We start from the raw sequence: 72,078 nt of genomic DNA, 5'->3' as shown, positions 1-72,078 counted from the left end.
TCGCCTCTGCCGGGGAAGCTCACTCTCTCACATCCCACGTTTGGTTCAGTGTCATCTTCTCAGTGTCCAGAGGAGGCCCTTTTCCTCATTATCATAAAGTCTCCTTAGTGGCCAGAGGTGGCCCTGTCACTGGCGACAAGAGCAGGAATTTATGTCCGTATTGCCCTCTGCTGTATACTCCACACCTGGAAAGAACAACACCTGGCACACAGGAAGCACTTAGGAAATAGCTTCAGAATAAATGAAACCAAGTTTCTGCAGTGTTCAGAGCCTTTACTCTGGCAACTCTCCATTCCCCTGGCTCTTTGCTGCTGAGAAGTCAAGGCCCCTTCCCTGTGCTACAGCCCCCAGCTTCTCTCACATTTTCCTGATAATACTTATCATCACCTGATATATTTAGCTTGGTATGTAAAGTCAGCTATCTCTTTTCTCTGCAGTATCTCCTTTCTAGTAAATACTAACTTGATCAGGATTTCTCCATCTCCACACTATTGACATCTTGGGCCAGAAAATTCTTAGTTAAGGGGACTAACCCATACATTGTGGTCTTTTTAGCAGCCTCCCTGGCCTCTACCCACTAAAGGTGCCAAGTCGTGACCCCCAAAAGTGGCTCCAGGCATTGACAAATGCTCACCGGGGGGCAAAAATGCCCCTGGTTGAGAACCAGTGTATTAGTTGAGTGAATGGATGAATGAATGAAGGAACTCAGTTCTGAGCCCTACCTAAAGCTCTTTCTTCTACTTCCTGGATTCAAAAGTGTTTTTTTTCAGAAAGCTCCCTAGCCTCATTGAGAAAGAGCACAGAAAAGCCTTGGCCATGCCTCTCATCCCAAAACAATGCCCCAAGCTCCACATCCAAGAACCACATCTGTAGAACATCCTCCAAAACCTCTAAAAGCACCTCAGTCTGTAAGATTTATAGTTATTCAATATCTAGCAAAGGTTTTACCTCCCAGGTGTGTGTGTGTGTGTGTGTGTATCTAGGGTGGGATTAAAGATGGAAAATGGTACCATCTTTTCTCCCACTCAATCCAGGTAACATGTGCATTAATATACTTCTCTGTTATTGTCCACCCCAGCCCTGAATATTGAAGAGGGAGGAAATGTCCTTGGGTTTTCAAATCAACTCTTCCCAAATAACTTCTATCAGCCACAGCCAAAGAACCACCCATCAAGTAACCATTTAACTAAGTTGAGTGCTTTGTATACATAAATTATATATTTCTATCCAACACCTCTTTACAACACCTCTACAAGGCACTGTTATCGCACAGTCCGTTGTCTGCAGAATCTTAAGACCTGTGAGGCCTGATACCCGGACCAATAAGTCCATCCACACTCTGGACAGAACCCCCTGGATGCCCCTCAGGCATCTCACACTAAGCAGGTCTACAGAACTTGTCTCTCTTCCCCACCCTTCTCTTCTCTGGCTCCTCATCCTCCCAAACCCCACCTCCCCATTTGCCTGTCAAACCAGGCCTGGGCCCTGCCTCTCACTCCCAGATGTTATCAATCCCCAAAGCCCTCTTTATCTTTGGAAACTCCATCAAGCTAGCCTGCGGGCATTTTACCCCCCTCCCTTTGCATCTTTCCTGCAGACTCCAAGCTTTCTAGATGCAAATTTTTTCCTGCAGTGGTTCCCCATTGACTCATCTCAGGGATAAAGTCATACTCCCACCACTTCTTGAATCACCAGTCCCGCCTCTGCTTCTCCCCAGCTGTTGCCTGTGTAGGGGTTCGGAGCTAGTCACCCTGAGACTTGCTTCTGTTATATGCAGATTGTTTTGAGCCAAGGGTACTTTTAGCTTCAGGCACAAGAGAAACTTCTGCCCCTCCCTTTAAATACCTAGATGAACTTGAATTAGGGGCCTTGCCCATAATAAGAGATGATCAGGGGTAACCTTTTGACCTACCTTTGTGACAGAAAAAACTTCTGTTTACTAAAAATCTGCTCTTATTATTATTCTGCAAGGATTCTTTGAAGCCCCCAAGGCATCTTACCTCCTCCCTAACTCAGAATGTCTCATACACCTGTGTGCCTTTTCTTTCTCTGAACTTCTCAGTGCATATGGGGTCTCTGACTCTCATGTATGTGGGGTTCCCATACATATATATGTATTAAATTTGGTAATTTTATTTTGCTAATCTGTCTCATGCCCTTTTGATTATTAGACCAACCAAAAGAACCTTGAGGATAGAGGAAAGTTTGTTCCTCCCCAACACTGAAACTGGAACTCTCTTGAACCTCTGGGCCTCTACAAGAGTTGGTCCCAGCTCTTCTCTTTGCCTGGACAAGGCTTATTTGGCCTATAAGGCTCAGTTTGGCCCTCTACGTCCCCTAGAACGAGTTCATGCCATGACAACCGATGCTCATCCCGACCCTCTTGGAATTGCTTGTCCTTCTGTCCCATCCCCCAGCTGCAGGGGTGCTGGGATTCCATGGTCTTCTAAGCAAGGGCCTGGCAGTGGACATTCGGTTTTATATTTGTTGAATGAGTGAATGAATAGATAGACAAGTAGACGGATCAGTCTGGATGCCAAGCATAGAGGTGCAGGGACATTACACAGTTGTCATAGCATGGGGGTCATGGAGTGGCTGAGAGCCTTGGCTTTGGAGTGAGATAAACGGGTTTGCGTCTGTTTCCAACAGTATTTGTGTGTGCGACACTATGTGGGTTACTTGGGCTTGCTGGGCCTTGGGGTTTCCACCTGTAAAATAGGATGATGATATTGTCTTCAAGTAGTTAAAATAAAAAGCATGCCCCGTGGGAAGGGCTCTGCAGGAAGTATTTATCCAATGGTGGTTTTGTCTATTTTTGCTGCTCAGCAGGATGGCAGGATGACAAGGATTAGGATTTGGCAATCAGGCTGCCTGGGTCTAAATCTCAGCTCTTCTATGTATTATCTGTGTGACTTTGGGCAAATTACTCAACCACTCTGACTGAGCCTCACTTTTGTCCTGTTAATTGGGGTAATAGTACCTTCCTCCCAGGGTTGCCTTGAGGCTAAAATAAGATAATGAACTTAAAGCAGTTAGCAGTGCACCATAATGGTTGGCTGAACACACTGGAGCCCTGTAAAGTGGTATTGGTGGGCAGGAGCCCCGGATTCTCTGTGAGTGACTCAGAGACAAAATTCTTTTCTCTGCTGTTCAGTTTTCAACTCTGTACTAAGGGTCCCAGCCCGCTGAGCTCCAAAATGCCGTGATTCTGAGTCCTGCCTGGTCTTTGTCGGCGCTGGCCTCCCTGACATCTTCTCTAAGGAAGCCCGCTTTCCAAGGGAAGAGAAAAGATTCCTTTTCCCTCTCTGCAACTCTGCTCCCTCAGCTTCATCAAAGCTAACTCACTCTGTGACTCCTCCCCTCCGAGATCTCTGTGCTTCCTGCTTCCAGCAGGTGCCAATGGGTTAATCAGAGTCACTAATGGAACTGACAGGAACTCAGTGTTAGCTCACTAATGGGTCGCCCCTTCTGCCCACCCTGTAACTCAATGCCTTCGCCCTGGTAAAAGGCCCTCAGGGGGTTCCTGTTGGCTCCAATCTGCTGGTGTCTAATATCCTCCAGAAGGCTGGAGAGGGAAGAAGGTAGATTGACACAAGCGGGGACAGAGTGGGAGAGGCTTTGAACCAGCAGTTAGGGCGTCTGGGTTCTCTGCCACTGACTTAACGTGTGAGCTTGCACAAATCCATTCCCCTATCTGGGTCTCGGTTTCCTCATTTGTAACATGAGGCACGTTGGGTGGTAAAGGTCTTGCTGGAGCTTACATTCTGGAATTATCAAATCCTGTCCCTTTTTAGCTACAAGGTGAATATTTTTTCAGCATCCTTCAATGTCCCCAAACTGTTTGAGCACCTATGATGTGCCAGTCTATGCCAGGCACTGTGGTCCAGGGGGAGGGCACGTATGTGAATGAGGCACAGTCTCTACCCCAAGATCCCCTAGGCTCTGTGCCACCCTGCTACAGTTCTGCTATTCACAACATGGAGGAGAGCAGGAGGCCTCCACACTTACTGAGGACATCCTGTGTGCCAGGCTGAGGGCACAGAGAAAACACAGAGGCTGCAGATCTTTCAGTCCATATGGCTTTCTGACTGTACTGTGTTCTCTCACCTCCTGGCTTTTGCGCAAGCCATTCCCTAACCCTGGAATAGTCTTACCTCCTCCCCTTTTTACCTATCTAGCTCATTTTATTTTTCTGGCCTTGAGTTCGTTCATTTGTTCATGCGTACATTCCTTCATTCAACCCACACATACCATGTGCCAGGCTGTGCCAAGAGTTTGGGATCCAGAAGTGAATAAGACACACTCTGTCCCGTCCCCTTGGAGCTTGCAGATTCTTGTGGAGGAGTCAGTCAATGAAACAGTTTCATGCAGACACACAGAGTGATAATTTAAGTTGAGATGAACATAGGAGGGACAGAAACAAGAGCTGAGACAGAAGGTGGGGTGGGGGCAATCCCGGAAGATCCACAGCGTGTTCACAGCTCAGGGGCAGGAAAGGAAAGGGCTTGTCAGAAGAATTGACAGACCAGTGTGGCTGGAATGCAGTGGGGGTGGTATGGGGAGGATGGAGAGGGGCTGGAACAGATCAGCCTCAAGGGTGTTCCTGGGGAAGCCAGACCCCTGCCACCATGTTTGGGGAGGTGCTCCCTCTTTTTCTTCCCCATGACAACACCTGTCACACTGGATTGTCACTTCCTGCTCCTAAGGACAGAGACCGTCTCCCAAAAGCATTGTGCCCTCTATTCTTGACTCATTGTATAAAGCAAAATGCATATCATTCATATGAGCTGCCTCACTGTCTGTCCAGTCTGCTCCATCAATAACAGCACCACGTTCATCCAGTAGCTCAATCGAAAAACCCAGGAGTCATCGTGGACACCTTGATTTTTATTTCCTTCCTTCCAAGAATCCAAGAAAAGACTTGTTCCCTCTACTTCTCAAACCATCCCGCATCTGCCATGGCCACTGCCCCAGCCTGAGCCACTCTGCAAGCTGCTTAGCTGCTCCTTCCTCTGCTCCCCCACCATGCCACACCCTTGCTTGAAATATGGGCAACTAATTCTTTTTCTTTTCTTTTTTTTCTTAACTGTGCAGACAGAAAAGCGAAAGAAAAACAAAAGCACAGTCACTTCTCACTATGCTTGAAATGAAATCTTGATCTGGGCCGGCAAGTCCTTGCTGATTTGGCCTTGTCTAGGTCTCCAAGCTCATCTCATGCACTCTCTCTCGCTTTTCTCTTCCAGACACACTGGTGGGGGTGTCTCTCTCTGTCTCTCTGTCTCTGTCTCTCCCTCTCTGTTTCTCTCTCTCTGTTTCTCTGCCTCTGTCTCTGTCTCCCTCCCTCCCCTTTTTCTAACTCTTACATATTCCAAGGTTTATTTCTGCCTCGGGATCTTTACATGTGCTGTTCCCTCTGCCTAGACAGCCGTTTCCTCAGGATTTCACCTGACTATGTTGTCCTCGTCCAAACTCAATTCCAGAGACGCTTTCCAGAAAGGACCTTCGTGCCCACCTCCCCTCCCCAGCATTTCTTGCCATTACTCGCCATCCTATGCCCTGCTAGCTCTACCTGCTGTTTCCTTGTTTGTTCATTCAGTTACTTGTTTATTGCCAGCTTTCCCTCTCGAAGGCGGGCTGCATGGGGGCAGGGACCTCGTCTGCCCCAGAACCTGGCACAACATGGGCCCTCAGTTACTGGTTGTTGAATAAAAAAAATATATATTGATCTCTTTTATATGCCAGGCTCTGTTCTAAGTACTTACATGTATTATCTGACTGAATCTCACAGCGGTTGCCCTTAGAGAGAAACCACAGCTTAGAGAAGTGACCTGACCTGCCCAAGGTCACCTAGCTAGGAAGCCATGGATTCAAAACCAACCCGCCCCCAAGACCACATTAGCAATTACAACAAAGTGCTGATGCCCACAGCAACCCCTCGTGTTGCATGCATGTGCGAATGAATGAATGGACAGATTATAAACACCTGGACTGAGTGGCATGGCTGAACGACAGACATTCCAAGCTTTAAGAAGTTCACCATCTTCATCTCCTTGGGTATTGGTTTCAAACTGGGGAAAAAAGGGAGCGTTAGCACTGACTGTTGTTTGCCAGGTACGGTACCAATGGCCCTGTGGTAATCTGCTCTGCCCAGAGCGGCCGCCAAGTCAGCCTGGTCAGTGGGGGACCCCAGGGAGCATCCTGGTAGCTGTGAGCTCTCTCCCAGGGGGCTCTGCTGTCTTGTGAGAGCCGTGTCTCTGGCTGGCTGCCCACCCGCCTGCCAGCCAGAGCTTCTTAGCTCATCAATCACCCTGCTGCATTCTGCCAGGCTGTGTCTCAAAGGAAGACGAGTCAGCTGAAGATGGAATGGGCTCGGGCTGAGGGGGGAATTGGAGACACGGGGGAGAGAGGGAAGGCCCAGAAAGACAGCTGTGGACTGAATCGATACCCTCTCCTCTAAGGAGGGTCGATTAGAAGAGGAGGAAGGGGCAGGGTTCCCATTGGAAAAGCAGTGGCGTGAGGAGGAGAGGTGGAGAGAATGGCTGGTGTGGGCGGGATGGTTTCCCATTGCAACAGAAATTCAGTCTGCCCTGGTGCCCTGGCTGCTCTGACAGCCCCAGGAAACAGCCTGACAGCTCTGGGAAGGCAGGCAGATTGCTTATGGCAGCTGATTCATTGCAGGATCAGCTGCCCTCCAGTACTGCTAGGCTCCCTGTGGCCTGGCTTCCTGGCACCCCCTGCCTCCCCAACACTTCAGGGAGGGGAGGGAGGGGGACAGAAGAGGCTGGGGCATCTCCATCTTCACACTCCAGCTCCTTTTTCAGATCTGAGTCTCTTGGGATTGGAATTTGAGCTGTCTCCCCAGAGAGGTTCTGCTGGAAGTCAAGATGTCTGAGCCGAAGCCTCCTTAGAGATCTTCTAGTCCAGAGAAGCAAATTGGCTGCTTTTGTTTTTGTTTTGCTTTTCAGTTTGGGAAAAAAAAAAAAAAAAGGAATTAGTTGCCAACATTAAAACAGGAATAGATTACACACAAAAATCTGATTTCTGGCTTCTCTTAAAAAATGCAAAGATCTGGCCTTCACAGAGCTGAGTTGAGGCTTCTCCAGAGAGAGCCCACCACACCCGCTCTGGCCCTTCCATGACCCGGTGGGCTTTGAGTTTTTCACTCTCATCTGTTCCAAACCCTTCCCTGGAGAAACTGAAGCCCACAGTGGGCAGGGAATGAGAGTGGGTCCCAGGAGTGACAGTCTGGCACTGAGAGGGCTCCAGCTTACATATCCCAGGGCTGCCTCGTAAGAGCTGTGTAATCTCGGGCAAGTAACCAAAGAACCCTTCAGAGGGTCAGTTTTCTCATGTGTAAAATGGAGATAATGGCAATGTAGCTTGTGAGGAATAAAGTAGATACTGCACATTTAACATTTAGTACTATCCTGTGCGTGTTTACAGGGAAAATACCCTTAATTTTGAACGGGTAAAATTTGCGATAATATATATTTTCCAGTTAATAGTCACACACACATGCACATTCATATAACTCCAGAACACACACACACACACACACACACACACATTCATATAACTCCAGAATTTAGTATTTTAAAACAACAATGTTGTATTTTCTCTTGCAGTTCTAGGTGTTGACTTGGTTCATACAGGTGGTTCTCACCTGGGGCCCCAGGCTTTGTGGTCTCCTGGCAGCTGAGGGTACAGTCATCTGAATACTTGACTGGGGCTAACCTTCCCAGATGGCTCACTCACATGCCTAGCATGTGATATTAGCTGTCAGCTGGAGCTCAGATGGGACTGAGGACCATGGTGCCTATACAGGGCTACTCTGTGGCTTTAGCTTCTCCCAGCATGGTGGCTGGGGTATGAGAGAATGTCCCAGAGCAAGCAATCCAAGAAACCAGATATAGCTGCGTGACCTTTACTGACCTAGCTTTGAAGTTCACATAGTGTCACTTGCACCATTCTTTATTAGTCTAAGCAGATGCAAACCTGCTCAGAGCAAACAGGAGGTGACATAGACACCCTACCGCTACCACTAAGAATTTGAGGGCCACGTCTTAAAACTACCACAACATATATTGAAACTGAAAAATAAGTCTCCTTCCACCCCATTCCCCCCAGGGCTGAATTACCCTCCTGGCAGCAGCCAATACTAACCAATTTCCTGTGTATCTTCCCAGAGGGAGTCCCCCTGCTCCAACACACACACACATACACACACACATACACACACGCACACACACACACACACACACAATGAGAGTTTTGCATATTCAGATATCTCTACCATCTACTCTGCTTATGCCAACGCTATTCCAACTCAGAAACAAAATGGATTCTGATAGCTTCTTGGAGGAACTACTTGCTACTGGACGCTTGCTATTTGCTTTCTGAAATGAAATGCAGAAGTCAAAGATCCCAAGGAATGTAGCATCCCGAATGCTCACTACCTGAACTCCGAAACCAAATATATCTAGATAGCTAGAGGTGCTTGTGTACATATACATGAAACATCTCTTCCCCCTTAAAATGTGAGCATATTGGACACACTGTTCAGTCCCTTTCATTTTTCACTTAACAATTTATCTTGAATATCAGCCTGTTTCAGCGCATACAAACGAGTCTCATTCCTCGTAAGAGCACAGAGCATTCCATTGTTCAAATGCATCATAATTTGCTTAGTCAAATCTTCTCCTTTTGGCCACTTGTTTTGTTTTTTCCCCATCTTCTGCTAACCACAATCCACACTGCAGTGAATATCCTCGTCCAGAATTCTTTACCCACTTATGTAAGATTATCTGTGTGATAAATTCCTAGAGGCAGAGTTCTGGGTCAAAGGGAAGGGTTCCCAAGACCACCCCTACTACATCCTGGCAGGACAGGCTCAGACTCCACATCTTCTTTTGTGTTCTGGTCTGAATCTAACCCTTGCTTGTGCTGTCACCTGTGGGATCCTGCCTGCTTCAGGGCAGCAGGTGGCAGCTACTTCCCAGTTACTCACCAAGGTCATATAAGGCCTGCAAGGATGAGGTCACATAAGGGGACTCCACAAGGATAGAGATGATGGCCTTTGCAGAAAGCGGATGTGGGGAACTGAAGGGGGTACCTCACTCCACTTATTTGCCTCCTGATTTTTAGCAGCAGCTGCACCTGTTTCTCTCAAAGCCGTTGCTGGGGAGATTCAGGCTGCTCTCACTCCCTGTAAAGAGAAAAACAGCTTGCTTCTCGTGACAGATCTGTACCAAGCTGTGCAGAACTGTCTGTAGAAGCTTCCAGATGTGCAAAGGCCAAGAAGGGGAGACACCATCAGGAACCCCAGTTGCCTTTCCCTGATTTCCAGGTATCACAGGATGCTTCTAACTGCTGGGTTCTACTCCTGTGCTGGACACAACATTGAACCAGGAGTAAGGGACCTAAATTCTTGCCCTCATAGTGTGTGTCTTGAATTCCCATTTATAGCACAGTTGCCCCTGTGGGCCCTGCATTTTGATGAGGAGGCTGTATGGCATGGGGAGGCATACAGGTCATTTGCTGTTTGCTCTTAGATCCATTCCCTGCTCTTCCCCTGCGGAGCTCATCATCTGGGGGCCTGGACTACGTTTCCCAGGCTCCCCTGCCCACTGGCTTCCTATAAAGTTTGGCCAATGGGAGATACTGGCAGATTAGAGAGCAGGTGGTGGGAATAAGTCAGGATGGATCCTCTCTACACCAACGCTTCAGTAGTTTTGGGCAGTGACTCCAGAGGATGGCCTCTTCCTCCAGTGTCCTATCTCCTACCAGGCGGCCATGGCTCCTGGGCTGCAGTGACATTGACCCTCACTTTGTCCCTTCAGCTCTGGGGAAATAGTAATTTCCGGCAGTTGTTAATCTCTAGGTTGCTCCACCTTTCCTTGGTTTTCATCTCTGCTAGCCCCTCTCTAGACAGTTGCCCATATTAAATTTCTTCTCTTGAACTTTCTGGCATAGCATTCGAGTTCCTGCCTGGACCGTACTGATGTGGGTGAAAATGTGGACTCAGGTTGAAATGCCTGGATTCAAATTCCAGCACTACTGCTTACTAGTTGTAAGACCCTAGGCAAGTTACTAACTTCTCTCTGTCTCAGTTCCTTTATCTGTAAAGTGGGAATAATAGCACCTACCTCTTTGGCTTATTGGGAAGATTAACTGGATTAATAGTTTGTAAAAGGCTTAAAACAATGCCTGGGGCATATTAAATATAATATTAACATTAGATTTATTTTTTTCTGTTTAATTTTCACAACTTCTCTGAGAAACAGGAGCTGTTATTATCCTGGTTTTATAGACAAGGAAACAGAAGCCCAGAGAGATAAAGTGACTGAGGCCACACAGCTGTAGCAATGGGATTTGGACTCAGTCAGTAGGACATGGTTTAAGCCCTCTCTACCATGCAACTGATCCAAAATCACATTCAATGGGCAGGCTGGGGACATAGGCATGACTGCTGCAGCTCCCATGCTGACCGATGGACGCTGGGTGGTTTGGCCTGCCTGCCACCATATCCCTCACCCCCAGCCCAACCTTGCAAATAGGAAGCCAATACAGCAAGCAGTCTGCTCCCCAGGCCAGAAAGAAAGGGGTGAGAGTGTTTTCTGGGAGAGAAGGGGGTGGTGGGGAAGGAGCATAAGACCACTTCACCCTCTTTACTGGAGTGATCATTCACTGAGCTCTTCTTATGGTGGCAGATACTGTGCTCAAATGACTTAAGATTCTTGTAGCTGCCTATAAAGGAGACCCAACTAAATTGGCTTAAGAAAAACTCTAATGAATTGGCTCATGGAACTGAGAAGTCCAGGAGTGGGTTTGGCTTCAAGAAATACATGGTGATGTCTTCATTCTCATCATCACCATTGCTGTCGTCGTCGTCATCATCGTCAGCAGCAGCAACGGCAGCAGCATCTTGGTTCTATTACCTTCTAAGAAGTAATTTCATCCACAGATAGACAGGCTCTCTTCAAACTTGTATTCTCCCAGTTCTGTAACTCCAAGGAGGAGAGATCCTTCCCCAAGGCAGACTCTGATTGGCCTGTAGGAGTCACGAGCCCACCTAGGGGTCAATTGCTGTTGCCAAGAAGGGGGATTTCATAATTGGCTGTGCAGAGTCAGTACCCCATCCCCCCATCCTTGTGGCCAGAAAGAGGTGCAGGCTCTGTGACTAAAAGTCTTCACAGAGCACATAGAATGGCATGGATCCCAAAGAAAAGGATACAACCCAGACAAGATAAAAAGGAAGAGTATATGCGGATGTGGTTCCATAGTGTAGCGGTTAGTATGTCTGCTTTACACACAGAAGGTCCGGGGTTCATGCCCAAGTGGAGCCACAGTCCATGGTCTATGGCCATGCCACCCTGAACAAGCCTGATGTCTGATCTTGGAAGCTAAGCAGGGTCGGGCCTGGTTAGTACTTGGGTGGGAGACCATCTAGGATGACCAGGCGCTGTAGGCATAAAAAGAAAAAAAGCATATGAATGAATTCATGACTGTGTCATCATATATGCATTACTTTATTTAATCTGTACTATTATCGGCTTCATTTTGCAAAGGAGTAGAAAGGTTAAGTAAGAAGTCACACTTAATGGCCCAGCCAGGACTGGGACCCAGGATTGCCTGACTTACTTTTGCTCATGGTAGTTCCTGTCCTCATGGGCCCTGCAGAGCTCAAGCCTGGGGAAGAGGGGAATCGAGGAGGAATCAGGAATGGGAGAGGAGATGGAGGACTTTGCCCTGGGCCCTGCCTTCAGTGGCCTAGAGTCATTTCCAATAGGAACGTCCAAGTTTTCTCTGTGGGCAAGTTGCTCACCAGTACTTGTTCTCAAGGGCTCTGTCATACTCTCTTGACCTGGAACCCAGGCTGGGGATCTTCCAGCTTGTTTTATCCTCTGTGGGCATTAGTTAGGCTTTGCCCAGCCCTCAGATTTGGCTGGGCTCTGTCGCTTGCTATCCGTGCTTTTGTCCACCCAGGAAGCTGCCCTCATCAAAGCCAGCTTATCAAACCGTGGCCCAGCCATCCTGTTTCTTGATGAGAATCCCTTTACTTCTCCCCACTCCATCTCTACCCCAGCCAGTTCCTCTGACAGGCCACAGCCTCTCCCATCCCCTGGAGTTTATATCTCATGCTGCTCCTTTTGCCTGTCTGGAAAGCATTTTTTCTACCCTCTATCCAGCTGACTCGTCATCCCGTGGAATCCAGCTCAGGGGTCACTTCCTTCAGGAAGCTTCTATGACATGCCTGCCCCTCTCCTCTTCTCTGTGCTCATTTCTAGCCTAGCACTAATCACATTCTGGTGAGACCTTTTTTACTGGTCTATTTTCCTACCAAATCCGAAGATCTCTGAGGATAAGAACTTCGTTTCTGAACACAGTTGGCGCTCCATAAATATGTGTGGACTTAACAAACGAATGAAGAAAGGGCACCATAGGAACTTGTGACGTTCCATTTTCCAGGTCAAGGCACTAGGGTGTGTGTTGGGAGTGTGGGCAGGGAAAGAATACAGCCAGATCCTTGAGGCCGCATGGGCAAATCCCTCTGACTTCGGGTGCCCAGGTCATTGCTGGCTTCTCTAGGCCCTGAGAAAAGTAAAGTAGAATTTAGTCCTTAGGAAAATTATACAGTAAATCATAGACTTGTGTGGAATATTGGAGTCACGGAAGCTGATGTCAGAGGGGGATTTTTTTTTTCTTTTTTTTCTTTTGCTTATATAACTGATGTCGGGGAGGAAAAACTTTTCCTTTCCTCTCAGGTTCTGTAATTGGGGGCCTGCAGATTAAACTAATAACAAACAGATTAGCAAGGAAAAAGAGATTTTTTCACATACATACAGGAATTTACAGAAAAGTGTAACTCCATGAGGTGGTTCGAATTGGGGGTTTATATACCATTTTAATAGGGAAATGGGAGGAGGGAGAAGAACACTTACAGGAAAACAAATGACTTTTATGAAAGATAATTGGGCCCATAGGAGAATAGACGGGAGATGTGATAGTGTTATGACAATGTCTGTTTAGGCGTGGGAATTCTAGTCTCTAGTCAATCTTTCCTGGTTGCTCCCCAGGGAGGGTATTTATGACAGTCGAGTTCTTTGGGGAGACTATGCTTTTAGACAGATAAGAGATATCAGGAACTCAAATGTCTTCTGCTCAAAATAATGTTTACGCCGTAGCAGCATATTATGGATCCCTTCACTGAAAAGTCCAGAAATTTAAAATTTCATCAGATAAGCTGGATCCAGGGACTCAAACCATCTTGTCAAGTCTCAGCACTCTATCTCTAATACACGTCAAGTTCCCCTCTCCCTACCTCTCTCTCTATTTCTCTCCCTCCCTTTCCATGCTGTCTTCTTCTGTGATGGCTTCATTCTCAAACAAGTTCCTCCCTTGTCATGGCCAGATGGTCTCTAGCCCCTCGAGATGTGCACCAAGCCAGTAGTTGGCAATTTCTCTTTTCCTGAGAGTTCCAGCAAAATTCCTTGGGTCGAGTCTCATTGGACCTAGCAGGGAAAGAAATCGGCTGATCAGCCAGGCCAGGCCTGAAACATGTGCCCACCTTGCAGCCAGGAGGGAAGAAAGGCCAGGTCGGCCTCACCCAGACCTCATGGAATGAGGGTGGAGATGGGGCGGTTTTCAGAAGGATGACTAGGGTGCTGCTAACAGAAGGAGCAGAATGGACTGCAGGCAAGGGGAAACCACAGATGTCCTCTATTACCGAGAAACATCTACGGTGTGAGAAAAGCTGAATTACAGAGCTGTGACATCACAGTCGCAGAAGATTGGAGCTGAAAGACTCCTTGAAGGGGGCTTACGAAGCCCTTTATGTGACAGCCATTTGCCTGGTGCCCTAGGGAGCCCCATCCTGTCCCTGACTGACGCCTGAGTCCTGAGCAGCCTGGAGGATGGGGGAATGGTCCCCCTGGTTTCTCCCTTCCTCCTCACTGCTCTTCTGCTGGAAGATTCTGGGTCACAGCTGCCCATCAGGGGCCTTGTTTATGCTCCTTTCCAGTGAGCTCTGGTCTCACTCTTCTGCTGGAAGATTCTGGGTCACAGCTGCCCACCAGGGGCCTTGTTTATTATGCTCCTTCCCAGTGAGCTCTGGTCTCGGGCCATGTGCCAGGCTGGCAGTCAGCCACGTCAACCATAGACTATATACTCCCTCCTTGATGTAGAGACCCAGTTGGAAACACATCCAGGGCTCTTCGGAAGCTAGAAGCAAGCCAGGAAGCAGGGAGCAGGGAGCAGTCCAGCTTGAGGCCAGGGCCCAGAGCCTTCCTCTGGCCTAGGATGCTGAGCGTCCCCTCCTCCTCCCCTCCCCGCCCCCCACCAGACCCCCTCCTCTCTAACCACAAACCAGAGCATGCTGTTCAGACCTGCTCAGACACTCCTGAGGCCTGGGGCCATTATGTTTCTCCCAAGTGAGAGCTGAGAGCAAGAAGAAAGGACAGCTAACAAACAAAGACCCTATGGCAGGGAAAGGCCAAGCCTTCCTCCCCCCCTCCCTCCACCCCCCGCTGCACCCGTGCTGAACCAGCAGAGGGTGGGAGGCTCAGCAGAGGCCAAAGCAGGCCTCAGAGAGAGTCCCCTGTGGCTCCTGCCATCCTTCCTGCCTGCCTGCCCTCCTTCCCTCTTCACTTATCTCCCCACAGAATGTTCCGACAGAAAGAGAGCTTTAAAGACACCTACTCCAGAGATTGCAGACTGGTGGCTCACAGTTCAGAACATGTTGTATTTGGCCCTCCCACTGGTTAAGAAATTTTTGAGCCAAACTTTTAAAAATTGGAAGATTTCACAAAAAATTTGTGTGTCTAACTCCTTTAGAAAGCTCATAAGATCTGTTAATGCTGGGCCTGCATGTCCAGTAATTGGCGTTGCTGAGTGTTAGCTGCCCAGGTAGACAAGAGAAGGCATCCCACAGCCACCCCTGTGGAGAGGGGCTGGGTCATCGTCTCCTCTCCTCTTCACTGGGACCAAGTGTCAGTTGCCATTTCCCTTCACCCTTGGCATTTTTATTAGTTTTTATTACTTTGGGTAGTTTGCCTCTATGGTGCCATTAGAAATAGGAAATGAGAGTCTGAGAGGGTGACACGTTTTAAGGAAATCAGAAGAGAACCTACCTCTTTGTAGAGGAAGTGAATAGTCCTAGATGTTTCTGATATTAGCTTGAGCATTTGTGTTTGCGACCCCAATCTTATCAACCCCCTATTTCTGCAGAAAGATTAATCTGGCCTCAGAAAGGTACAGTCCAGTATCCTGACCAAAGATGCATAGGGAGCCAGTAGGAAGGAATCCGCACCTGTACTTCTTGGATGGGGAAGGGGCTTTAGGTCTCAGCAGAGACGAGGACATCCTTTCTGAAGCATCATTGCCCTCCTCTTGGCATTTCTCGCTTTAAGAAGGAGGCTTTGCAGAAGAGACAGCAGCAGGACCACAGGTCTGGTCCCTTGCCTACCAGAAGATTGCCAGGAAGGACGGGTGGAGTGGGATGGACCCAGGGCGGTCATCGAAGAGCTATCTTGGAGCTAGGAACTGACGTGTTCTCTGAGGCTACAGGCTCTGTGCAGTGACCTCTGGGAGGCAGACATCATCTCACCAGAGGGAAGACGTTTCTATTGAATCTTGCTATTTGAAGAGTGAGCTGCCCGGGAGGGAGGAAGCTCCCACTCTTAGGGATGTTCAAGCAAGGCTGAAGGACACTGATGGGATGTTGTAGGAAGACAAGAGGTAGTGTGAGTCTAGGTTGCATTGAGATGATCTTTTGGAGGTTCTCTGGTAAATATTAGAGGCTTTTGGAATCTTTTAAAATCACAAAAAAGCATGCATCTGAGAGATTATTTATGGCTATTTTCAGATTCACAAAGGGTCACCTGAGCCTATAAATAGGTATTAAGCAAATGGGTGGGTAATCAGCCGTGAAGCAGGACAGTGCAAAGTGAAGAGCACAAGGTTGGCTGTGGCCCGGGTTCCAGGCCCTGTTCCATTTACCAGCCATCAGCCACGCCAGTTCAGTGACCACTTACTTAACCTCTCGCTGCTTCTCTTTCTACAAGAGTAATAATGGTACTTACTTTGTAGTCTTGTTTTTAAAAGTCAAGTGAACTTACAGCAATAGTATTAGCTATTATTATGGCTAATATTCCTTTCATCTCTGAGAGTCTACTGTGAACAGATTCACATATTTTGAATGTATGCATAAGCTGCAAGGCTTAGTATATACTCTTGCATTTTTGCAGGGAGCAATGCTGTGATCCATAGGCAGGACTCTTTAATAGTGGAACTTCAATTTGTGGCAGGGCAAGGAGGGGAAGCTGCACAGTTCTGCTTAGAACTTTCTTAACACGGCCTTGAACTAGTTTAACTTCTCATGGCCTTCGTTTCCACATCTATAAAATGACAGTTTCTACTTCCTAGGGTTGCTTTGAAGGTTAAATAACATAATTCATTTAAAGCATTTGATCAATGTCTTGCACATATGAGAAAACACTAAATAATTATATCTGTCACCTTCATTCTGGGTTGGGGGTTCTTTCTGAAGATACTAAAACCACAAGATATGGGTCTACTGTACTGTACAAACTAAGCCTCCGTGGTTACCTTTGTATGTTCCTGAGATTTATTTTTTACACATTCAGGCTCCCCTCTTAGACTCTGAGGCCCTTAGGGACATGCTTTTTCCACTACCTGTGACCAAGAACAATGAGTTCTAGCCGAGCCTCGGATACCAACTGGCAGTCATGTCTCTACTCAGGATCTCAACATTTCATCTAGATGAAAATGTAGCTAAGAATTATTCAGCCACTCCCTTGTGCTGAGCACTGTGAGAAATGACTAAAGAAGACAATTTTGGTGGTACAAACTTCATTTAATACTTCATGAAGCAGGCGGTCTCCATTCCCAAGGATTCAGAGAACTGTAAAATGGGGCAGAAGACAGGAAGCTTTTATAGAATAAATAAGGACCACGGAAAAGAAAAATAGAAAATAAATAAAGGACAAGGAAAAGCATAATAGAAAATGAATAAGGAACAAGGAAATAAATACAGAGCCCAGGCTGCTCAGGACTTAGAAGCTTGGCATGTGGGGATTGTCTGAGTAGATATATGACATTTCTGGTCAGGCAAGAGCATTTACAGAGCTATGAAAGTCATCCAAGTTTTGGTTTGCTGACCTGGCATCCCCGCTCAGGAGTGACTCCATCTAGGGCCTAGAAATGTATTTCAACAGCTCATTATGCTGACTTTATGTGACTGTTCTCATTTAAGCAAAGGATAACATTGTAAAGTACCTTATATTATTATCATCCCATTTTACAGATGAAGGAACTGCAGCTCAGAGAGGAAACAAACCTGACTCCAGATCACACACACAGGCAGTGGAAATGAAGCTAGTTTTGGACCCAGACCCTATGAATTTCATCACTAACTTGCCCTGGTTCAACATAATGATTTCTAAGAACTCAATACAACATCCTACATGGTCAAGAGTCAAAATCCTAGAAAAGCCAATCCAGGTCTGTATAGTTTCATTCTCGCCACTCTGTCTCTCTGTCTTTCCCATCTCACATCCATCGTCTTCCTACTTCTACCCTCAGAACCCCAGGAGTTCTCCTAGGTTACCTAAACACTGGGTTCCAGCAACGGAGGTACTGGTGCAAAAAGCCTTCAGTTCATTTACTCTTCTTTTCCAGGCCCTGGAGAGATGAACTACTTCTGGTTCGCACAGCTAAATATATCTCTCTCAGGCTGGTGGCTTCTCAACAGTTACTGAAATAATTTACCTAGAGTGGCCATTCGTTGTGTGGCATTTGAATAAACAAGGCTCGATCTAATCCCAGAGTGACTCCAGAGTGCCATTTATTTCACAAACATTTATTAAATGCCAATAATGTGCTAGACACAGCCTTAGCTGCTGAGCCAGAGTAGGTCGGAGTTACTCTCTAGTGGAGGAAGAGGGAAGGATGAAACCAACAAGTACACACATAAACAATTTCAGGCAAGGACAGATGTCAAGAGACAATAACATCAGGCAAATGATGGAACATGAAGAGATGTGGCTGGTGTAGAGAGTGCTGTGAGCCTCTGCCAGGACAGCTGTCAGGCAGTTTCAACTTCACCATGGCCTTCATGCCTCCTATCTCCAAGAGGAAGGTATTATTATCCATTATTATTATCCATAGGTATTATTACTGAGGGAGAATGAGGCTTCTAGAAGTTAAATAACTTGCCCAAATTCCAAAGCTTGGAAGTGGCCAGCTGGGATTAGAACTCAGCCCTTGCATTCCAAGTCCGTTTACTTCCCTGGCATTGTGTTGGCTTCACTGTAAAATGAGTGGGTTAGACTGAGATAACCCCTAAAGTTCTTTCCTCTAAAGTCACACATGTACAAAGAACCTGCAAAGGAGATCTGGAGGTAACTGATGCTTCTAAGAGCAGGATTTGGCTATTTTCTCTCTAGATAAAAGCTAGGAGGGCCAGGCTTATATATTCTCTGCCTGCCCACTGGGGTTTCGGAGTAAGCCTATCAGTGGTTTAGCAGCTGCTGGAACAGGTCAGAAGTCAAGATACCAAATGCAAATGCCTCAGGCCCAGAAGTCGTGAAGATAGGACAGGACCTCGGGCAGTCACAGGGAAGGGTTCACCCAGGCCAGTGGACCACACCATGCCCCAGCTCATGCTAAGGGTGTGGGGCCACCTTCTAGAGATTTACAGCCGGGTGGTTTCAGGCTCACAGGAGCTGCAGGTTTGGCCTCCTCAAGCTTCCCACTCCAACACTGCAGCAGAGTCTCAGCCAGTGTCACCTCAGCTGGGAAATGGTCCCCGACCCAGACCACAGCAGAGTTAGCTGACCTGCATGCTTCTGCTCCCCTGGCTTTGGTTCCTCTCTTCCTCAGAACATTTCTAAGAAAAAAGTAATGAGTGAATATTTAGCCCTGTGCTAAGAGGCCTAATACAACGATCTCAGTTCATCTTTTTTTGCGGTTGTTGTGCATAAAATTTTCCATTTTAACCATTTTTAAGTGTTCAGTTCAGTGGCATTAGGTGCCATCACTTCGTTGTGCAACCAGCCCCTGGTAGCCACCATTCTACTTCCTGTCTCTGTGAATTTGACTTTTCTAGGTATCTTATATGAGTAGAGTCCCACAATATTTGTCATTCTGTGTCTGGCTTATTTAACCTAGTACGATGTTTTCATCCATGTTGTAGCGTGCATGAATAATATTTCTTTGTACATGTATACCATATTTTGTTTATCCATGCATCCACTGATAGACATTTGGGTTGTTTCCACCTTTTTTGCTATTGTAAATAAAGCTGCTATGAATAAGGGTGTACAGATAACTGTTCAGGTCCTCGCTTTCAATTATTTTGGGTATACCTTGTTAAAAATAAGACAACAGTCCTAAAATGGAGTCGCTTATGTTAAGCCCCATGTCACCAAACCAAGACTTAACTTAATTACAGTTTCAACCTCTCCCAGAAATGGAATTTTAAACCAGTCAATCGGAAATCACCTGATCAACACAAAGCAGATCATCTGCCCAACAAACCCCTTCCATCCCTGAAAGGAAAGTGAGCCTGTTGCAGCCAATTTGCTTTTTGCCTCCTCGTTCCCACTCTCTTCTGCACAGGTCATTCCAGCTCCTGCGCTCTCAGTAGAATGCACTGGGGCCTTTGATGCATCTATATCATAACTCAGTTTCTCCCCTGCCCCATTCTACTTCCCTCCCCACAGCTGTTGGCTCTGAAAGCATCCTCAGTAAAGTTCCTGTATGCAAAGCTCAGAGGCTATGTCCCAAAGAACCCAAGTCTAAGACTTCATGGTGTTAACTTTGATCCATTGGTGGGAGCTGATTAGAGCACCATATTGAGAATGGTCCCAAGAGGGCCATGATCAGTTAATGACATCTCCCATAGCAGGAGTATGTGTGGCAGAATGTAGGTCTGGTCTTAGTCATCCCAAAAATCGTCTGACCCCCTTACTTCACAAATGGAGAAACTAAGGCCCACAGAAGTGATGCCTTAAGTAAGATATAGATTCAGTCAGTGGCAGAATCAGAACCAGATTTTAGGCAGCTGATGCTTACCATTGTCTCCAAGGTCAGTCTGCTTTTTGTGCCTTCTACCTCAGATCCCGCAGGGGCTGCTTGCTGCACTTAAGCTCAGAAATACCTGCCTCTGGTGGCATTTAAATTGGTGATAAGCACTCAGGAGGAGTCAGGGATCTCCTAGCCACGTAGTGCTTGCTACCGGATGGCTAGACTGGGACTAGAGTCCTGACAGGGAAAGCCATGAGCTCCCGAAGAAACTTAAAGAACTGTTCTGCCCCTGAGACTAGATCCCAGGGCCCGTGGGAACTGCTGAACTGAGGCTGAGGCCTGACTAACTAGCAGTTTCATCCTCTGGGGCTCCATTTCTCATTTGTCAACCAGGTTTATATAAGATATGAGGAAATTCCCAGGGGCTTGAACAAAACCAATGCGTTTAGTACATGCCACTGACTTTGAGAAAATGTTTGTTTTATATTCTGGTTTTCTCTGTAACTGTTGAATGATTTTTCACTTCACTGTCTCAAGGGGAAGCAATTTTTTCTGCCTCCTCCCTCCCACAGACAGAGAAAGGGAAAGATGCCATAAAGACCTTTCACAAATCAGATGGGAACCGACTTGAGCAAGGACAGAGATTAGTCAATCAGAAAAAACATTGGTGGAAGCTGAGTTGGCAGTAGAATGCGTTCCTATCACAGTGCCTGTAGGAGCTTGGAGGATGTGTGCTGCATGAATGAATGACTCAGTCAAAGGCCACCTCCGCAAAGAAGCTTTGCTTGGCAACCCTATTTAATATAGCTCACTTCCCCCTTCAACCCAGTCACTTTTTATTTAAAAACCCCCATTTAATTTCTTTATAGCATATACCAATATACGAAATGATTGCTCTAAAATTTATTTGCTTATATTCTGTCTTCCTTCATTAGGATGTAAACCTCATGAGGGTAGGGCCCTTGTCTGGCTTGTAAACCACTATGTCCTCAGGGATCAGAACAGTGCCTGGTTCATGTTAGATATTTAATAAATATTTGTTGAATGACTGAATGAGGGACTGCATCCCTGAGAAGCTGTGTGATAACACAGGCCTTATTTTTTTTTTTTTATAATAGCTTGATTGAAATACTCAAATACCAGTCATTCATTTAAACTATATGCTTTAGTGTTTTTTAGTTGCACAAAGCTGAGCGACCATCATCAAAATCAATTTTAGAATATTTTCATTATCTCAAAAAGAAATCTGTACCCATTAGCAGTCACTAACCATACTCCTTCCCCACTCCCCACCCTCGAACCACTAATCTACTTTCTATATAGATTTCCCTATTCCAGACCTTTCATACAAATGGAATCATACAAAATGTGGTCCTTTGTGACTGGCTTCTTTTAGTTAGCATAATCCAGGTTATACATATCTCAGTACTTAATTTCTTTTTATTGCCAAAAATATTCTGTGCTGTAACCTGGATGAACCCGATCGAAGTGACTTTGGTGGCAGTAGTGGTTGTGGTGGGAATGGCTCTAACAGATTTAGTAATAATGGAAGCAATTTTGGAGGTGGCAGAAGCTACAGCGATTTTGGCAATTACAATTAATCTATGAATTGTAGACCCGTGGAAGGTGGAAACTTTGGAGGCAGAAGCTCTGTCCCATTCTCAGGACAAATTTTTTTCTACTGATTCTGTGTTTTTTAGCTTCCCCATATGTCCATCTGTCCAAGGCCCTGCCATGGCTACCTCAGGGAATTGAGGGCCAGGCCTAACAAGGCTGTCTCCTAGCTACCTTGTAGAAAGGGAAAGGACTTTGATGAGAGATAAGCTAGAAATAGCAGGGCTCGGTGAGGAAGCAGGTACGCATGAGCGGAAGCCACAGCTGGATAATGTTTGTTGGAAAAAGCTAGAGCCTTATTAGAATTGTCTTTAGACTGAGATGACAGAGAGAGCGAGCTTGATTAAAGAAAGGAAACATAAATGTGTGAAATACTTGTGGCCAGGTATGATGCATCATGGCAGGTTGTTTCAGGTACATTAGGTCATCCCATTTCATAATGTTCTTGAAGGTAGGAATTATTAATCCACATAGCAAATGGAAGAACTGGAGTCCAGAGGGCTAAGTGAAGGAGCCAGAATGTAACCACAAGGCTGCCTCCAAAGCTTGCAATTTCTCAGGGTGCGCTGCATTCTCTGAGGGCTGGTCCTCCGGCCACGTTGCCTGGATACACCAGCAGATCTACCTGGTTAGGCATTAGCTCTAGTCTCCAGCAGGTAAATTGTAGGTGTGGTTGCACCACAAGTCATTAATTAAAGCATCAATCAAGATTTCCAACTTCTGAGTTCCACTGCCTGGGTTTGGTTTTGGGATTTGCTACAGACTAGCTTGGTATATTTGAGCCTTTTGAGCTTAAGTGACCACTTGACCTTTCTATGCCTCAGTTTGTTCATCTGTGAAATGAGGATCAGGGGATTTTAAGGATTAAGTGAGTTAACATATATGAAGTGCTAACTCGGCAGAGTCACCGGCCCATAGTTGGGGGTCTATAAAGGTTAGGTATTATTTATTGAGTGCCTATTACATGCAAAGCCTGGGGCTAAGGTTTGGAAATGAGCAAAACAAGGTCTGGTCCTTGCTCTCTTTGGTCTCATGCAAGGGGAAACAAGTAAATAATCACATAAAGAAATAGAAAAATCTCTGTAAGGGGTACATAGTTCCTCCAACTAGGTAGGAAACTGATCTGAATGATGGATAGGTAAATGCTAAATAGGCAAGGAGGAGGGCACAGGGCTCCAGGCTGAGTGAAAGATATGTTCCTTGGGCTCAGAAGATATTAGATCATGTGGGTTTTCTGACATTTTCTGTTAGAATCCTCTGAGCCTGTATGCTGGTTTCCATTACTTCAAGGACAAAGTCATGTCTTAAAAATTGATCATTGGATCAGAGTTTTCACGAAGATCATCAGTGATTCTACAAAACAAAGATTCTTCTGGAGCAGTAACAAAATGTGATTAGTACTGAATCCAAGGTGAGTGAGTGGTTAAATAAGTGAGTTTTGGGTTAAGACTAAGCTGGGCCTAGGTCTTCAACTTTTGGTGGGTTTCAGGTCACTTGTGGAGATTTTTAAATATATCCCAGAGCCATATTCGGCAAAGTCTTGACTTTAGATGGGGTCTAGTAATCTCCATTTTCTCATGCTTGGCCAGGGATGAAAACCATTGAGTTCTTACTTTTAATCCTGGCTCCACCACCTACCATCTGGGTGACTTTAGGTAAGATTTTTTTGGGGGGGGTGGGTAAGATTTTTCACCTTTCTAAGACTCAGTGTCTTCAATGAGAATAATAATAGCTATCCAAAGGGCTATCACGAAGATGAAATTATATTAATACACCAGTCCTTGGTATGTAGTAAACATTCCAGATATGGTAGTTATTTTTATAAGCATTTTTGGCTAACAATGAAATATTCTTTTGATAAGGTTGGCAATGGGAATCTTGCCCCTCCTGCTGGGTGCCAGCAGTTCTTATACCAGCTGCCAGGTAGATCAGAGATATTTTCAAATTAAGTTCCTGTCTTTCCCTTCTCAGTTTCTCTTCTTTGAATTACTGATTTTAAGCAACTATAACAGCACTTTGGTCTCAGGGGAATGTCAGGATAAGAGTGAATTCATTCATTTTACAAATCTTATTTGAGGCCTACTAACTGCCAGAGACTATTCTAGGTGCGGGGGTTGGAGCAATCGGGGAGGGGTATTGAAGGGACAACAATAAAGTCTGTAAGGACAGAAGTAAATAAGCTCTATCGTTTCATAGAGTGATCAGTGATGAAAAGAAAATGAAACAGGTAAAGGGTAGACAGGAGAGGGGGAGGTACAGAGTCTGGATAAATTATCATGCTCCCTTCAAATTAGTTACTTTGAGCTGCTTTCCTCTTATTTCAAAGATGTTAATATTGCTCGTGGTGATTTTCCTTCTCTTGGAATAGCTTTCAGAGACCAGAGCGCATACTTTCGAGTACTCTTTAGAGTGGCCAATATTTATCCATTAAGGGGAAAAAAAAAGCCTCATGGAAAATTTAATCATGTAGAAAAAGAGACAAGAAAAATTACAGTGGCTTCTAACATTCAAATATGACCATTATTAATACTTTAGACTATTTATTCCAGGATTTTTTTATGCATTTAAACATTGTTATAATACTCTCTATCCTTTTAGGCTATGTCATAAACATTTTTCATGTTAATACAAATCTTTAACACAATCTTTAACAATAAATCTTGAACGAAAGTTTAACACTTTTAAAGTTGCAGAATAAACCATCGAGTAGCCACATTATAATTTATTTGACTCATATTTGGTATTATCATTTTGTAAATCTCTACAAGTTTGCTGAAGAAGACATGGCCTCTCATTTTTGTTTTAATTGGAGTTTTGGCTCCACACTTACTAGCTATGAGGTGACCTTGAGCAAACTAATTTAAGCTTTGGAGTCGACAGACTAAGTGTGGAATCTTGTCTCAGCCATTACCAGCTATGTGACCTTGAGCAAGTCATTTCATCTAGCCACAGTTTTCTCATATATATGATGAACAAGTCTAACTTCCTAGGTTGCTAGGAGGACTAAATGATATCATGTTTGTAAAGCAGCTAGCAAGTAATACTCTATAGTCACAAATCCTAATATGACTAAAAAGTCTGTATTGGACAGTATAGCTCTGGAGGGTATGGCAGCAAAGCTATATAGAGACCCATGATTATTATGGCCTACTCTTATATTTGTGGCTTTAAAATGCCAGCTTCCCTAAGGCCTGCAAATCTACAATTTCAGGATTAAAGTTTGGAGTTAGAGGAGGTGACTTCTGAGTAGGTTTCCCCTTGGCTTTAGAAGTCAGGCGTGATCTCTCTGAGGGCTGAGCTCTGAAAACCCAAAGCCAGGACACGGATAAGTCAGAAATCAATTGTAACTCAGGCGTGGGGAGCTCCATACTAAATCCAGTCAGGTGGAAAAGAAGCTGAAGTGGATCGGTACCCCTCAGCCCCTCCCGCAGCCCTGGTCCCTCAGGGCCTCAGGCATGGCCTGGAAGGATGCAGATGAAGCTGTGGGGGAGGAGGAGGCAGGCAGCACTGCTGCAGCCTGGCTCTTGCTGGACTTGGGGCCCTGGGGCCTTCTCTGTGGGCTCAGTTTAGTTGCCAGAGCTTCCTGACATTTTCTATCAGAAGAGAAAATGAGAAAGGCTGGCTAGATAGAAATCCCTCTTCCATATTCATGCAGGATGAAGGCAGATGTGTTGATTTCCTTTTAAGTACTCCTGTCACTTCAACTGTGATTACCTTTTCCCAAACTCAAGTATAGACTGGGGTGGGAAAGTATTTGAATCTATAATGAGATTCTAAAATAAAAAACTCATCAAATTTATAGCCAAAGGCAAACTGCAATCACTTCCTGCGACAATTATGGGAGGCAGATATGATGGAGAACAGGCTTTAGAGTTTATCAGATGCGGGGGCAAATCCTACAGCCCCTATTTATTAGCAAAGTGGCTCTCTGAGCCTCAGTCTCCTCATCTGTTAAATGGGGATAATAATAGTACAGCCCTCATAGGTTTTATAGAACTGAATGAAGTAAAGCATATATTAGCCCAGTACCTGCACAGTAATAAGCTCTAAAGAAATGCCAGCAGCTTTTGTTGGGAGACAGCTATGGAGGGCAATGTACTGTTTTACTTAGTTGAAATGTTCAATTTTGTTGGTGTTAAAAGCAGTCTTTCGTTTACGAAATGATGATAGTACATAATGATAGTAGTTTCTGGTGACTTTACCTGGCAAAATGAAGGGTCGGCATCTATAAGCTTGTCTTCCAGGAGTAAAATGTAGATAACAATATCTTCCAGACAATATTGTTGTGAAAATTAGAAAAGAGAAACTTGGGAGATGCCCTACACAGGTCAGCTGAGCTGGAATTAGATTTTTCTGTACCAGCTCAGTCTCCTATATATAATGTGAACCACATATATAACCGATATATATTAATTAATTCCAATAATGTATTTTATTTAAAATAGTCCAACATGTAATCAGCATAAAAATTATCAATATTTTATAATATTTTTCTCCCACTAAGTCTTTAAGATCTGGTAGGTGTTTTATACTTAAAACGTGTCTCAGTTTGGACCAGGTACATTTCATGTGTTCAGTAACCGCATGAGGCTGGTGGCCACCAGGTCAGGTCATATAGCTCTGGAGGGTATGGCAGCAAAGGTCTATAGAGACACAGATTACAACTCTTCTTTTCCTTTCTCTTGTTTGAGTCTTTTAAAAACGCAAAATCAAGCTATGAAAAGCATCTCTCAAATTTAATTTGCTTCTTTGAAATGTCTTTTTCCCCAAGCACTCAGTTCCCTGTCTTACACAAAGGAAGACGCTAGGCTCTGAGTGGGCCTGAAAATGAGATGTAGGTTTTCTTTTTGTCTATGGCCAGCAGTTCTAGAAGAACATTTTCTAATTTTGGAATAATAGAAACCACTTATTAAGTGTCAGGCAAAGTGCTAAGTGATTTACATGCATTACTTTACATAATCCTAACAATGACCCTATGAAATAGGTTCTATTATTATGTGGCTTTTACAGATGAAGGTCAGAGAAGTTAAGTAACTTGCCCAAAGTCACACTGCAGGGAAACTGGCAGGACTAGGTCTCACTGAATCTGACATCTGTGCCTATACTAATGAGTGATTATGTTATTCTTCATCATTAGTAAATGCAAAGTTAAGTCTCAAATTCACTTCCGACTCCCACTCGATGCATTCAACCGCTCTCTGAAGCTGCAGGTTTCTCAGTTTAAAAGGAAATAATAATAGTCACTTTGCAGAATAATTTTGAGAATTAACTGAGCTAATTTACTTGCAAATCTGTACTGGAAGTGGAAATGTTTTGCCTCACTACCAGAGCTCTAGTTCTGGCCTTTCACCAGGGGCTCACAATTTTATCACCATAAATTTTGGTGACCTTTAGTGACAACCCCAGGAAGTGTGACTTCAGGCTTGGCTCAAAAAGCCAATGAGTTAGAAAAATCTGTGAAGAGACCAGTAGGGTCCTGCATGGCCTCGTGTGATGGAGTGCAGTGAGCACTGAGCCAGAAGTCAGGGCACTTATGTTCCATTTGGGGCTGTCCCTTGAAAGGGCTGAGAAACCTTGGGCAAGTCCTCTCTCCTCTTTAAACCGAGGGGATAGGACCAGAGGGGATCTGAATTCCTCCCCAGCTCCGACCTTTCCCTTCTGTCTGCACAAGAGAGAACTGCCCCACCCTCCCGCGCACCCCCCACAGAGTTTAAAGGCCCAGTGTGTCAGCCACGTGACCTCGAATGCGCGTGGTGCTCTGTTCCCCAGTGGGTGGAAAACGCAGAGGTGATCCTCTTATGAATGAATATCTGAATTTCGAGCAAAAATCACAGGAGTGAGCCTTCAGAGAGGAGTCACTATGGTGACCAAAGCAGAGAGGACGAGTGCGGGCCTCCAAAGGCCCTCCACGGTCTCTTGCCTTTCATGCCAGAACTCTTGCCGGCCTCCCTGCACAGCGAATTCTGCAGAGTTAAGCGCCTCAAGGTCACGGGAACAAAGACAGGAGGACAACTAAATTGGCTTTTCTATTCCCTTCTTTGTCAGCACCCACAGACCTGGGTGGAGTGGGCTGAGTCTGGAAGGAATGTGGATTTGGATACAGGAGCCAGCTCCTAGAGAAGGGGGTTGCTTAGGCTGGGGCTGGAGCACTGCCACCCCCACTGGGGCACCACGGAGACAGCCAAGCCCCCCACCCCCCATCCCCGCCTCAGCTGCAGGAGAGCTCCTTATGAATCATGTAGAGTCCTTGAAAAACTTCTGGGACTTGCTGCTCGCCAACACCCAGCAAACACACCAGAGCAAGAAATGATGTGCTGTGACCCAAAGGGGAACAGAAATGGCAGGCTGGTGGAGTGGAGTCTCTGGGTTCTAGGATGAGGACTCTCTCGCCCCTCCCCCATCAGATCCTCCGCAACCCAGTTACACCTGTGGCTCTGTACACTCACCAATGTTTGGAAATCCTCCTGTTACAAGTATTTGCTTGTTTATGTATTTATTTGCTGAAGTAAGAATTCAAACATTTCCCCTAAGAAATACACATTTATTGTAGAAAAATGAGAATATTAGAATAACTGAAACTTGTAGATGGGGAAAAGAAAAAGAAAAAGAAAAGCCACAGTGATCCAAACCCCTGGAAATAACTATTCACTTATTTAGTCATTTGTTTATGAATTCTACATTTTTTGAAGGCCTACTAGATGCCAGGCACAGAGAACTGCGATGATGAACAAAATAAGGGGCTTTCTCCCTATGTATAGCTATACACACGTTCCTTTCTAAAAAAAAAAAATCTCCGCAGTTTTCAAAACAAACACATACAAATAAAACAGAGTATGAATTTGGTTTATCAACTTAGAACTGAATATTCAGGTCATTTTTGTATTTGCATATGTCGCAATTATGCAGTCAGAGGAATAACTGGGAATAAACACTAAAATAGCTGCTTGGAAATAAATAACCATGAAGCAAATGCTGAGACCTGTGCGTGGCACCCAACTTCTGGCTCAGAATTTACCCTGGATGAACCAAATGACCTCCACGCTCCTGTCCAGGCCTCTAGACCTTCGGGAGGCATGATGAGATAGTTGCTGCCTCACAGACATGGTCCAATTCAAGGTAACCTTCACAGCAACTATTTGAGGTAAAGATGATTATTATCATATCATGAGGAAACCAGAAACTGTGATGACATAGAAACAATTCTATCAAAATGATCTTGGATTTGTGTTTTTCAAGGATGGCTGCCAAATCACATATACTTCTTTAGTTGAAGTTTCAACTTATTTTTCAGAAAGCTTCATTTAAGGCTGTCAGAGCAAATGGTGTCTTTGTAAGCCATGAGCAAATAGGTCTTACTCTCTGGTACCTGTACTTACTTGCTGTGTGAACTTGGGCAACTCAGTTAACATCTCTGTGCCTCAGTTTCTTAATCTGTAATGGTGATAACTATGGGATATACCTCATAGGAATATAATAAGGTTCAATTGATTTAATGCCTGATATAAAGTAAGCCCTTGATCAAGCACTATGCTAAGGAAGCTATAAAATAAAGTCCTTACTTTAAGTTTAATAATCTAATAGCTACCACATTTGAAATAATAGAAGAACCCAACTGAGAAAAATGTCAAACATTCTTAGAAGTTTTTTGAGGGGGCGGGTTCAATCAGGGGTGTTTAGAATATAAGGTCAGGTTTAACCTGTGGGCTTAGAGCTAGAAGTCTGGATAAAAATGGATACTGATAGGCCATTTCGCCAAGGATTCTGTCCCAGGGGATGGCTAAGGAAATATAAGAAACAGCCAAAAGATCAAAGTTGCCAAGAGTACATTCTTTGGAGACTGACATGTCCAGTTCCCATCCTAATCCCAGTCTTCAGCTTTGGAAGCTTTCTCTGACCTCTCTGAGGCTCTCTTTCCTTGCTGGGTGGTTGTAAGGATCAGTGTTCATTTCTGCAAGCATGAGCCTGGCCAACTACCATGGTTTGCCTAGGACTGCCCCACTTTTAAAATCAAACATCATGCATTCCAGGAAACCCTTCTGGTCCTGGGCAACCCAAGATGGTCATCCTAGAACTACTCCCTCCAAAGTAATACTCCTGGGGTCCATTTTTAAGGAACTGTGTTGACATGGCATCTTTTGAGAATATGCAAAGGAAGGAGCATGTGAAAGAACATGTGAGACTGTGGAGGCAGATGTCTTAGGACAATGCCCGCCTTTGATGTGTTTGATCCCTCCAGGCTCATCTGGCTGTTGTCTCTGCCAACTAAACGATTGGATCGGTGATAGCTCTCCTTATGGGGATTGTCCTCAGTATTGGGATTTACCTTTGAAATATGATGGCCTTTTCCATCTGCTAGTCTGAGGCAAGGATCTGTTACTAGTGGGCAGGTGGTATGGGGTATAAGGCATCTACATAGAACAAGAGGCTTCAGCAGAGTCTGGGGATGAGTATGTGGGGGTAGGGGGAAGTGTGGTAGGAGGAAGTTGGGGAAATAGCTGAAATATATTTTTTAAATTAATTAATTAATTATTTTATGGTGACATTGGTTAACGAAATCCAGTGTTTCAACTGTACGCTTTAACAGTAAGGCATATATATATATATATTTACACTGTGTATTCACCTCCCATAGCCAGATTTCTATATATCACCACATATTTTACCCCCCTTTACCCCATCTACCTCCCCCCTTGCCGAAATATTTTTTTTAACTTTTAAATTGGATGATGATCAGCTTCCGATGACCTCATTCATCGGAGAAAACCTCATTCATACTTTCTTTCACTCACTAGCTATATTGTCCTGTTTCCCTTGCTAAGAATAACCTCTGGTACTCATGCCCTTATATAATCTCCCCTTGTGTCTGGGCTGGCCCTAGTGACTTGCTTCTAAATAGAGTACAACACAAGTGATGAGATTAGGCTGTAAAAGACTATGGCTTCTCTGTGGCTGCACCATTTCTCTCTGTCTCTTCTCCTATGCTCATTCTGATGAAGCAAGCTGTAAATAGTGAACTATTCTATGGAGAGGCCCGTGTAGCAAGGAGCTTAGGGCAGCCTCTGGCCAACAGTCACTGAGGACAGAATCCTGCCAAGAATCATGTGAGTGAGCTTAAAAGTGGGACCTTCCCTAGTCAAGCTTTCAAATGAGACTGCAGCCCCTTTTGGCATCTTGATTATATCCTTGAGAGAGACCCTAATGAGAAGACCCCACTAAGCTATGCTTGGATTTCTGTCCACAGACACTGATAAGATAAATGTGTGTTGTTTAAAACACTAGCAGTAATAGATAACTAGTATAAACCTTTATACAGAAAAGTACATAAAAGTGTATAATTTGATGAATTTTTAGAAGCTGAACATACCCGAGTATGTAGATGAAGAAACAGATGATTATGAGGATCCCAGAAAACCTCATTCATATTGTCTTTCAGTCACTAGCTATATTGTCCTGTTTCCCTTGCTAAGAATAACCTCTGTCCTGACTTCTTACAGCATAAATTTGTTTTGCTTCTTTTTGTACTATATATAAATGGGGGCGCACAATATGTAAAAAAAATAGCTTTTTAGCAGATTCTCAGAGAGATCGCTTGATACTTTGAGAACTACTGAACACATGGAGAGACAGCCAATGATTGACATGTTTGTCAATAGTTATCCATTACAGTCTTGGTCTGGAAATAAGTGATCTGATTTTAGAAATGTTGTTTACCTGGAGGGAAATAGGCCTAGAACAGGATGAGCAATTCATTCGGCCACCATGACTTCACAGCCATGTGCTGTGAGTCAGTCCTTTTGTCTCGAGTCTCTGTTCTCCATTCTATTGTCTGTGTGTAATTTGACTTCCTGAGACACCAGGCCCAGAAAAAAAAATTAACCACCAAGCCATAATTAGGCATATTCATCCCTCTCCATGAACCAACACCCCAGTGTTTCAATTTTTACATAGCCTTTCACAAAGTTTGGTTACTGAAAGTCAGAGCCCTCATGTATGATCAACACCAGATGCAGTGATAAGACCAGATTTCTAGATCTAGTTGCTAATAATTTATGAGGTATACTTATCATGATTTAGGGTCTATGTTAGGCACTTTATATATGTTCTATCATTTAGCAACAAACCGACAAACCTATAGAAAGCTAGTTATTATTAAGATATTTTATAAATAAGGAAGCAGATTAAGCAACTTGCCTAAGATCATGCCCATGTTATACAGCTAGTCAGAAGCCAAATGGGAGTCAAATACAGATTAATTCTCTGAGTTTTTAGCCACCAAACTATAGTACCATCCACCGAGCTTGAGATCGAAGTCTGCTTGTGACTGTGAGAATGCACTTGACTAGTCAGCTGGATTCCTTATCCCTGCCATTCACCTATCCATCCATCCATCCATTCACCCATCCACCCATCCATCCACCTACCCATCCACCCATCCACCCACCCATCTACCTATCCATCCCTTCAACAATCGCCCAAGGTGATGCTATAGAAGGTGGAACCTTTGGGAGGTGATTATGTCAAGAGAGCTGGGTCTTCATGAATGATATTAAAGCCCTTTTAAAAGAGATCCAAGAAGCTTCCTTGCCCCGTTCTGCCTTGTGAATGTATGATAAGAAGTCTGCAAGCTGGAAGAGGGCCCTCCTCTGACCATGATGGTGCCCTGACTTGTACTTCCAGCCTCCAGAACTGCAAGAAATAAATTCCTGTTGTTTATAAGCCACCAAGTCAGTGGTATTTTGTTCTAGCAGCTTGAACAGACTAAGAAACCTTCCATCCATCCATCCAACCCTCTGTCCATTTATTCATTCATTTATCCAGTTACAAATACCATGTGGCGATCCATTACACAAATACTGAGGGCCTCCTCTGTGCTGATTCTATGTCAGGAGGAGGCTAAATACAGTGGTGCCCAGGATACAACACACATGTAAAAGCTGGGTTCCCACTAGATGTAGAAATTCCTGAGGGCAGCATCTTTTGTTTTTGCATCTACATGTATAAAATATGACTTGGCTCCTGTCTTCCTTTCCAATCTTATCTCACCTACGTATCTTTTTGCTGTTCCTCTTCGATTACACTGATCTCCTTTCTGTTTCTAGAATAAGCTAAGACCTCTTTTGCCCCAGGACTTTAGCAATTGCTATTCCTTTTGACCCAAACGTTCATCAAACAATGTCATTAGCTGTCTCCTTATCCTTTCATCTTAGCTAAAATGTCTTGTCCTTAGAGAGACCTTTTCTGACCACCTTCTAACGGAGACACTCTTTGCCTCTCCCCCAACTACTCCCTATCACCTCACCCTGATTCTTTTAAGACATTGCTCACAATCTGTAATCGTCTTGTTTATTCATTACTTCGTTTCTAGCTTCTTAAGTCCCAGGAGACCAGGTACTAATTCTTTCATGTTGTTGTTGTTGTTGTTATTGTCGTTGTTGCATGACTTCTGCTTCCCTACCAGTAACTGACACATACTAGACCTTCAATATTTACTTGTTGACTAAACTGATGAAAAATTCATGACCAGATCTTTCCAGTATTCTGAAGCTTGAACAGTAGTAGAAAACAGACCTTGAAAGAAAGAGCAGGAACAGAGAGGGCCTCAAAAGACAAGCAGAAGAGGGTACACTTGATCTAAACACAGAAAGCTAGTAAAAGCTCTTGAGTTGCAGGATGAAAAGTGATTTATAAGGGTGACTAGGTATGCCACGATCTGCTATAAATCCTGTATATTATTTAAATAATACACTGCAGTGTCTTGCAATGAATTACTGCAGGAGGTAATCTGGTCTTAGGACCTGAACTGTATTTTTCTCCCTGTGAGAGATTATACAGCGTGGGAACGCAGTGTGGGTCTAGGAGTTTCATAGAACTATATGTTACATTTAATTAATTGAACCATAGACAAAGTGATCATGGTGAAAACTTTGTAAGGTGAGATCCATGTGTTTATCGCAGGCAAGAGGCCTGCCGGAGAGAAATTATTTGTTTAATAAATGAGTGAGTGAAACAGTCATGCACTTGGAAAGACCTGGGTCACATAAGATCTGCTGCTAGCCGTCTGTGTGACCTTTAAGATCTTTAACCTGGCGAAGGTCAGTTTCCTCATCTATAAAAGAAGAAGAAGACTTAACTTACAGAATTATAAATGAAAGCTTATGGGAGAATCTCTGGCACAGAGTAGACAGTAAATTCATTTCCTTCTGTTACTTTGGAGATGCTTAACTGCTTGCCTTTTCCCAAGGGCCTTGAAATAGAGCAAATGGTGATACATTTTGCCATTCTCCGTCCTTCCAATGTAAAGCTGGAATTCTGACTTTGCAATTTAGTAGTTGAGTGACCTTGCGCACCTCTTTGTGCCTCAACTTCTTTATCTATAAAATGGGTATAATAATAGTACCTGCCTTATAGGAATATTGTGAAGATTAAATGAGATGGTATACTGTTTGTACTAGTGCCTGTACATAGCAGGTACTCAGTAAATGTTAGCTGTAATTATTCTTTAGAATTTTATGTTTTATGCAACTTTCTCCCCTATCTTTGCTATGCATTCTCAGTGCCGACAATTTCTTCTCGAGAGAAGGCTGACTGCGAGGTGCAATTTGAGAGACATGGATTCAGTAGATTCTTCCAGATATACAAACCAAGAGACTTTAAGTAAGAATAGAGAAGTAGGGGCATTAGGACACTGAAGAGAGGGACTTTTTGTACCTGTGGCATAGGAGAAGCCAGGAAAGAAAAAAAGCTTAAGCAAGGAACCAGATATGCCCATTTTCCAGTGAATTTGGAGAGAACAAGCCGTGCTCACAAGAAGCCCAGCAATGCCACAGGACTGCTCTCTGGAACTTTCATCAGCTTAATCTGATGTGCATAAGTCCCTCCTCTTTTCTTTAGCATTTTCCTACTTTGAAATAAGTAGGTGCATTGTTCCTCGAAAGTTGTGAGAAGTCAAGGAGAATACTCGTTGTGTGGAGGCTGGAGTGGCTGCCATGAGGTTATAAAGAATGTCTTGCACGTCATTTTATCCCCAGCACCTAGCACAGTGCCTAGCATAGTAGGAGCTCCAAGTGTTTGTAGAATCATTTTCAAACGTATTTGTCTTTCCCAAAGAAACTTGTCGTGCCCACAAGCGGCTGCCAGCAGGTCCTCGCCTAGAAATAACATTATTCTAAGGACCTCTGCGCAGGGATTCTTGGGAAGCAGTTTCGTTCCCGTATTCCCTTGATACTCCTCCCCTTGGTCTCCTTTGAAAGAACCGGCACGCCACGTGATTCCCTCCTTTCTCCCACCTCTGAAAGCCCGGCTGATAATGGGCAGGCGTATAGGCCAACCATGAAAATTTTGTTTCTTCTTCCAGCCAATAGAAAGAGGCGATAAGTATAAGGCTCAGCTTTTGTAACTTCCTCCGCCCACTTTGGGCCCGCCCCCGCACTCCTCCTCTAAGATTCGACATTTGACAACTCATCCGGCCAATGAGAAGTTCCTACTCTGCATGAGGGGGATGGACTGACTGGATGATAGGCGTCCGCATGTGGCCAATGGCATATCACAAGTGCGGGAGGGGTGTAGGACGGAACCAATGGCGCAGTGCCAATAACGAGCTTTAGGGATAGGGCGGGACGAAAATGTTCGCGGGAGGGAGGGGAAGGCCCAGGGAACCAAGCAGCGCTGCCGCCACCGCCGCTGCAGCCCGAGTTGGAGGAGGGTGAAGCCAGGGAGAAAATGGCGGCCGTGGCTGCAGAGGCAGCAGCGACTGCAGCGTCCCCCGGGGAGGGGGGCGCCGGCGAGGCCGAACCGGAGATGGAGCCCATCCCCGGCAGCGAGGCCGGCACTGACCCGCTCCCGGTCACGGCCACTGAGGCATCTGTGCCGGACGCCGAAGGACTAAATTCACTCTAAGTGAACCAAGTGATAGGATGCCCGCAGGGGTGGGGGAGGCGGCGGCAGCCGCGCCTCAGGAAGGGCCCGACCTTCCACCTTCCCCAGCACCGCCGCCCGAGCAGCCCCCGGCTCCCGAGGAGCGTCAGGAGCCGCCGCTGCCCCAGCCCATAGCCCCGGCGCTCGTGCCGCCGGCGGGCGGGGACTCCGCGGTGTCGCAACTCATCCCCGGCTCGGAGGTGCGGGTCACGCTGGACCACATCATTGAGGACGCGCTCGTCGTGTCGTTCCGCCTTGGGGAGAAGCTCTTCTCCGGGGTTCTCATGGATCTGTCCAAAAGGTACCGCTCCCACCCCCAACACGCCCCTGGGCGCCCAGGTCCGCTCGTTCCCCAGAGAGGGAGCTAGCCAGTGCGGCCCCGTCACCCCTGGCTCCCGCCTCCCCGGCGCCCAGCCGCCCGCACCACCCTTGGGTCCCGCGTGGCGCGCGCTCTAGGTGGGGCTGGCACGCGAAGCCGAGAGAGGGCGGTCCCTGCCCCAGGTGAGCGCCTGCAAGGGCAGGTGCGCTACCGGGTGGCGGGCGCGGGTGCACTACGGGCTCGCGGATCTCACTCCCTACCCCCGGCTTTCTCTCGCGACCTGGCTGGGCTCACCCACACTGGGGCGCAGGGGTTAATGTAAAATGCGAAGGGTTTTTGCCGAGAACAGGGTGCTGGGTGGGGGACATTGCTTGTGAGGCACTTCTGTTCTCCAATTAACCTTTAACTTTAATGAGATTGGAGAAAGGGTGCGCGCATTTGGGTTCCCAAAAGGTTAACTGTCACTCCTTATAGGGGAAAGAGCATTTATTTAAGATGAGTCTTTTGACGGTTATTCTTACTGTTAGAACGAATTCTCTTTAGATAATTGTTTAACAGGAAGCACATTTGGCTAATTATGATAGCTTTAAGAAGAGTCTAGAGAAGAGCTCAAGTTTTTTTTTTTTAACCCTGAATATCAAGATGGTGTGGTATAAAAGTGTTCAAATAACCGACTTTTAATACTGTAGATACAATTTCAATTTATTAAGGACAAGCCTTTGTCTTAGCCATCACATTTCATCTTTTGATTTAAAATGTTTATAGGCATTGTCGTAAACAGGTAAAGAAGATAATTTCTAAGTCTGCAGTTAAGTTAACCTTTTTACTCTTCTTTTGCAGATATGAAGTGCAGACTCCCAGTCATGGCTCTCTATTCTGTTTCCTGCAACAGCACACACTCTGATGGTATCTCACCTGTTTGGAAATGGCTTATTTTAGTATGTTCTACTTTTATTTAACCCCCTCCCATCAAGGCACAAGAATCCTTTCCCATTTGGGGAAAAAATTCATTTAAAATATATTTCGAAGTATGATGTTTGTGGGAGAAAAGATGGGAGCCTTTACAACTATTTCTGCACATTAATTTCATTTTTCTTAATTTTTTTGTTAAAGAATTTTGAGGTAGGACTTTCGCACTTAGACCAATGTGCTTTCTACTGATGTATTTAATAGCGAAAGAGACTAAGTAGTGTGTATGCTATTGAATCAAACAGAAGTGAAGGCCGGTGATTGTGAGAATCTGGATTTCAGATCTGCAAAAGGAAGGTGCAAAAAGGTAAGTTGTTTCTGAAAGTGGAATGGATGGTGCTTTCCTGTTTCAGGTGCTCATTGTTTTGGTGTTTTAATTTTTAAAATTTTTCTTCAGTAGAAAATTGCAGTTTATTTTTAGAGTTTGTTCTAGTTTGCTAACAGTGCTTATAAAAAGCAATTTCTTTTGTTGGGGAAGCTATTATTAGTAACCTCTTACATTTTAGTGTATCGAAGTGAAAGGATCCTGTCATTAAAGTATTTTGTAAAATCTTTTAAGGGAAACATCAACTTTTCATTCAATAAATTCTTATTGAGTACATCTATGTAAGAGACACACCCCCCCCCACCCCCGCCAGGTATTCTAAATATTACAAGCATACCTTGTTTTTTGCACTTGGCTTTATTGCCCTTCACAGGTGTTGGCGGTTTTTTTTCTCTCTCTCTCTTTTTTTTCTTTTTTTTTAACAAACTGAAGGCAAGACCTTCCACCAGTATAAAGATTACGACTTGCTTTATTGCAATATTCGCTTTATTATGGTGGTCTGGAACCGAATCTGCAGTATCATTTCCGAGGTATGGCTGTATATGTATGAGAGACAGTTCCTTTCTTCTGTTATTAACTTATGTGAGAGGTACCCATTGTAGAAGTGGTGAGGAAATAAAACAGGGTTTTTAAAATTTAGCACTTAAAGGAATTATTGGACCAATGCTTGCCCCTTTTTCATAATATAATTTGGAAAAATTGCTCTACCAGTATATTTTCCAATCTTTGCTTATCTCAATTGCCTACTTTCATGTGCAGTGTTGGGGTTAAATGAACCAGGAGATACCCAGAGTATAGTCATCAGTTACTTTAAAAATAGTTTGTATCCTCTGAATTAGCCATTGAATTAAACCTTTAGGTAAAAATAACAAGAGCTTCCCATTATATATCAGACATTGCACCACATGCTTTTATGTCTTTATAACTGGTGGTATTTTCATTTATATAGGAGGAAATTGAGGCTAGTCATTTAGCTTGTAAATGGCAAAGTCGGTTTCAGATATAGGTTGAACTGACTCTAAAAAGCCTATAGTTCTTCTACTTTCATATTAAAAAGTTAGGCTGGCAAATTTTCTTTTTAGCAGTAAGTAAATAATTGCATATTTCTGAAATTTAGTGCTTGTCTTGATGGGATCCTTCAAGGCTATAGGTGTTAGAGCCAAGCAGATTCTTTAGTCAGCTAATAGCCATGGAACCTTCTGCTCTGGAGAGTCTCTATTTCCCTAGCTGTATACTGGGGGAATACATACTAAGCTCTGAAGTCTTGGTTCTTGCTTGTTCAGGGAGACAGGAAAGAATTAACATTTGGGAGCCAGTGCATCAGTGTATGTGTGCTTTTCTTCAAAAATGCCAGTTATTGCTTTTTAATTTGTTTTGACATCATGCATGGTTCAGAAATATTTTTTTTAAGTTGGAAGAATTGTTTGCTATGTAGAAAAAGTATTCGATCTTAGAGTACAAGATTTCATATGTATGTGAATTGACCAAAGAGTCTACTTTCGTAAGCCTTTGTCATTCTTCTTCTTCCTGTCTTTATATTATTTTTTGCCTTATTTTTAGACTTATTGATTGAAGAACACATTCTCCACAAGAGGGGAATCCTTTTGTGGAAAAAAACCAGGAAACATGTAATTAAAAAACAAAGGAAGTGGTTAGTACTAAATAGATTGGTCTGGATAGTGTCAGAGTACTTGGGTTCTGACTTCTAGCATTGGCCTCTCCAATTAACACTGTGACTTTGGGCGTATCTCTGTGCCTCTCTGGGCTCCAGTCTCTCTAGTTCTTATGAGGCTAATTCATTTTGATTTAGACAGTTTTCTTAAGCGCAAGCAAGAAAACAAACTATGTTTCAGTTTATATATATGTAAATTGAATGGGTGAAGAGGTCTCTTTTTCCTGTATCATTTTGATTTGATTGTTACTTCCTCCTTTTTTCATAGTAGATTGCTTTGGCTGATAAATGATATGGTCATTCTAAAAATGAGGATGTTTGAATATCTGGTTAAAAACAGATTTTATATAACAGTATTTATCTGAAACTGAATACCTTTAAGGTGAGTCATGTGTTCTCTAGTTTACTCTAGGCTACCCACTATTTTATACCCAGCCTTCTTAGGTAGTTTAAATTACCTGCCTATTCCTGAATTCATTAGTAATGTCTAATGACAATAGTGTAATACTAGCAGATAAAAATAATCGACCCACAAATTCATTTGGTTTTCCTATTTTTTTCTTAACCTTATGCCTTTGAAATTTTGACATAGGTACATTTGTTTCTTCATTTAGCATTGTATAATAAGCATTTCTTCCAGTTGCTAAACTGTCTTAATGATTATTGTAGACATTATAATCAGTGGTTGTACTATTTTCAATTTTTTATTATGGGAAACGAACCTCCATGTATATTTTGCCCTTGCTTTGATATTTATCAACCGTTAGCCAAACTTTGTTTCATCATATGCCAACCTCCGCTGGATTTTTTGAAGCAAATCCTAAACATATCACTTTACCATACATATTTAATATAAATCTCTAAAAAGGTAAGGACTTTAAAAACTGTCATTGTACTATTACCACACCTATAAGAAAAGCAATTCCTTTATACCATCATATATCCAGTCAGTGTTAAAATAGCACAGGTTGTCTCAAAATTACCATCCCAGTTAACATCTGTTCTGTTCAAAATAAAATCTAAGTAAAGTTTACACATTACAATTGTTAATTTTCATAAGTTTTTCATCTGTAGTTCTGCCATTACTTTTATTCCCTTTACAATTCATTTGTTAAACCCATTGTCTTGGTTTGGTAGAATTTTCCACATTTATAGATTTTTTTTTTCCCTATTGCATCCACTTGGATACGTTTCCATAACATTTTTAAAATAGTTCTTTTCCCTCAGGAGCAAACTGAAGGGACAACTGCAGTCCCGTGAGGCCCTCTTTTGAAAGTTTTGTTTTGGGTCAGTAGAAATGATACAGATATCTTCTGCCTGCCTGCAAACTATTAGATCCGTCTTTTAAATACACTGCCAACTTTAGTAAATTTCAAATACAGAAAAATTTAACCAGTCAAGATTATCTGCAAAGTCAAAAATTTCTTAGCCTTCTCAATCCATACCTGAAGGGAAAGTATTACTGGGACCTATCGTTTATTTCTACACAAAAGGATCATTCAAACTGTTTAGTACTGTTCTCCATATCTTAAATAGTTACAGAACGACTTTGAAATCCTGAAAAATCTTTCCGAATATTGTTTTTTTGGACCTGATATGAATTAAGGAATCATGAAGTAAATGCTTATGCTTAAAAAACCCTTGTGCATTTTAATTTTGTGGTACATGCTTATTAAAGCTTGTAGTTATATTTCAGAATTGATCTTTTACAAGTGTTGACTTTATGTGTGTATGTGGGATACTGTTGCATTAAAAGGAACTGAGATGATTTCTTTAGAAAACTTTAGATTTCATTGTCTAAATTCTTAAAGCAATTTGTAGAAAATTTACTTTTTTTTTTAAGGAAATGTAAACCAAGACAATGATTTTTTTTCTTTACAGAGACCATGAAACGTATGGTGCAATAGCTCTACTTTTGGTGGGAAAAATATACAGCCATTCTGGTGAAGCAGTGAGTAGTGGTATCAGTAGCTTATATACTAAGCATCCAGGTCGAGAATTCAGGCCCTCAAGTAATATGCTTGAATGATTGTGTTTGGTTGTACATATTTAAAACACATATTTTTTGGTGATTATTCTGCTTATATCCCAAGGTGTTGATAAAGGGATCCCACATTAAAATGACAGAAGAGTGCCTATCTTTCTGGACACAGACAGTGTAGGATACCGTCTACCGTACTAGTGTATATGTTGTATTGAGAGTGAGCTCTTCCATTGCATGTTAGAAATTTTTTTTGTAAGTGCTTAGTTGTTAGACGTTAAAAACCCTAGTTTGAATAAAGAATCTAGTAACATCATGGTATTAAAATATATTTTATAACTAAATTTTATAAACAATAACTAGATGTGTTACATACACATTATGCCAGGCATGTTTTATTGGACTTGGGGTTTCTAATGAGGTTAATTTTCAGCCTTTTTTTGGTGTGTGAATAAGACCATATTTCACTGTGTACTTTTTAAAGCAAAGCTCTTGATGCGAATAATTTTAATCTTCCCGAGATCAGGTTTTATTTAGGGGCGGGGGCGGTTATTAAAGAGTTGTATTATTTGCTCATCTGTTATGGCTGAGTTAATTTCACTTTGATAAAAAATGTAAGATGTTCTTAATGGTTATTTGTGCCTAGGAAGTGCATCCTTATTTCTTGATATATATTGGCCCTGTTCTCCTAAATGGGTGCACATTAACAGAAGGACAGAGCTTGCTCTAGTGGCACGTCTTGCAAGAAAGTGAGTGAAGGTTAAGCTACATACACTCTGGGTGGATTTAATACAGAATGTTTTTGCTAAACAATTTTGGACAGTGGTCAGAATGAATGCATTTAAGGTTTCTGAGCTCATCTCCACCCTTTACATTTTTAACAAGGTTATTCTGATGCAGATGATTCTCAGACCATATTTGGAGATAACTAATTTTTAGGGAGTGAGGGGTAGTTTTGCCAAAATAGTAGAATGATAAATTTGTTAAACCTGTTTTAAAAGTTACTGGTTAATTTCAAGTGGATTTAATTACAAAGTAAGCAATACGTGTGAAAAGATGAGCAACTTGGGTGGCAGATGAAGATACTTATTACAGAACTGGTAATTAAACTTGCAAAGTTTCTTAAATCTGGTTGTCCACTAGAGGTTTAAGTAGACCATAATTTTCACCTCTTTATCTTTGGACCAATTTTATATAGTCACTTTATTATAGAATAGAATATTATTATAGAATGTTATATAAATAGCTTTTTAAAACTAACATCTCATACACTTGATTTTACTTTTCCGCATATTCTCAACATCTAAGAAGGTTGCCAAGATTTACCTTCTATAATTAATAATAGCTACTGTGTATTTCCCACTCCTGTGTAGGGACTGTGCTAAGCAACTCATATACATTATTTCATTTTACTTTCTGGAAAATCCAATGAAGTAAATTTTACTAATCCTGGTCTCACAGACACAGGCTCAGAGGGATTAAGAAAATTATAAGTGGCAGATAGAAGGTATGTGAAAATGACTTTTTGAATGATAGACAATCTCTAAGATTTGAAAACACTTTTCTAATACACTTAACTATATTTTATCATTACCATTTAGCTTATGATTTTGGTGGGGAGTTAACCTGGTAGGTAGAAATGATAGAGCTCTCTGTTCCTCACTCAACCAGGCAACAGCTATGCTTTTGAAATATGAATTGCTCTTCAGTCCAATATAGTGAAATCTTTGGGCATTTGGGAAATGGGATTTCTTCATGTATGATCCTGGGTCTTAAATTAGATATCATTCATTTTGCTTTGATTGACCTGGCCCCGGCAGCAGTGGAGTCCACTTGTTATGAGAGGAGTCACAAAATGTCAGATTTGAAGCTCCTTGAGTGCAAGATAAGCATTTATTAAGTGTGCTGGATGATTGAATTGGAAAAGGATTTAAAGACTAAAATACAGTAAGTTATTGAACAACCTATTTTTAGTAAAATAGGAATAGTGAAATAAATGGAATACATTGCCTTTTTAATTAATTAATTTTACCCTCCCCCCTCCTCTCCATTGCCTTTTTAAAAAAAGTCCATCTGTTGAGAAATACTTAAGACTTCCAGTGGACGCTACTGGACATAATGCAAAAGAAATATTAAAAGTACATAGAAATCATAATGGAAACATAGGAAACTTAAAACTGCTTATCAGTATCTTAGAGCCAGGACCAAGGGAATTCTCTTAAAGTGTTTGAAAACTGTGATGAGTATTTACATTAATAATTAAGAAGGTCCTTTTATAGCAGTGTTCATTTTGGGAAAATGTCCAGTATATTGCTCTAATTGATGTACAGAAGTGAAATCAAGATGTGTCTGCTCTTAAAAATATTTTGCCACTTTGTGGCTATATTTTTGGATAGTCATTTTAAAAGAAGACTACTATTAGAGAGTTAAATAATTTGAATACTGTACAGATGTTATTACTATTTTTGCTTTTAAAAAGACCTGAAATATGTTTTCTGTATCTCTAGTTGTTTCCATTGTTGTTTTCAAACCTAGTTATCTAGGTAAGTATTTTTTAGAGGATTGTTTGCAGGCACATGATTTGGAGCTTGAATTCTAAAGTATTAGCAATTAACCTCTTTTTTTCCCACCTCAAAAAACTGTGATTTTCTAAGAAGATTGAATAGACTTTTGAGTAAATTCTTACGGTAGAGAGATATTCTTAAAAGACTTAATGCAGCCCCCTTCCCCACCCATTAAAAAAAAATATTTCCTGGTATTCTTGTTCATCATTGGTGTGTTTTATTTTTATGTTGATAAAATCATCCTCCCATCTCACCTATTTGGGTACCCCCAGCCCCTGCAGATTGCTCTTGTAATACTTGAGGCTTTTAATTAAAAACATTCATTTACTTTAAGCTAATAAAATCTAATACATTTTAATTTTAATATTATAGTTACCGTATATTGTGCCAACTTATTGTGTACTACGAGACCCTATGGTAAGCAAGTTTGTATATTCTTATTTAATCTTGATGATAATTCTGTCAGATTACTTAGCTGCAATTTCAAAACCCAAAAGCTCTGAAAACTGAACTTTATGTTAATTTTTTGGTGGCAAAACCTATCATGACCTGAAATTATGTGAGACTATTAGATCTGTTTATTCCATTTAGTGTGAATGTGTTTTCATTTCACTTCTGAAATATTAATATGCTTGATAATAGGGTGTTTATTATTTTGCAAACCAGAAAAATTAAAAATCCTGAAGCCTGTCTGTGCACACGGACCTGGTAGCTGCTCTATTCCTTGAATGGGGAAGCTGGGTGAAGGAGAGTGGTTAAGTTACGAAGAGATGATGAGGGAGGCAGTAGTTAAGAACCAACTTTGGGCTGACTGCTTGAATTCTTATCCTGGCTCTGCTGCTTACTAGCTGTGTGATCTTGGAAAGATGACTTACCCTCTTCTTTAGTTTCTTCAACTATAAAATGGGAGTCGTAATAGCACTTTAATAGAGTTCTGATGATTATATCAATTAATGTAAATGAGTACTATATTTAGAATAGCGCATGCCACTTAGTGCTGTATAAGTGTTAACTATTATTTTATAAAGTAGCTACTAAGTGGCCAAGCTAGGATGAATGTGACAACAGCTAGTATGGTCACTTAATATGAGTTTGCTTGACTAGCCAATCAACCTAAATCCTGTTGTCTTTTGGCCTACAGTATATACTGTCTTTAAGATACCTTGAAAGAATCCGTTGAAGCTTCAAGTAATAAGTAATAACTTTGCCCTTTTAATTAGTAAGGAAGGCTGATGTTTTACTGGGGAACCAGATAACAAGGAGTCAATTACATATGGAGAGTGAGATGTTTCTCAGCCTTTTCTTCCCACTAACCCTTGGGGCAGATGGCTTGGAGAGGGAATTCTGGGCTTTGCCACGAAGAGAAAGTTATAGTCTAATTGGGGAAATTTAGTCCTTATGGTCTTTCTGTTTCCTAGATGCTTTTAAAACCTAATCAAAAAGGGAATGACACATTTCAAAGTTAGGGAAATAATTTTTTGTGCTTATCTCTGTACTTATTAAAAGATGAGACCAGACTAGTATAACTGAGCTTACGTTTTTACAGTGATTTAGATGCTTCCAATCCCATCACGATGTAATCAGAAGCCTTCACTGGCTGTCTGGTTAAGAGAGTAATATTCTCCGTCCACCACACTCTTACCTAACCCTCAAAACAACACCCTCTTTCTGCCAGATGGATAACCTTTATTTTTTATTGCTTGTTTGAGCATCTGAAGCTTTACCTGTCTCCTATGGAGGAGGAAATTAGGTTGCTGACTGGTGATTCCTATGCTGCATCTGGTTATCTATTGGCTTTTACCACACTGCTCAGGGTTTTAATTTTTTAAAGCAGCTTAATTGGTTACCAACATTCAAAAATGGGTAACCATTCTTCACTCCTGATTTCACTTTTCACTCCTTATTTCATTCTTCACTTAATCATCTTGGGCCCATCTCGGAGTCCATTTCCAGCAAAACCCGTTGTCTAATCATTTATCCACAGTGGCTGCTTTCCGTCAAGTCCGTAGCCTCTTGGCAATGACTGTTGCATTCTAGTCTTAACTACTGATGTTGGATCCTAGGGTGGGGACCTAGTTTTATACTGACTATAATTAGCATACTTGTATATATAGATTTTTTGTGCTTGCTGGTACTTGAGGTGAGTTTGCTGGCATTTATGCTTAAAAAGAACAAATATTCTTTTTTATATGCTTTCTTAAAAGTTTTGGTGGAACTGAGATAAACTAAGATTATACTTTTTAAAAACCAGTTTAATTTTTTATTTTGAAAACATTTCAAACAGAACTCTTAAAACTATCTAGATTCACTTTATTTTTAACCTTTTGCCACATTTGCTTTATCATTTTTTTTTTTTCATTAGTTTCAAGTATACAGTACTTGGTTAGACATTTATATAGTTTATAAAACAATCCCCCTAATTGACCCTTCTCTCCTCTGGTTTTTCATCTAGCCAGTATATTAATGCTAACTGCATTCCCTATGCCGAGCTCCCTATCCCTGTGACCGTCTATAAACTACTAATTTGTACTTTAACCCTTCACCCCATTCTCTCAGCCCCAAACTCCCCCCTCCCCTCTGTCCATTGCTTTATCATTCTTTATATAAACATTTTTTTCCTTTAACTATTTGAGGGTAGGTTGCATTCATCACCATTCTCCTTTACTCCTTAATACTTGAGAATTTATTTCCTAAGATCAAAGATAATTCTTGTATATAATCACAATACAGTTTTCAAATTTAGGAAACATTGATAAAATACTTTAATTTGCAGCCTATATTTCATTATTTTGCAAATTTTTCCAATAATGTATTTTACAGCTTTTTCCTCCTCCAGTAAGTGATCCTATATTGCATTTAGTTGCAATATAGAATAGAACGTATGTAATAGAGACTATTCCTCAGTTTAGGTTCGTTTGATATATTTGCTCATGAGAGGTTCAGCTTGCATAGGCAGTGTTATGTTCTCAGGGCACCTGATCTGTAGGCACGTACATGGCAGTCATTTGCCCTCGTTGGTGATGTTTAAGTATATAGTACATTCACGTTGTGAAACAGATCTTCGAACTTTTTCATCTTGCAAAATTAAAACTCCAGTACCCATTAAACACTTCCCCATTTCCTCCTCCCTCCAGCCCCCAGCAACCATGATTCTACTTTAGTGTCCTTTTTGTGATGGACTCATTTCACTTAGCATAATGTTCTCAAGGTTCACCATTCTGGAGCATATGACAATTTCCTTTTTAAGGCTGAATAATATTGTGTTGTATGTATATACCACATTTAGTTTATCCATTCATCTTTGATGGGCACTTGAGTTGTTTCCACCTTTTTGGCTATGGTGAATAATACTATGAACATGGGTGTGTAAATATCTCTATGAGACCCTGTTTTCAGTTATTTTGGATATATACCCAGAGGTGGGTATGCTGGCTCTCATATTTTTGATTTTTTGAGGCATGGATGTATATTTTTATTTTGTAAAATTGTCTATTATATGTAGCTGACTATTCGATTGATTTCATTTGTGCTGAGGTTCAACTTTACCCAGTCTCACAGAGATGCAGTGTGAACCAAAGCAAGCTTGCTTCAGTTTCCCCTCCTTTATGGTTTAACTTCTTGCTAATTTAAGGAGAGGTAGTTTCTGAAAACCTCACCTTGAAATGAAACAAATCTAAATATTATTTTTAAAGTGGTTAATTGAATATAAATTTTCCTACTGTAGATTCTTTATGGGAAAAGAATTGTGGGAGGGAAAGTGTTCTTTCGTCTTCTGTTGCTCTGTTTACTGGAGAGAGGTTTGGTCTAGCCAGAACACTTGGGCCTGTCTCAACCCTTCTGAACTTATTTTTCTGAGTGTTGAATTCCTCAGGCCCTCTATTTTGCATGCCTAAGGTTTGTAATGCCTTAGTTTTTTTGTTTATTTTTAGTGTGTAATATTTTTTTTTAAAAATCTCCTCAGTTGGAGATTGGCAACAATCAGAATTGGAGGGAAGAAAATGAGAATCAGTTGTGTACAGTTAAACTGTTGTTAAAAGGAAAATATCCTAGGTTGGAGGTGAGTTGATTGAGGTTGCTGAACAGCATTTAAACACTTTCAGAATAAGGGGTAAGAATTAAATGTCTGACCTTTTAAACAGTTGAGTAGTTGTTGGTAACCATTTTTAGTTTTGGTTATTCTATTTGGTTATATGTTTAGTATTTGAGGTATTCCTTTGGAAAGGGAATTTGGATGATGGTTATGAATTTGGATGATGGTTATGAATTTGCATCAAGAAGTAATGCATATTTAGGTATAGGATTGATTGGCAATGCTAGAAATCTTGAGCAAATACAATTTTGTAAATTTTATCAGTGGGCAAATAAAGGCTTCATTTAGTCAAAGCCTTCATTCCAGCTAGAATCATCAATTAAAATATCTAAAGTGGAACCCAAGTAATAGAAAATACTCTACTTCCTATAATAGTTATATTTTGAATTTTGGCTGAAATACTCTACATTTATTTCATCTTTATATTAGCTGAGGATTTTTCTTTATAGGGGTTTTCTCTTGGCCTTGACACAAAATAACTATTAAGCCCGAGTATTCACCCTCAAAAATTTGGCACTCATTACTCCTAAATTTTAAGAAGATAGCTATATTTAAACTTTTTACAGGTTCATAGGAAGTTGTAAAGATTGTACAGAAAGGTCTCTTGTATAGTTCGTCTGGCTTTCTCCAGAAGCTGTTTTTATTTAAACCATAATACCTGAATATTTTTCCTTTAGAATTTTTAGTGGTTAAATAAGACTGAAAATGAATAAAGGTTAGAATGAGTCACTAATACATTAATATCTTCATGCTGTAGAAAGAAGGGGGGAGGAGCAAGAGGAGAGATACTTAGCGTCTTACTGCTCAGCTCCTGGACTATTTGTAAAAAGTTCTTTTAGAAAAAGCCTTCCACATCCCTGCTGAGATCAGTCACCCTTTGGTGAAGAGTCACATGGGACATAAATATCTTTACCTTAGAAAAATCTAAAGCAAAAGCTCTGCTAAAAATTCAAATCCTGGGTTCCCCCTTAGGAGAGTCAGTCTTGGGGCAGGACTTAGGAACCTCCATTTGCAAACTCCACAGAGGATTGTGCTACAGGTTTCCACAGACTACACTTGGAAATTAGGTTTGAGTATTTTTAAGTCACCATGGTTTTGCGGCTACTTTATATTCTTATTAAAGTTACAGTTTCATAGGTTAGTAGCTTTCAAACTTTTGAGCATTGTTACAAGTACATTTTACAGGTGAATCCATATACATATGTATATGTATATGAAACATTTGTTGTAGCTACATGTATTTACACTGAATTTTAAAAGTCATTGTTGCAATCCTTGAAATTGATTTCACAACCAACATCGCCACCCTTAGTTTGAAACACCTATGGTAATACGTGTCCATGTAACGGTGACAACATGATTACTGAGATGGAGTAGGACACCAATCCCCTTTCCTATAAAGTGACTTATCTTTCTGGTCCTTTGAGGAAGTTTTATTATTTAAAATGAATTTTTGCTTTTGTCAAGCATCCGTCACCTAGAATTATTAGTTTGTATTTTTTTTCCTTTTTCTTTTGATTCCTGCAATTTCCATTCATCATTACACAATTAAATACCTCCCTGTGTTGTTAAAAACATTAATGCTTGCATTTTATCTGCTTAAGAGGGAAAAGCAAGGGAAAAACCAAACCATATGTGAAATTAATGTTCTTATTAAACTGCGTGAGGGTAAACATATCAGATTCCACAGCTTATTTGATATAAACAACTTTAATAATTGGCTGGGGGGAATCCTTACACTGAGATAATAAGTTAAAGATATAGAAAAGATTCCAAACTCTGTTAATTATTAGTTGAAAATAAGATCAAATTACTTAAGTAAATTTTTAAGTAAATTTTAGCCAAGAAAATGGCTAACATTAATTGACCTGAATCCTTTAAGGTAGGAAATGGTGTGAACCCATTTTACACATGTGAAAACTGAATTTAGAGGTTTAGTAACACCTGAGGATACAAGGTTGAAACTTTATCTCAAATGTTAAGATGATTTAAGTTATTCCTTGAAAAGGAAAGAAATTTATTGTTTGTTCAGATATGGAAACATTATATGACAGTGTAATGGAGACAAAATGATGGCTTCTTATGAGTTAGAACATTTTATTGTTAATACAAATAGTGGTCTTACCACAGATAAATTGTATTTTTTATGTATTTCTGTATTAAAACACGAAAATCACATCTCCATTTTCTTGTCATCTTGAAAAAATGGTTATTGAGTACCTAGATATAAGAAAAAGCTAAATGTTCAAAGTGCCTTGCAAATAAGTAGGAAGGAAATACTTAGGTACCAGATGCTGTGCTAGAATAAAAAGCCACTTTTTGCAAAGTCTCATAGTGAGGAGGGTGTCCTTCTTTTGTGGAATAGCCCAGACCCAAACTTATCCCATCTTTTTTTTTTTTTTTTTAAAAAGGCTTTCCTCTTACTTTGTGGATTTTAAATATTTGTTATAAATTGTTGGTTTGTGGTAGCCAAACTAACAAAAGACTTTACAAAGAAAACTGTTTAGGTGTTAGATCCAGATGTCCTGGTGGTGTTGGCTCTTCCTATATCCTTGCCCGATTGTAGGTGTGTCTATAGCTGTAAATTAATCTCAAGATTTCTTCCCAACAAAGGTATTCTGAACCATTCGTGAGCATAAGGACATTTTAGAGAATCTAAGAACCAAAGACTCATTCTCCAGGAAAACATTTGCATCTAATGTCAGGGGTTCTACCTGACTACCTGAAGCTGATCCTTGGGTTCTAAGCACCTCTGCCCTAAAAGGATTGGCATAATAATTGTATTGTGTTTGATACTGTTAGACTCAAATAGTGTTTAAAATGAACATGTTAACATGTATATGATGAAATCATTTGGTAGTGTGAATTTATTTTTAAGTGCAGGAATCTGAGTGTAGTGAGTTTAGTTTACGGGTTCTTGATGTTTATCACAGGCAGATTAAGCCAGTTACTTCTACATGAGAAACAAGGTTCATGGCCCCTGTCTTATTAGAAAAAGAATTGTAAAGATTTGTGTTCTGTACCAGTGCTTTGCAAACTCATCTGGACCCGTAAGGAGTTTTGAAATACATTTAACATACCTGACTAGCATTAAAACAGAATAGACCAGAGTAGAAAAAATTATCATTATGTTAACAAGGTTAAGTATTTAGTGCAACTTTTGCTTAAGTGTGCGTATTCATGCATGTATAGATGCATGCATGTATATATTCATTAGCATTTTTATTGGCTTGCAACGTGAAAATATTAATGTGTGATATGATTTTAAAAAAACTTAGAAAACCACAGCTCTCTATGTGTTTGCTTCTGAGGTAATTTGAGTGTATGAATTTCTAGAATTTGTGGGGTTTTTTTGTGGAGGTTGATGTGGATGAAGGGCTTGAGTTAGGATGCAAGAGTAAAGGAGCAATCTTTGAAACTTTAGCAATTAATAAAGTAGAGATAGGATTTTACTGATTCAATATTTTGGGGTAGTTAAGGCTGAATTTGTTTTGTGAAGCTTTAGAAAGCTATTATAACCAGAGGAAGATATATATGTTACAAATTTATAATTGCATTTACTAGATGTGTTGTGTATAGTTCAGCAAACATAATATCAAATGATGTTTAATATTAAGGCATCTGCTATTCTTTCTGATTCAAGACCAGAAAGGCCTATTTTAAATAAGTTCTGCTATTTTGGCATTGCTTAGAGCAACCATTTGAGTATTTCTGTTTTAACCTAAAATGTGGGACTAATAAAACATGGAGGGCTTTGGGATTTCTGTGGGGAGATGGTCAGTAGGTTTTTGTTTTTGTTCTTTATTATGAAATAGTTTTCAGGAATGGTCACGCAAACATTAGGTATTGTTTAAGAAATTGAATTAGACACTGACTTAATGGCTTTCCTTTTTCTTCCATTTCTTTCAAGGTTTGGGCCCCATGGGATCCCTGTGACAGTATTTCCCAAAAGGGAATATAAGGATAAACCTGAAGCCATGCAGCTCCAAAGTAATACATTCCAAGAAGGGACAGAAGTCAAGCGTGAAGTGAATGGTGCTGTTCCTGATGACCCTTCCCCCGTCCTGCCTCCCGAGCCAGGCTTGGCCGAGAGCCTGTGGACTTCCAAACCTCCACCCCTCTTCCATGAAGGGGCACCTTATCCTCCCCCGTTGTTTATCAGGGACACGTATAACCAGTCAATACCTCAGCCACCCCCTCGGAAAATTAAGCGACCCAAACGAAAAATGTACAGGGAAGAACCAACTTCGATAATGAATGCTATTAAACTACGACCCAGGCAAGTCCTGTGTGACAAATGTAAAAACAGTGTTGTTGCTGAAAAAAAGGAACTCAGAAAAGGTAGTAGTGCAAGTGACTCTTCTAAATATGAAGATAAAAAACGGAGAAATGAAAGTGTAACTACTGTGAACAAAAAACTGAAAACTGACCATAAAGTGGATGGGAAAAACCAAAATGAAACCCAGAAAAGAAATGCTGTGGTTAAGGTTTCAAATATTGCTCACAGCAGAGGCAGAGTAGTCAAAGTTTCTGCTCAGGCAAATACATCAAAAGCTCAGTTAAGTACTAAAAAAGTGCTCCAGAGTAAGAACATGGATCATGCAAAAGCTCGGGAAGTGTTGAAAATTGCCAAAGAAAAGGCACAAAGGAAGCAGAGTGAAACCTCCACATCCAAAAATGCACATTCAAAAGTCCATTTTACACGTCGATATCAGAGTCCTAGCTCAGGTTCCCTTCCACCCCGGGTTCGTTTAAAACCACAAAGGTACAGGAATGAAGAAAATGACTCTTCCCTGAAGACAGGACTTGAGAAAATGCGGAGTGGCAAGATGGCACCTAAGCCCCAGTCTCGTTGCACCTCTACCCGCTCAGCAGGTGAGGCCCCTTCAGAAAATCAGAGTCCCTCAAAAGGCCCTGAAGAGGCCAGCAGTGAGGTTCAGGACACAAATGAAGTGCTTGTGCCTGGTGAGCAGGATGAACCACAGACACTGGGCAAAAAGGGCAGCAAAAGCAATATCTCTGTTTACATGACCCTAAATCAAAAGAAATCTGACTCTTCTAGTGCTTCAGTGTGTAGCATTGATAGCACAGATGATTTGAAATCCTCCAACTCTGAGTGTAGTTCTTCTGAAAGCTTTGATTTTCCTCCAGGCAGTATGCATGCACCTTCCACCTCCACATCCTCCTCTTCAAAGGAAGAGAAAAAGCTCACTAATTCCTTGAAAATGAAAGTCTTTTCCAAAAACGTCTCTAAATGCGTCACACCAGATGGCAGGACCATATGTGTAGGGGACATTGTTTGGGCCAAGATATATGGCTTCCCTTGGTGGCCAGCCCGTATTCTTACTATAACTGTGAGCCGGAAAGATAACGGCCTTTTAGTTCGACAGGAGGCCCGTATTTCATGGTTCGGGTCTCCAACGACATCTTTCCTTGCTCTTTCGCAACTGTCCCCCTTTTTAGAAAACTTCCAGTCACGCTTTAATAAGAAGAGAAAGGGCCTGTACCGCAAGGCTATCACAGAGGCGGCTAAGGCTGCCAAGCAGCTGACCCCCGAAGTACGGTCTCTGCTGACACAGTTTGAAACGTGAACATGGACAGTAAGGTAGGCAAGAACGACTGGAAGGGCCGCAGGTTTTCTAGGCTAATTAGGAGTAACTTCTATGAGGTAGCTTGGCCAAATTGGAGAGAGAAATTGCACTCGGCTCAGTCGGGTGCTTTTCTGTACTTACAGCCATTTTTTAGACCGAGAAGCTAATTTGAACAAGCAATCAAGTTTTGTCTTAAGCGAGATTTTAGCAGTATTTTTCAGTTTTGAAGTCTAAAACCATCCCAAGGCATAGGAGCCATAGCCTCAACTGAAAATGAATTTTTGCAGGGACTGTTAATTGCCATTTGTACCTAGTACTGTGTGTATGTGTGTATCTATACACGTGTACACAATGTGTGTATATGCATACATACTATATATAATATAGCCTGTCACTATGTGACACAGGTTGCATATTTGGGATTGCAGTAAGGGCTGGTGAGCTGGGAGGGGGGTGGGAATAGTGTGGATATTTAATGACTACTTGTTTTTAATTAACACTTAGCCCTTCTATGTGCATAATGGTGCAAGAGCTTGATACTTAGGTGTTTGACAAACTGAGATGCTTGCTATTCAGTTGCAGACTGGAGAAATAGCCCAGTATTTGGGATTAAGGTTGGCTAGGTTTGAATCATCTCTCTCCTTCGTCCAATGAGGATTTAACAAAACTTTCAACCTTCTGGTTTGGGAGTTTAGATAGATTTGTCTTCGGATATGTAAATAGTTGATTGCTAAATTTGGTCAGATTTCTCCTGACTGGCTGTTCCTAAATTCTTAGGATACGTCCTGGTAAATTACACTTTGTGAATTGTCATATGTGTAATTGTTGCATTTTGGATGTACCTAATTTGATAATTTTAAAAAAATATTTCCGTTTAAGGTATCTGTTTGCAGGTCAGAAAATGAGAAAATGTAATTGTGTAATTGCTCTGAAATGTAAAAAAAGCTGTAAATAAAATCGACTAAATCCAAATTATTTGTGTGTGTTTCTCAAAAAGCTTTGAAAAATTTCAAGATGGTAGAAAATAATTCTTTGTAACTGTGTAGAGGAAGTGGAAAATCACTTATTTGCCCTATCATATTTGGGTATAGATAAAATTCAAATAAATGATCAGTATATTCTTAAAATGAGGTTTTGTAGTTTAGAGGTCTGATAATGCTTCTAGTTTTGAGACTCCTCTAGTCAGTTTCTTATAAATGGGTTTTAATTTTTTTATATTTAGCCTTAATACTTCATCACGTTTCATTTTTTATATCTGGGTAATTAATACTACCAGTCTCTTCACCTTGGTCTTCTGCCTCAGGTATCATTGCTTTTGGGGCTAGAAACTTAGCTCATCATTTTCTACATGGTCCATACGTCCCTAAGATTCAATTTATTTTCTATTTTTAGCTTTCTATTGTTAGTAAAAAAAAATATATCAGATTGCCTATGGAGGCAAGTTGATCCCAAGATTTAAGTTGCTTTCATACATTCTGTGTCTAACATAACTTTTAAATTTGATATGTTGATTTGACACCTTTAGAAACCTGAATCCTAAAGAACAACTTTTTGTGGATTTCTTAGTAATCCAATTCGAAATATCTAGTTACTGTGGAATTAATGATGAAAAATTAATGGAGATTGAAAATAGTCTGTCAACTTCCTTAAGGTTATGGACTTCTACGATTTATGTACTGATGTCTGCAAAAGAAAATAGAATATCTTCTGGGGAACTCAGTCATTGCTTTTTGACTAAAATAAACACACAATTAAAAAAAAAACAAGATGTTTCACTTGAATAGAACATATTCTTTCCTGCAAACAGAAACAACTATACTATTTTAAAAATTCTTTGATTATAACAGGTTGAAAGTTCACATCGTGATGGAGAGGGGTTTTAAGAAAGTATCTTAAAACGTTTTCTGAATATTTGTTTCAGATTAATGAACTTGTTCAGATATTTTTGAAAGTTTGATATCTAAGGTTCAGAAAGATTTAAACAAGGCAGAGCAAAAAGTCACCTAAAGTATATAATTCCAAGGCTCCGTGTTATGATCCAGGTGAGTTTTAACAGTGGTTTTGGCAGTGACGTTGCTAATAGAGTCAAATGCTTTGGCAAGTGCTCTTGTGGCATAAACCAAATTTGATTTGTTTCAAAAACCATAAAGAAAAGTAATAAGTCATAATCGAGTACAAAAAGAAAAATTTTATGTAGTCCATACCTTTGAGGAAAAGGTTCGAAGCACAATCACAAATATGCATGATCTCTGATTATGCCAAAGGATCTCTCCATTTTAAACTGGCAGTCTGGCATATTTCATCTGCAGTTTCAATAGGGAAACAATTTTAAAGAACTTCTAAACACTAATAGTTACATATTAATGTTTCATTTTTTAATTAAGTAGGTAAATTCGCAGATGGAGATAGAGTGGGGTAATTGTAGCCTTTTTTCTTTACATTTCTCTTTAAAGTGGTAAAATGAGGCTTTTGTTACATGGAGATAATCAAATCAGTATTTTTTTCCCCTTGCAGAGAGAAAACTAGGCTTGGGCCAAATCTCCAGTGGTTTAAGTGGCTAAAACAAAGGATTAGCAAGGGGAGAAACAAAGTGAAGTAAGAACTGTAAAAGTCAAAGATGTCTTTATTTCTAGAAATTCTCAGAAATTAGTAGCGTTAGAATTTTTTTCCCGTTTAGTTTTCTAGAATTTATACGCTAGAAAGCTGTTTATTTGCAAGGAATATCTATTCAGCTCTCATTTGTCGATGTGGAACCAGAGACCTAAAAGGTGAAGTAAAGCAGAATTCATTAGCCTGAAGTCCATTTGCCTGACTTGATGGTCTGTCCCTATGTGGTTTTGATGAGAAAAATCTATAAATAGTAATTTTAGATTAGTACCAAGTAGAATAGACAGGAATATGGCTATGAAGGGACTGCAGGCAAAGAATATGGAACTGTTACTAAAGTCAACAATGGATCTGTGAATTTCTAATTTACAAAATACTGAGTTGGATCCCTCTGAGCAGGTCATACTTAATATTGGGTATGTTGAAGGGAGGGAAGTACACATTTATATTCCTTTATAGACATACACATCCTTTATACAGAATAACTGAGTTGGTATTTGGAAATACCATAAGGAATCTATAATTTGGAGCTAAAATTAGCTTTCCCCTTTTAAATTGTGAATTTTTCTGTGGTTTGTGTGGCTCTGTTCACTTTTAAGTACTTATAGCAGAGAAGAGACTGGCAAATGTCTAGAAAAGTTGGTAATGTTTTGATTGAGGATATTGTTTTGATTTGGGCCCAGTGATGGCTTCTAGGGAATATGCGGGAGAATGAAGACCCTGTTTCTAAGTTGGGACAGAGTTAGGGTTTGCTTTGGGATTGTATTAATATTGTTGCTATTCAAACAATCTCTAATTGCTGATGCCATGCGTATTGCCAAGAGAAAACAAAATAGCTAAGCTGAATTAATTACTCTTGCCTGGTTCTGACTTAGTTAATAGGCTCTTATTCTGTATTTATAGTTTTGTGTACACTTACTGTATTCCTTCAACAGAGTGAATAGAATTAAAACATGAAAGCTTTAGCAATTAATATGCTGTTATGGTATTTCGAATAAAGGAATAGGGAGTTTAAAGTCATAGTGATATAGTGTATATAGTTTTAGTTTTCCAGAATGTTTTGGCCTTTACCATGAATCGTTGACACTAAGATAAGAAGAGAAGAAGTTCAACTTTTTTTTAAATCTTTACTCAAGAGACTTAACATTTATAGATGAGGATTTCTTTTTCTCCTTGTGATTTTTAGGTAAAAATAATTTTCTCCTTATATTAATATAGCGCTGTAATTTGTGGGTTCTTTTTTGGGGGGGAGGTATTTTAAAAATTGTCATTAAATATACCTAACATCAAATTTACCATTTAAACCATTTTTTAAAGTGTACAGTTCTATGGCATTAAGTACATTTCACCTTGTGCAACCATCACCCTCTGTCTGTAATTTGGTTTTCAATAGCAATCTTTTAAATTTTGGATGCTATTGTTCTAGAAGGTGTTTCGAAATTAAGTCACATGAGTGTTTTTCTTGGTCAAGCATTGGCTTCCAGGATTCTTTCCTAATCAACCAGCAGTTCTGTACAGTGCTAATGGTGCCCCCATTTTTAAGAACTATAACTGCCTCTTTGTAAAGTTTTTAAGTGAATTAGTTTGACTGCATTTAGCCATTAAATACTCTGGAGAGTTGGTTTTAGGTTAAAACTATCCCCTCAGTGACAAAAACAATTGTTTTGGACAATTTTATGAATATAGAAATCATTAAAATTATTTTAGTCATAGAATTAGTTTCCAAAACTTAAATTATTTATATACTATCACACTTTTGCTATATTTTCAAATTTGTGTACTATTTTTCCACTTATGTTAGTACAGTTACTGGGAAATAAGTGTGCCTTGACACCTATAGATAATTTTAAAATACTTTCTAAGATCATTTTGTGTACCACCTTTGGTAGGAAATACTGAATTTTTATATTTATTATGTCTTTAAATCCATCTTGGGATGAACTGAATCAAATTTTAATGCATCTAATCTGACAAAGCTAATTGCCACACTTGGATTTTTCATAGATTCCTAGGTTATTCTGGAACAAATTAAAGATTGCGGGGAGACGTAAGGAAAAGAAGAAACTATAGACTCAAATTATCAGGATTTATCAAAATAGCGAATTCGTGAGTCAAATTCTTATTTTCTAACAATAAATTAGACATTTCTAGTATATGTTGTCAAACTTATTGGGCCTTCTGTTGGACACTTGTGTTTGTAAAATAATTTCTTAAAACTTTGATACTGACAACAGCCCAGTTTTAAAATACCTGGTCTTAAAACTTGGTTTAAACATGAACTAAGTATTTTTTCAATTTTCCTTATATCATAAGAATGTGATAGTTGACCTTTTACTGCCTTAGAAATATCTGGATCTTAACCAGAATTCATTAAAACTTATTTTTTCTATCATAGTGATAGTATATGGAAAGAAAATCAGATATTCTAGAGCTAAAGTGTTAAGCTATTATTATACTTTTTTTCCTTTCCAAATAAACTAAAAAACTTGTAATTTTAGTGCATTATCAAGTTTTAGCAAGGGCTTTTTAAATATTAAGATGATTTTGTAATCCTCAGTGTCCCTCAGTTCTCCAACAAAAAGATTCACTTAAAAGCTATTGAAAAAGCCTAGAAGGAATTTAAATCCACCCCCCACCCCCATAAAATATGATAGAATTTGTTGCTTGCCCAGGGAGAATGTTTTGTAGAGATGTGAGAGTCATCCTGTTGAGTGTAAAAGATAGAAGTAGATAGTTATGAGTATAGAACCTGCCAGCGATGCAGGTGAGTTGGAGCATTCATTAACATTTTGGCAGGCTTTTATTGAGGAATCATTTTCTTCTACTTGGTTGAAAAGTACAGGCTCTTGAGCCAGATTTCCTAGATTTAAAGGCTGTCTTGGGTCTGTCACAAGCTGTGTGATCTTGGGTAGTTTACTCAGTGTCATCTGTGACATGGGGGAAAATAATAGTACTTCCTCATGAAGTAATTCCTCATTTAAATATTCAAAGCAATAAAGCCTGGCACAAGACCTGTACAAATGCTCTCATTACCACAACCACCACTTTCTGTGTATGCCATAGAAATTTCATTCTGGTAGCTTTCAATATTTCTGCAACATAGTATAAATTTTAAAAAATGTTATAGCGACGTTATTAACTGAAAATTACAATAATCATAGGATGATCATCGTAAATATCTAGAAGTAGGTATGAACTATTTCCAACAGGCATTTCTGGAGGGCATCTCAGAATTATGGTGAAGGGAGAATTACATTAACATTTCAACTCTTGCCCCATTCATTGGTATTGCATGAATTCCAGGAATCTCTTACTCGCCGATTTCTACTTTCCCTTGTGCCAAGCACAGGGCCTGATGTAGCAGAAATGATAGCCTACTTGTGAGTGAATGAAGAAGAGTGATTCTGGTTCAGGCACTCATGTACTAATGAGCAATCACCATTTCATAATTCCGGCACATCCCAAATCCTTTCAGAGGCATGAGAAGTGTCTGAGCTGGTGGGGTTCCGTGGAGTAAAAGCCCTTTTAGGAGAGCTTTCCAAGTATTAGAACCACAAAGCAAGATTTGTTGGCTCGTTAGTATAAATTAGCCGATTTGTACAGATGCTGTGTTTCCCTGGGACCCTGGTGTTTTAATATTTTGCCAAATGGTGAAAAGGTGGACTTTAATTTGAACACTTTTTTATTGCTGTTGCTATGACTGAGTAGGAGATTGTTTCCCCTTTCTAGGAGGGAAATACCTCACATTCCAAAGCCTTCATCTGTGTGCGTTGTGGCCTTATTTTCCACAGGGTAAGTCATTTTTACTTGTGGCTCATTTTTGAGATGCTGATTACAAACCTGTGATTTCCCTCCATAGTTTAGCTTTTAGCAGGGAATCTGGCTGGCAGTGGCATGTCTTGGTTGAGTCCTGGTATGCTGGGAAGAGCTATGTGCAGTTTGCCTAAAACCTTAGAAAAATAGCTGGTTAGAAAAATAGCAGTATTAAGGCTAGCAAATCAGAATGTCCAAGGCACTGGATGCTTTTTCCTGCTTGTTCATGTTGCATTCATGTTACATTGTATTAAGAGAAAATTTATATTGTGTTCAGCAAGGTAATAAGTACACGTATGTAATCTTAATTCTTTAGTTTTTAATTCTGGCCTTTGGTCTAAGAGCATGACCTCTACTTCTTTCATACACTCCGAAAGGGAGATCGAGTGTTTACTTACCCTGCTCTGATTTGCCTTTTATATCTCTGCTGCCACCCAGGAACAGTTGTAATTGTTGCTTGTAAGCTTTCTCTTCATGGACAAAATAAGTAATTTCCAATGAAATCACTGCCTTTCACGAGAGTGTCCCTCCATTTACTGCATCACCACCAGGGCTCCCTGGCTTTTCCTAATGGATCCCGTACATGTAGTCAGTTTCTAAAGAGAAACCTTGAGACATTAAAAACATTGAGGGGAAACTCATCTTAAACATTATCACAAGACTCTTGAGCCAGGCGCTGTGGCACGTTAATGTTTTGCATGGTGTTTCGGGGCTGGGTGGGGAAATGCGCAGGGAAAGGATCATTCTTCCACAAGCGTCTTGACTCTCTTGCCTAGACTCTAAAAGGAGATTCTTCAGACCGTTGAAACCTAACAAGTTTTACTTAGGGAGAAGTTCAAAAGATAAATTCTCTTGTGCGTTCAGATTCCGTTTCTTCTTGGCGTGATTACTGTTGGGAGATAGCATATTTATGTTTTCCCATGAACAAAAGGTGAGGTAAATAACCTCATTATTAAGCCTCATTTAAGAAAACTGAGTTAAAATTCAAAAATAATTGTTTATAGATCAGGTGTATAAAATTATTTTCAGTGTCAGAAAAGCCTTTTTTTAAAGTTTTGATTATATGCTACTGCTTCTGATTTGATATGCTGTTTTAAAAATAATTATTATAAGGACTGCACATTAAATCAATGACCCCAGAGTTAACTACACTGATGTGATAAATGAATTGTTTATTTGTACTTAAAATAAGGAATTAGGCAGACAAGCAAATGTTAAAAAAAGTAAGCTTAAAACAGCAATCCTTCACTGGAATTATGAGTAGTACTTGAAGTCTCTGTTCTGAAAGCCTGAGTGAGAAAGCTTTATCTTGTCAAACTCATTTCAAGCAGGTATTAACTCACGCAGTATTTCAGGTCCTGAATAGTATGCACAGGTGGTCAGTGGCCTTAGAAGAGAAAAGGATTCAGGCACATTTTGGTCATTCTGCAAAACGGGGTCTCACTAACATAATATGGATAGGGATGAGGACTTCAGCCCTGTTGAATACTAAGATCAGGACCACTACAACGCTAGGCTAGTGTTAGGCTAGTAAAAATTTTTTGTCAGGAACATTAAATGTGAGTGAGCACTGGAGGGCAGCGTCTCGGTGCACCTGAAAGCATTTTGCTACTGAATTGACTTGGGCCAGAGAGTGCCCTCTCCTGGCCAAGGCTGGTGTGTACACACCTCAAGTCTTTTCCTTTAGTATCAAAGCTTCACATTCTGTGAAGCAGGCAAGTTATCTAGAATAAATTATGAAAATTCAACTGAATTTTGGTCTTATTTTTAAATTATTTTTTTTTGTAAAATAGATTAAAAAGAACTCGAATGACTGCTCTATTTTTGTTAACTTGGTTTTTTCTACCATAGGTCTCAACAAATGGCAGCTATTACATCAGACAGTGACGAATCCTGCTGCTCCCTTACAGTGTCTGACAGACCACTGTGGATTCAGACTGGGAGCATTGAAGTTAACAGTGAAACTGGCAGGTCTGTCTGTGTTAAGCCCTGCCACAAAGTGAAGAGGGCATCATGTCATCACTTGGTCATTCCCAAAGCAGATTAGGCTAGATGTAAAATTACCCATTAGTGCTTTTTCCTTAGTTTTCATTGACCTTGGTAGCTGTGTATACCTCGTGTAGGTGATAGTTTTAATGAGTGAAAATAACCTCATTTACTATTACCTGCTGTGCTAAAAAAGTCGAGCTGGCCTCCTTCGAGCTTCTGTGAGTTGCGAGGACTTTGTCCTGTGGCGGAAGGCAGGTGTCAGATCGCAGTCACATCAGATAGCACCTGCGCCTCCCTGGACAGCCAGATAGTGGATTTCTTTTCACTGCCTCAATCTTTCTTTGTCACTTTTATATTTAACTTCTTAGTTATTCTTAATATGTTATATATTCATACATGAACATATATATTCTTAATGAATTAACCTCAACACCACTCATTTACATAAGGCAAGTCCAAACTCAGGAGGGTGGCAAAAGAGAATGCTGAATGTAGTTGTAGTCTGTTTCTTTAAGTACATTTATTAAAACCTTGGATAATGCCCGAAAGGCTTATTTTGGGCTCTTATACAGCAGGAAAGGTTTAGGGATTTTGGTTGTTGTGTGGTTTTTAAATTTGTGATCTTTTTTGCTTTCTTGAATTAAGGCTATTTAATCCTCTGGTATTTGCAGCTAATGAAGAGCTGTAATTGGGCTGTGTATATGAGCTGTAATTTGCAAGCTGGGTCAGAATGGCACATTTTGGATCAGAGGTTGAGGCTAGGATAGTTTGGACCTCTATAGGGGTGGTAGCTACCTTCATGATCCCGAGGGAATAGTACTTTTGTTTTTTGCACCTCTCATGGGAATAGTAAGATCTGCTTCAATCCTTGGATTTCCTGCCAACTTGAATAATCCTTACTAAGGTTGAAACCAAATACTGAAAGTCAATCATAAATAGAAGGAAATGGAAATGTACATGGGATTGGCTATTTACTTTCTTCTCCTTCAGTTTATAAAAGGGTATTTACTTCAAAAGTTCTGGGTCTAAATTTATTAGTATTATGATAATAGTATATCTGTTTAGACAGGAAAAAACTTTTTTTAGCCAAATGTCCAATTTTAAGTGTTAATTGTTCTTCAGAAGCAAGGACTACATTCACCTTGCACTTTGATGGGTGTAGTGTTTAGAGCTAGAAGTAATTTTTCATTGCTCACAAAGAAATGATAGAACGCCCTGTGAAATTTATTTTATAGGCCTTGATCCAGTAAAGAGTGAAGCATGGCAGCAGTTGGTTAACGTCAGATAGTTATATCAAAGAATGAGAAAGATGCTTACTTTGCAATGTTGAAGTGAAATATTGGGAAGGATGGGGGCTGGTTTTCTTTTTTCCTTTTTGCATTCTGTATTTGTTTTGTCTGTTATTCCACTGAAAATACCATATCTTTGGTTTAAAAACACATTTGACGAAAAAAAAAAAATCATCTTTCTTCATGGATCACCTCTTTTGGAATTCAAACTCTTATTGATACTTAGGTTCCCAGGTTTGAGAAGCATAACCAGGGATTGTAAAGGGTTTCAATGGGGTTCTTACCACTTGTTGGTATTAAAGGGAGGTCGGTAATGCTAGGCATTCTGGTCATGCTACTTGGCAGTAATTTTCATAAGCCTGTAAGTGTTCTGCTCAGTCCTGCTGCTCGTTGGAGGTCTGGTGCAAAGTGCCTCTGCTGGTGCTCAGGTGTGCTGACGTCACAGGGAGACTGTGGTCAGTCTAACCAGTGTACATAAATGCTCTTTCGGCAGCAAAATGGTGCTCCTGACGCCTTCTGATGCGCTGTGTCTCCCTCTGCGGAGGCACCCTCCACCCTCTTTTTTGCTTCCTGCACATATGTAGACAGTGTGATCTGCAACTGATTTTTACATAGCCAGGTACTGTATATAAATTTGCTTTTTAAGCCTGTAGGTAGCCTGTGCTAGAGGAAGGTTGCTGGTGCTTCATAGCAGTCCACAGCAGCTAAGCTGACTCAGAAAGTTTAATATTGTTACTTGTGAAATGGTAATATAAAGAACAAAGCTAAAATTCCCTTTTATTAGGCAAATATTCATGAATAAGTTTAAAAAAATATACTCAAGTGCAGATTATGTAAAGATGACAACCATTTTATTTGTATTGGAATTTGTTCAGATACACTTCAGAAATAACACGAATGCTTCTGCTGGTTTCAGAGTGGTAACAAATTGTTTTCTCAAAAAAAAAAAAAAATTTAATTGAGCTAAAAGAAGAAATCAGGTGTGATCCCAGAGTCTATATAGGGTTTAATTTACACAACAAGGACATCTCTTTTCTCATATAATTACTTGTGTTTAACTACAGTTTTTCCTTTTCTTTACTATATTTCAGCACAAAGACACTAGCAGGCTGCTGGTTTCATGGACCCGTATGTACCACAATGACAGAACACCAGAGCGTCAGGACTGAATGAAATTGGAGACTCAGATTTTTAAAGCTGCAGTAAGAAGTCATAACGTTAAAGCAGTGGTTAAAACCAACAGTCTCTAAAGGCGCACTTGCAAACTGTGCTCTATTAAACCAAGAAAAGGCATTAGGGGAATATTTTCTAAAATATAAACTGTTGCAATAAATTATGCACGAGGAGAAAAGTGATGTGAAATATGCATACAAAGAAATCACTTGAATTTTATGAAGAATCAGACAGTAATTTCTTTTGATCATGAAGTTCTTATCAGTAATTTGGACAGGCCTAAAAGGCATGGAATGATGGCAGAAATGTTGAATTATTTTTCATACTAAAACTCTGTGCTTTCTCCAAGGTTTGTTACTCAGATCAGATATGAGTAAAAGTATTTCTAAAATGGCTCTCCAGTGAAACTGCAGTAGTCATATACGCTGAGGTGAACGTTTCCTTCAGGCTGCCAGTGGAGACGACAGGAAGGATTGAACCTCGTACTTAGAGGATGGCAAGGTACCCCGGGTGTGCTGAAAAAGTGGATCTTTTCTTTCTTTAATAAAGCAGGGCTGTATTATCTTGAATATACATTTGCTTGTTAGAACATGTTAAGATGTATTTATTTGACACCAGTATTTAACATTTTATGCACATTTTCATAACTACATTCTTATCTTTCAAATTCTGACTCAAAGTGGATAGGCTAGTGTTGATCTTGGAGTGAACATTTAAACTCTAAGAGCCAGTTCTTCATTCTTCTGAACTGGAAAGGCTTTTATTCCTATCCTTACTGATTTTAGCTAGTTCACAAAAGGTGACAGTATCTGAATTTTGATGTGGACCTCTCTTCACAGAGAGTCTCTCTTTTTGTGTAAGTGCAAGAAATTCTCACAGCTGTCAGGTGGGACTTGACCCTGGGGAACAAGCAGCAGGAACAGACCCATAAACATGGTGTCGAACTTTTCATGCATGGAGCATGAATTCTTAGTAATGGAGACCATGTTATTCTTATCTTTAGAAAATACATATTAAAATAACCTTAATTTTTTTTAAATGAGTGGAGAAAACAATGAGAAAACCAGATTGACCTGTTAAGTACATTTTTAAGGCATTTTATATTTGATGGTGCCATACTTTTAATAACAAAACTGAAGTTTTTTAGTGACAATACTGATGTATTTTTTAAACCAGAAAGATAATCCATATCAATTAATACAAAAAAGGAAAAAAATGCCAAAAAACAAAATTCATTTGAAGCACCATAACAGCTGAGCATTTGGTTCAAGTGTTTAAACTTTTCCATAATCTTACTGTGTAGGTTTGGAATGACTTAATAATCTCACCCTCACGATTAACAAAAGGTTCTGGGTGAGAGTTTTAGATACTTTTTGGAAAAGTATCATGAAGTCATTGCACATGTGATCAGATCTGCAAGTCAGCTCAGGAACTGTAGCAGCAGAGAGCTCTAAAGGTTACATGCACCCCATTGGTGCCCTGCTCTCTGCAGCGCTGGGGCTCAGGCTGGGTCCGTCCTGTTCTTCATCTTTCTCACACCAGCAGTACCTTTCAGGCTCACTTCAAGGACCACATAACCCCCAAGCTGTGGTGGATTGTATAATCAAGATTTTTAATTAAAGTTTGGAAGTAATATAGAGGCAAAAAAATTGAGAGCGAGATCAGGTTTTATCTATTTTTTTCTCATGACAAATTTTCAAGGGTGTTTTGTTAAAAACCAGATTTGCATTTTAAAAAAATGAAACTTGGTATTTAAAATCTAGACATACCACGTGGCTCTTTCACTTTCATTGCTTTAGTTGCTTAATATTTAAGCTTTGCTTCATGCTACCTTTGTCTGTATTTCAAATCCTCAGAAGCCTATTTCATTTGTAGACTTGAATGACAAAAATTGTTTCTCATCTAAAGTATGCTGAGACATAAATGTTAAAGAATGTTGTATAACATTTATTCAATAAAGTCTTCATTTTTTAAAAATTTAGTTATTTAAAAACTTCGCTTTCTTTTTAGGCGTTAGGTTGAATCATTAGGACCTTGTGCACAAACAGTACTGTTTTCTGATGGGAAAATAACCAACCCTTAGAGTTGGATGTAATTAAACATCTACTGGTAGGTTTGGGTTTTTCGTTTTTGTTTTAAGGAGTCTTGCCCTTGTGGATAAATGGTCACTTCTATAAAAGCCCAGCATGTTCAATGTGAAAGTGAGGTCAAGTGTTTGACCAGAAACACTCCATCAGGAAAAAAACCTTACCAGACAGCTGAAAAATTTCAGGACTGACCCTGAAACTCAGGTCAGTGTACTTTTTTTTTCCATTTCCTTTAGAAGGCTGCCTGTTATTCCAGAGTATGCGTGGAGTCTAATCTCAAACATTCTCCCATTTCGGTTTATCTGAATGAGTGTAAAAAGGAGGCCACTGGGATCTGGCTCTGTTAATATCTTTCCTCAAGTTTCCCACTAAATGATAAGGGAACTAGACAGAAGCAAGGAAGGTAAACAGGCCATATGCTTATCATCTGGAAGGGCTACACGAGACCCCTTCCCTCAATACTATTCTGGATCCTGTGTACATGTATCATCAGAAAGTCTATAGACACAACAATAATAAGATACGGGGAACGAGCGACGGAACCCATGGATGCAACTCAGGATCTTTTTGGTGCTGTTATCAGATAAGGATATGTCACAAGTTCAGATTCAGGCCCTGGACTCATGCACAGACAGTGCCAGTATCTCCCTGGGTATGTCACCGCGAATACGCACCATAGATAAAAGCAGTTTTCCTGCTTTTATACCTGAAAGCTCTTTTCAAGTAATGATGCTTTCCTCAGGGCTCAGAATAGGGCCTACTGTGTTTCTTAAGTATACTCTTCTGTAATGAACATCCTGCCAAATCTTTGCTTATTCACAATGAAATTTCATGGCCTAACAACTCCTCCACTTTGATATCAAGGAAGTAACGAGCCTGGGATGAAAGACTACAACTCTGGAATACTGTGCCAGAGGAAGAAAGAGCTGGCCAAACACAGTGGCTAGGTCATTGTCCTTAAGCCTTAAGAATGCTTAAGGGATTAGCCCTTTTATCATTCCCTCGAGGCCCGTGAGAAGAAACCTTCTAAGGTAAAGTAAAGCGGGTTGGTAATATTAAAGAGGAAGATGTTTCTATACGATTAACTGCATTAGTCTTAGAGACAGATTCTAATCTTAGTTCTGTCAGTGACCTTCCTGACAGAAGAAACATGCAGTAGTCACACTGGCCAAAACAGGGTGTGGAAAAGAAGTCTCAACCAGCGTTTCAGTTCCTACTTAGCCAGGCCAAAAACATGGGAGATGTCAGGGAATTTTCCTTAGTAAAATATTCTGTGCTCTTAAGTTTGTGAATTCTAAGCTCAGTGCCCAACTCCTGTGGATCCTGAATAGAAAGCTCAAACCTGTGATCTAAAGAAGGTGCATTATATCAGCAATGTGAAGAGGGGGAGCCTGATGTGTCAGGGCCCCAGAAAAGCACAGCCGGGGTTTCGGTAAGACACAAAGCAACCTTACAGAAGACAGTGTGAAGCAGGCTGGAAAAATTTGCACAAGCTGAAGACATAACTCCTGGCCTCTGATGTCAGCTCTGCCAACAGCAGATAAGTGTCACACAGCCTAGGAAATTATCAGACCTGTCCTCTTAGTTAACTTCATGAGGCAAAATTGCAAACAGGAAATTCTATTTTGAGGCCATCAAACCATCCCTACAAAGCAGTCCTTTCAGAAGTAACCGTTTTCCCTGCCTCATTCCATTCCCTTGCTTCCCATCCCTGGCCTCCCTAAGGACTTGTCTTTAGTTTGCTTGAACTCTTGCTCAGGTGACATGAAGTTGCTGCCTGGTGAGTCCGGGGGGATGTCTGATGTAGACATCAGTCTGGCACAGAACCCCACAGAGGGGCAGTGAGGTTATGGTATCATCCGATCCAGCACCTCTCATCTGGAGAACCTTTGCTTGGTTCCTTTCACATCTGTCATGGTGCCTGATGGCTCAGGAGCCCCAGCGCCTGGTAATTCCCCCCTGGGTAGGCCATATTTTTCAGCAAGCTATAAACTGGTAGCTGGAACTGAATCATGGCCACACATTTTAGCTGTGGGGCAACAAGCCCTGCTTTAGCCAAGGGGGAAATGTGAGCTTTCAAAGTTTCCCTTTGAGTGAAAGGAAAAAGAAGGTAAGGAGTCCTATTTCTAGTTCTGATAGAACTTAACTCCTGTATGATGGAGCTTATTCCTAGCTGGTAGATGTCAGAGGGTTGGAAAGATAGAAGAAAGTGGAATACTTCTGTTGTAGAATATTTCAAACATTTGTAAAGGTAGACTAGTAAAGCAAACTCTATGTACTCATCCCCAGCTCAAAAATTTCCAACTTATAGCCAGGAAATTTTTGAAGCTTTGAAACGTGAGGGCATCCTCATTAGTTTCTTTGGTTGCCCCTGAAGGGTTTTTTTAGCAGTTGTCCTCTGTGGTTATTTGAGCCCTACCTCCTGGGCTGGCTGGTAGCCAGTAACCTCAGGAGCATTAATGGACTCCATCCATGTGGGCTCAGGATGGCTCTCCATGCCACAGAAGGAAGTGACTAAAAATGATCACCTCTCTTCTCTACGTAGCTTTTGTGCAGTTCTCTGAAGGAACAGGTTTTTTTAGCTACTTGTGGTACGATGTACACAAATTTCCTTTTTTAAAGGAAATCCAGGTGATGGGAGGACTAAGCTTGTTACTATCAAAGTGCAGAGGGAACAGTGTGAAAAGGATATAGATCTGTCAGTGAAAATGCTTAAAGGAGATTTTACTAGGGTGTGTGTGGGTGTGTCAAATACACAGCATACACCAATAGGAGTGTTAGAGGAAGAGTTAAACGCCTTAAGAAATAAGGGAGAGATGAAGTAGCGAGACCAAAGGCAGGATCGAAAGGGTAAGTGATCACAGAACTCAATTGGGACAACAGCCAGGCTGGCAGCCACCCCGGGCTGCAGCAGCAAGACAGCTCCAGCGGCTCTAGGCTCTCCATTACTCTAAGGGCGAACTTAAGGGAAAGCACAGACACCAAGAAAAAGGACAGGAGCTTAAGTTACTAATTTTTCCTGTCCTATGTGGTATTTCAGATTTGCTCTCTGGTCTTAGAGGGTTATTGGACCCTTCCTTCCCTTTAAAGCTCTCTCAAAGAGATTAAAGCGGCCATTAAGTTGCACAGCTGTTCCCATCCTCCTTGGCCTCCTACTGTAGCCTTTCCTTGGACATTCCAAGTTGTGCTAACCAGCTGTAAGAGGATTTACAGGTCTGCTTAGCTCTTGGGATCAGACAAAACAATCCTTGCAAATGCATCTTTCAGTCAGGTTTACATCTAACACCTGCTGCCAGCTCCCTAGCCCACGAGTCTACTCACACAGTAAAATGCCTCCCAAAAGTCCCTGTGTTTGTTCTTCCTTCATCAGTCTGGATTCTAGCTTGACAGCTGTGTGAAATGTAATTCAGCTGTGCTCTAGAGGCCAGCGCAGAGGTGCAAGGAACACAGAAATAATCACCAGGCCCAGCAATATTTCCTATAGTGCTGCTTTCCCTTCGACCATACAAAATATTGTTGGAAACATGACTTTTTGTCATTAATGGACTAATCAAGCATTTGTGCCTTTGACTATACCTGAACAACTCTGAAGGTCCAGTGTATGAGGTCTTGTTATTTTACTGACACTCAGGTGTAGGCCCAGAACTGCGATGTTCAGGTCGTTAGCTAGTAGGCTCGGCCACTCCCCAGCCTCCACATCTTGGCATGGTGAATATGCTCTAGTCCTATAAGCACAATAACTTGTAAAGTGATAATACATAGCATTTTGATGGGGTGGGATGTGGAACGAAAGGAAAGAAAACCACCCAGGTGCAGTGCTTGAGATGGAAGAGGAGACACATGGAAAGTCAGACATCTTAGCAAAAGAGGTTGGATTTTAAGAACAGAATGAAGGCTGGATCCATGATGTGAAGAAAGTGAACGAATCCACAGCGCACTCTGCACAGAAAAGAGAGCAGCCGGCGAAGACTCTGTTGTGGTAACAGCCCCAACGTCCTGGGTAAAGCCTGAGAGGCTCCCGGGGATGGAAAGGTGGAAACATAGTTAAGACACAGTTTCAATGGAAATGTGATCTGGGAGAAGGTGGGGAAGCTGAAACTACAGGACACTTCAGGGATTTTTGAAAGTCTCAAGACAAATCCTTGCAAATATCCAAGATGCAAATATGAAAATTTAAAAAGCAGAAGGCATGTTTACAAGTCAGGCTGAATGTTCACTGTCTGAGGACATTCTGTGTGGCTACACAAGAGGGGCTCGCTTGGCTTTAAGTGCTTCTAGCTGACCCCTCCCAAGTGGCCAGAACCGCATATCTTTCTAAATAAAAGCACCAGTGCAGAAGGTTAACCAGGCCAGTGACTATGGGGTAGTGAGGCCACTCTGGGCAGCGCAGAGAAGCCAGATCAATCCACTGTCCCTGACAAGGTGACACCAAGCTGTGTCTTTCACTGCCTCCCACCATAATCTCTGGAAGGTGGAAAAAACACATAAACCTAAACTTTCTAAGCTGACACCTGAATCATTGTCGGACCTTAAAATTTTTAGGAAGATGATTGGCATGCCTAGTTTCTACTTGAGATAACGTACTGATTAGTTGCAAAGGAGACATTTTAAGACACAGGTACTAAATAAAGAGCACAGAATCTGTGGACTTTTCGATAGTGATGGTTGTTCACATTGAGTCACTTAAGGAATGTCCTTTAATACCAATTTACTAAGTGTCTAGTAGAGCAGCAGGTGCTGATGATATTACAAATACAAATATGGCCCTTACCTTGTAGGAGCTCATGGTCTACTCATGGAGGCAGAAATGGTCTAGTAGATGACAGTATTTTTAAAATAAATACACGTCTTTTGAGTCTTCAAAAATATTCTAGAAGGACATCCAAAATTATTTTGAGCAATGCAATAATGTTGGAATAAGAATATATACTGTCCCAGTGTAATAAGTATGTTCTGACATACTTTTTTTTTTTTGGTGGGGGGAGAGAGGTATCACAGAACTTTAAATCATACATCTTAGCACAGTAGGCAAATACAGGCCACCCTCCTCCCTTATCCTTACACAGCTCTTATTTTTCATCCCCTTCAAGGTTTTTCTAATTGTCAAATATTTTCAAAAGGCTTCAATCTTTCTTCCACATTTTGGAAGTAGAGAAACAACAGTGGTAGATAAACTCCTTGGTTTAAGCAAATGCATACTTACTTAGGCTCCCTTTCCTTCTCAGATGCATCACTTGGCACACTCGCTAGCAGCATTTGATGTGAACCCAGTGTGGGGTGGTGAGATTTCAGGGTGGTGCTGGGGCAGGAGGCCCAAGGAGCAAAACCTCTATACCCTGCAGCAATGGTAGCATCTTAAGGAAGGCTGTTTCTAGACAAACATGTCTGTTTCCCATTCCTTGGAGCTCAGCTAGTCCTTCAAGAATCTCAGCCCCAATCTGACTTAGTCTCAGCCACTGAGCTCAAGTCAATCTGACAAAGCAGTTCACAAGATGCAGTCCGGGGCTCCCAGGGATTCTGGGCACCATTTCATGGTAATATTATTTTCACAGTAATACTAAAGGGTTATTTGCTTTTTTTCACTGTCATTCTGTCACGAGTATACAGTAGAATTTTCCAGACTACATGATGTGATATTGTGACGAACGGTACAGTAGCAGATATGACTCTATCTTCTGTCAAGTCATATATTAAAGAGATTTGCAAAGGTCTAAAATGATATCACTTATTAAAATATGCTTGTTTTGGAAGATATTTTTCTAAAAATTATATTAACAGGAAATGTATTTTTAAAAGAGTTAACTAAATATTTAACAAATTTTTGTTTTTTTAAATATGGTAAATATCAATAGATATAATCCACATAAACCGAAATGTTATTTAAATTTTGACTGAAAAGGTCCTGAGATCAAACGGCCTAAGACCTGCACGGAGAGCACTCACCACCGTCGGCTTGACCACACGGTTTTCAGCCAAGGTTTCTTTACACCTTGCAGGATTCCTCACACCTTTTTGGAAAATTAGATGCCAGATTT

General features: G+C 41.1%; 1 protein-coding gene, 1 long non-coding RNA gene and 1 pseudogene across 2 annotated transcripts; all 3 read left to right on the top strand.

Annotated features, from left to right (window-relative positions):
• Positions 1-11,354: 11,354 nt before the first annotated feature.
• On the top strand, positions 11,355-11,470 carry LOC112475330 (annotated as a pseudogene).
• A 23,812-nt stretch (positions 11,471-35,282) lies between these two features.
• Positions 35,283-54,057, top strand: PWWP2A (PWWP domain containing 2A). The gene is given in 3 exon segments (XM_025043068.1): positions 35,283-35,551; positions 35,554-35,875; positions 51,405-54,057. Coding segments are annotated over 3 exon segments (2,175 nt in total). The 5' UTR covers positions 35,283-35,379; the 3' UTR covers positions 53,086-54,057.
• A 7,429-nt stretch (positions 54,058-61,486) lies between these two features.
• Positions 61,487-65,937, top strand: LOC112475233. The gene is made up of 2 exons (XR_003044631.1): positions 61,487-63,402; positions 63,875-65,937. It is a non-coding gene; the product is annotated as an uncharacterized LOC112475233 (long non-coding RNA).
• The last annotated feature ends 6,141 nt before the right edge of the window (positions 65,938-72,078 follow it).

This window comes from Pteropus alecto, unplaced genomic scaffold (assembly GCF_000325575.1).
Source record: "Pteropus alecto unplaced genomic scaffold, ASM32557v1 scaffold40, whole genome shotgun sequence".
NCBI classification, from domain to species: Eukaryota; Metazoa; Chordata; class Mammalia; order Chiroptera; family Pteropodidae; genus Pteropus; species Pteropus alecto.
This window is presented reverse-complemented; position numbering and strand designations above follow the sequence as displayed.